The sequence below is a fragment of the Salmo salar genome, chromosome ssa01, assembly GCF_905237065.1.
Source record: "Salmo salar chromosome ssa01, Ssal_v3.1, whole genome shotgun sequence".
Taxonomy (NCBI): Eukaryota; Metazoa; Chordata; class Actinopteri; order Salmoniformes; family Salmonidae; genus Salmo; species Salmo salar.
Window position 1 is genome coordinate 136,770,190 of NC_059442.1, and position 72,089 is coordinate 136,842,278.

General features: G+C 43.3%; 3 protein-coding genes across 5 annotated transcripts in view; all 3 read left to right on the plus strand.

The window, feature by feature from the left end:
• Positions 1 to 20,126: 20,126 nt before the first annotated feature.
• On the plus strand, positions 20,127 to 34,946 carry ppp2r2ab (protein phosphatase 2, regulatory subunit B, alpha b). 2 transcript variants are annotated; one of them, XM_014132101.2, is made up of 10 exons: positions 20,127 to 20,336; positions 22,486 to 22,563; positions 29,744 to 29,841; positions 29,984 to 30,152; positions 30,265 to 30,377; positions 30,687 to 30,864; positions 31,003 to 31,167; positions 31,372 to 31,541; positions 31,897 to 31,988; positions 32,087 to 34,946. In XM_014132101.2, the coding sequence occupies exons 1-10, from the start codon at positions 20,330 to 20,332 to the stop codon at positions 32,364 to 32,366; spliced, it is 1,350 nt and encodes a 449-aa protein (XP_013987576.1). In that variant the 5' UTR covers positions 20,127 to 20,329; the 3' UTR covers positions 32,367 to 34,946. The 2 variants fall into 2 exon arrangements, with proteins under 2 accessions (XP_013987576.1, XP_013987584.1); XM_014132109.2 differs by having other exon boundaries at positions 29,987 to 30,152.
• A 906-nt stretch (positions 34,947 to 35,852) lies between these two features.
• On the plus strand, positions 35,853 to 53,053 carry LOC100194666 (BCL2/adenovirus E1B 19 kDa protein-interacting protein 3-like). 2 transcript variants are annotated; one of them, XM_014132122.2, is made up of 6 exons: positions 35,853 to 36,155; positions 48,356 to 48,611; positions 49,274 to 49,361; positions 49,753 to 49,856; positions 50,234 to 50,383; positions 51,381 to 53,053. In XM_014132122.2, exons 1-6 carry the CDS (start codon positions 36,029 to 36,031, stop codon positions 51,427 to 51,429), a joined length of 774 nt encoding a protein of 257 aa, XP_013987597.1. In that variant the 5' UTR covers positions 35,853 to 36,028; the 3' UTR covers positions 51,430 to 53,053. The 2 variants fall into 2 exon arrangements, with proteins under 2 accessions (XP_013987597.1, XP_045546405.1); XM_045690449.1 differs by lacking the exon at positions 51,381 to 53,053 and having other exon boundaries at positions 50,020 to 50,278.
• A 14,056-nt stretch (positions 53,054 to 67,109) lies between these two features.
• LOC106565238 (dihydropyrimidinase-related protein 2) overlaps positions 67,110 to 72,089 on the plus strand; it is a 25,529-nt gene continuing 20,549 nt past the window's right edge. Inside the window, exon 1 of the mRNA XM_014132134.2 lies at positions 67,110 to 67,438. Within this exon, the coding sequence (XP_013987609.1) occupies positions 67,391 to 67,438 (48 nt within the window). The 5' untranslated portion in view covers positions 67,110 to 67,390. The remainder of the gene's footprint in view (positions 67,439 to 72,089) is intronic.

A 72,089-nucleotide genomic window follows, 5' to 3' on the forward strand; every position in this document is an offset into this window, starting at 1 on the left:
AACAGTACACTTCCCTCGACCCTTGTTCTGAACAGGGCTACTTCTTCATTACACAAAGGAAAAACATCAACCAATTTCTAAAGACTGTTGACATCCAGTGGAAGCGATAGGAACTGCAAGCAACTGCCTTAGAATTCTAGATTCCCATTGAAAACCCATTGAAAAGAGAGTGACCTCAAAAACAAATCCTGGATAGTTTGTCCTCGGGGTTTCACCTGCCAAATAAGTTCTGTTATACACAGACATCATTCAAACAGTTTTAGAAACTTCAGAGTGTTTTCTATCCAATTAATAATAATATGCATATCCTAGCTTCTGGGCCTGAGTAGCAGGCAGTTTACTTTGGGCACGCTTTTCATCCAGACGTGAAAATACCGCCCCTAGCCTAGAGAAGTTAACAAGAAATGTGTGGAGTGGTTGAAAAACAAGTTTTAATGACTCCAACCTAAGTGTATGTAAACTTCCGACTTCAACTGTATATATATACACTACCGTTCAAAAGTTTGGGGTCACTTAGGAATGTCCTTGTTTTTGAAAGAAAAGCCATTTTTTGTCCATTAAAATAACATCAAATTGATCAGAAATACAGTCTAGACATTGTTAATGTTGTAAATGGCTATTGTAGCTGGAAACGGCTGATTTTTAATGGAATATCTGCATAGGCCTACAGAGGCCCATTATCAGCAACCATCACTCCTGTGTTCCAATGGCACGTTGTGTTAGCTAATCCAAGTTTATCATTTTAAAAGGCTAATTTATAATTACAAAACCCTTTTGCAAATATGTTAGCACAGATGAAAACTGTTCTTCTTATTAAAGAAGCAATAAAACTGGCCTTCTTTAGACAAGTTGAGTATCTGGAACATCAGCATTTGTGGGTTCGATTACAGGCTCAAAATGGCCAGAAACAAAGACTTTCTTGTGAAACTCATCAGTCTATTCTTGTTTTGAGAAATGAAGGCTCTTCCATGCGAGCAATTGCCAAGAAACTGAAGATCTCGTACTACTCCCTTCACAGAACAGCGCAAACTGGCTCTAACCAGAATAGAAAGAGGAGTGGGAGGCCCCGGTGCACAACTGAGCAAGAGGACAAGTACAGTAGTTTGAGAAACAGACGCCTCACAAGTCCTCAACTGGCAGCTTCATTAAATAGTACCCGCAAAACACCAGTCTCAACGTGAACATTGAAAAGGCGACTCCGGGATGCTGGCTTTCTAGGCAGAGTTCCTCTGTCCAGTGTCTGTGTTCTTTTGCCCATCTTAATCTTTTATTTTTATTGGCCAGTCTGAGATATGGCTTTTTCTTTGCAACTCTGCCTAGAAGGCCAGCATCCCGGAGTCGCCTCTTCACTGTTGAGACTGGTGATTGTCATAAGTCTTGTGTCTGAGCCGTTGAGTTCTGACTCCACTTTGTCTCTGTGCTGTACTGATGTGGAGGGCATAGCTGATTTTCACTTTCACTCTGGAACAGAGTGGTTTGGAACAGAGTAAAAAGTGTCAAAAGAACCAGACCCTCATTCCCAAATTGTAAGATATTTTCTTCTCAGTGCCATAGCAACTGATAGAGTGAAATTACATCTTGTCCAAACACAGAACATTCTGTACACAATACAAGCAATCCTACGCTCTCTGCTTTATTGTTCCCTTATGACTGATGAAAAATAAAACCTATGATGGAAAATAACATCTGTGCATCTATTTTCCTCTGATTGCATGGAATAGATAAACAATCAAATTTCATTGCAAAAAAAAAATAATTTTAACACGTCATATTTGATGCAAGGCGATGAGCCATATTAAGAAGAGCCGTCTCTTTATGTTGGATGGGAAATGATGGTTACTAATATGAGCGTAGAGGTGAAGTTCTTCAACCCGTCTTGCATAACCAATGACACCTCTTATCAACGGCATGATGTGCATAATGACTGTCAGTGATGTGCTGGATTTAGTCATGTGTAAAAACATAGATCAGTCATCATTGACTACAATAAAGTCACAAGACTGCAAAAATCGCATGGCTCAAATCAAACAGAGGGAAAAGACAGTTGTGTGGCTTGTAAGTTGTGGTTGTAATTATGATTTTCTCCTTGATTTAGAAATTCTGTGTCTTTTCCAGAGCTATGTGTTTGCTGGCATGTGTGCCACCTGATTGGCTCTGATGTGTTAATGAGGTTATGAGGGGCGGCCTGCCAAATCTCTATGTCTACGTGATGGCAAATAAAACATTTTCACCATGCTGACAGTATCTGAAATGTTGCAAATCTCATAGTCCCCAAATGGTTTCCTTTCTATTCTCCATCCCAATCTTACCCACTGAAATTGGATGGCATACCCTCTTAATATGATTGATGTCCCTGACAATCTTATATGAACTGCACCATAGTATAGTGTGTGTCTGCGCGTGCGCCATTGTTCCCTGACAAATGTTTGTTTACCACTAAGAAAACGCAGTTCACATATAACAAACACACACACACTTTGTGCTGCCTTCAAATATATGTCCAGAAGGCAAGACACAAATCCTTGATAATCAGTCTAGTATATGCATCTGAAACTGAAGAGTCCCTTGCAACTGTATAATTTAACAAATGTGCAGCACAATGTTCAATTTAGACAAATTATACAGTTTATAATAAATGCAGTTTTGATAGGGGAAAACAAGCATTAGAACTGTGATATCTACTGAACAACAGTAAACAAACAATGCATAAAATATACAACTAGATGCATTTGAAGCAATTAGGAAATAGCCTAGTCAAATAGTGGAATGAATCTCTACCAGTGTTGCATATTATTTTGTAGCATGTGGCTAAACTGGCTATCCTCCTCTTTTAGGTGATTTGCCTTATCTTCTTTTAAGTGAAACACCATTAAAACCATGTGTCCAGCTTGTCCAACTTGAATGATCTGTATGTTGCAGTTGATGAGATCAAATGACTAAGCACAGAGCTGACGAACTCTGACGCCACAGAGAGCTCTTCAGCATCAGAACATGGGATCAGTGACAATTCGATTTCTGCAGGAAAGCTCAAAATGGCATATAGAGCTGGGGGTTACAATCTAATAGGCCTCTTCCATACTCTCCCCCCTTGCAGAAAGCAGATCCCTGCCTGAGAAATAAGCAGCATGGGTAGGATGTTGGTTGCAGAAAGACCCTCAGAGAATGAAAGCATTAAGGTTTGTTCTTCTCTGTCTGGTGTCCCTAGGCCAAAACTCATCAAATGACATGGAAAGAGTGGGCTCAGAGATGGCTGAGAGAACCCTACAGTATATGACTCTTCATCTGTGTCACACCAATTGGCTTCCCCTCTATGTGTAACAGACGTCACACTGTTGGCTTAGTGAGTACCGCTTTCTTCCTGATTCGGCTCACAGAGGATTGAATCCAGGACCTCCATCGGCGACATTTCAAGCTAGCTGTGGAGTGATTTTACAGTATGTTCATAACACTGTTAGGCTACAAGTAGACAGATGCTCCCTCACATACAAGTTTTGACAACCTGAAATACATGTAGGATAGATAATGAAGATATTTATACTTTAGCTGTATTCACAGCATTGAATGATGAGGTATTTATATCCCTCACCAAGAGACTGGAGATGCATGTCATAGACAGTGCCTTATCCCATAGACTTTATACAGCCAAAAATAAATTATCATAATCCAACAAATCTGATCCACAGAATATTCTCTGTAACCCTCTAGATCCTGACAGTCAACTAATCACTTCACTCTTACGGGAAAATATCCTCACAGGAATAGCTCTATAAAGGGTCTTTGTAGATTAAGACGTGTTAAGAATTCCTGTAAGTTTATAAGATCATTCATGCATACAAAAAGTATTAACCAAGACTGAAATGCCCATTCCGGTATATGCTGGCTGTTGCGGACAAGCTATTTATACAGTCATGTCTTCATCTTGCCTTCACGAGTAAAGAGAGAACACAAAGAGTGCTTCTATGTTTACAGTAAATTGCTAATTATGGGTTGTGTGATCTACTACATATCGGTGAACTGTTTGAACTATACTCTCACTCTTGAGCCTATGCTCTTGAGACTACAAGGTGAGCTGCCTGTTCTAGAATGCTTATTGTGTGTGTTGTGCTCAGAGTCTTGTTTCAGTACCATTTAAATCTCTGGTAGGTACATCTAATATGGGCTGTTCCAGAATGCCTATTGTATTGTGCTTTCAGTCTTGTGTCGGTACATCTAAGGTGGGCTGTTTTCATTAACCTCGTCCGGTGCCATAAACGCATCACCACAAATGGGTCACCACTCAGGGGAGGTGATTAGGGAAAGGGGAAGGGATAAGGGGGATATCTAGTCAGTTGTACAACTGAATGCATTCAACCTAAATGTGTCTTTCACATTTAACCCAACCCCTCTGAATCAGAGAGGGGGCTGCTTTAACCCCCTAAGGTTGATGTCCGTAACCGAACGGAAACCTAATTAGCATACTAAACAAATCCCCATAAAATCTGTCAGTTTAAGCTAGAGATATGTTTTTTGGGGGGCTCCCGAGTGGCACAGCGGTCTAAGGCACTGCATCTCAGTGCTAGATGCGTCACTACAGACTCTGGTTCGATTCCAGGTTGTTTCACAACCGGACGTGATTGGGAGTCCCATAGGGCGGCGCCAGGGTAGGCCGTCATTGTAAATAAGAATTTGTCCGATCCTTAAGAGGTTACTGACTTGCCGAGTTAAATAAAGGTAAAAAAAATGCAAAATGCTTTTTTTGCATTGGATGAGTCCCAATCCATCGCATCAGCTTATGTCACACTTCCGTATCTGCGGTGAAAGGTGTCAGAGCAAGATCTGACCATGAGACATCCCGAAAATCGGTCTTCTCACAAAATCATCTGTAGTGTCCGAACGGTTTGAAATACAAACTATTATTAATCAATGTCCACGTCACAGTGCCCGGGGAGCAGTTGTTGTTGGGGGTTAAATGCCTTGCTTAAGGCCAGAACGGCAGATTTTTCCACCTAGCCAGCTCTGGGATTCGAACCAGTAACCAGCCTAATGCTCTTAACCTCTAGGCTACCTACCTATTATACTCTAGCCTGGTTAATGGTCCTTACTGACAGCACTTAATGAAAATAAATGGAGGGCTGAAAGACTACACACAAGGAAGGAAGAGATTCTCCATCACTATGTGTTTCACCTTGTTTTCATGTTTAAGTAATCCCTTTTTACACTCAAGGGAATTAGGCCTAACACAAACAGAGTGATCAGATTACTATGGAACCACAGGGGAATCAAATAGTAGGTCCTAGGCATACAGTGCTTCCTTTCCTTTTTTAGTTTTCAATTGTACCACAGTGTGCTGGAGAAGGGCTTTCTTTAATGTGACTGTAGTAGAGACAATAAGGGCATCTCCAACACTTCATTAGTTTTCCATTATTATATTTTGCATTAGGCGTATCAGCCAGAGTGAGTGCAATGATTAAATTTGCTTATTTCCATCAGACATAAACAGACTGAAAAATGACACGATTGGGGGGGTTCATTTGGTTAATTGTGACTTAACTTGCCAATCATCCTTGAATTGAATGGACACCATGGGCATGGTAATACATACGAGGTACATAAAAAGCAAGCACAACAACTTCTGATTTGCTTTTAGCCTTTTGTTTTCTGTCTCCTCTGTCTTCATTTCTGTATTCTGCTTAATGTACATGAGAAAATGTCTGTTGGCATAGCACTTAAGCTTTGAAATAGATGTATTCCTGTGTAATGAGTGTTGGAGGAAAAGTAGTAAGGGACTTCTGCAACAGATCTTCACATCAACTGACCTGCTTATGATAAATAAAGTCAGGCACTTGGCTAAACTGTTTGGGGATGATAAATAACAAAGTCAGGCACTTGGCTAAACTGTGACTATACCCTTAGCTAACACACCACCGGGTGACTCTCACAGTGTAATTAAAAGACATTCCCTTGAAATCCTGTCGACTAGGGAAGCTGTCTAAGAGATCATATGGGTGCCAGATAAACAACCCCTCCCTCAGCGAGCCTAGCTATGTTGCATCCTCTTCTCTCCAGCTCTCTTTCCTAACTACTCTCCTCTGCCAACCCCATCAATCGCTGTCGTTCCCACGCTCAACACCCCCCAAGCCCAACTTCCATCTCTCCCTCTCTTCTGCCCACACCCCAACAGCCCTCTGCATTATCTCATCCCTTCTCCCGGTCTGGTATAGTTGGGCAAGACTGCCCTCTAGTCATAACATTGGTTTCCTTCTTTCCTCTCGCTTGTCAGTCCATCCCCCTCCATGCTGCAGTCCCCGTGTGTCTAGTTTGGTGGAGCCAACTGTGTCATGGAGAAAGACTGCCATCTACTGTCTTTAGTATTCTCTGGTTGTTTCTGAGCTGTTCTCTTTGCGATATGGCGTCAGTAAGGTAGGACAACACTGCCACCTGCTGCATTAAAATGTGACAAAAAAAAAGTAGGTAGTCGGTTCAATTGAAAAACCCCATTTAGTGGCTCTGCTTGTGTTAAATACTTACCTATAGCTAGCTACACAACATCTGTCTTCATGGGGCATGTTTCATTGCCTGTAGATATATTGTTGCAACAAACTTGACATGGATGTGATTCACATATGATAATTACATTGCTTTTTATGGAATATTTTATATCTTATGGAATATTTGCTTTCCATTATTATACAATACACTTACATAATTAGCCTGATCTGTAAAACATGTGTATCATATTATAACTATAGCTGCAAGACTCCCTCCACCCCCATCTCACTCTGATTTTAGACTGTCACAGCTGTTCCTGACTTTTCTAAACAGCAGCTCACTCACACAGCTACACCTGTAGGCAGACACTCTCACACAGTGGTTCCATTAGTCTTCTCTTTATGTCTCCTTCTCACCATATCTCTCCTATTTGTACTCTGACTCACATGGCTCTCTGCCTTCCTCCCACATATACAGTCTTATTCAATACATTTTCACGTAATCTCACACACACACAGACAGATGGGCCTATGTCAGAACTGGTAATACCCAGTGTTTATCAGTCTTAATCTACTTACATTGTGCTAATTAAAGCATTGTTCATCGAGTGATATTTTGGTTCACTGTCAATTGATTAATCATTCTATAAACCACTGAGTTTTAATGAGCAATGTTGTGATTTCTGACAGTGAGATGAAAAGTTGTCCGAATGCTTAGCCTACATACCACAGCCAGCAGCTGGGGGAGCTAGACCTATTTTGATTGTTGGCTGCTGGGAGCACTAAACAACAAACACCACTGATTGTCAGCACGCCCCACAAAATGGAATCACGTACCCCCAGTCAGAGGCACATTACAGCTAGCGAAGAATGTGCCTGAAACAAGATGACTTGTGCACATTGGTATATGCGCTTATGCCTGGGAGGCCACCCAGTTACAAAACCAATGCAGTTCTGCTAACCCGGTGAACTTGTGTATGGGCGATTCCATGGAAGATGAAAATATTTTTAGTATCTCAGATTGTTCTGGCAATTCTCACATAAAAACTGAATTAGGAGGAAGCATGTTTGAAATACTTTTTTACATTTGTATCACATTTTTTTTAGAAAATCATGATGAAAGTGGCCATTTTAGAACATTCTTAGACCTATGCATGTTTCCTGTAAGACCCAGACAACATATTGGTGTCATTGTACTCCTTATAGTGTGCTCTAAAATATGGAGTATGTCTTGGTTCAAGAATTTAACACTTTTAAATACAAAATGTGTTGTGTTTCAAGCACAAATCCTTTAGTATTTAAAATGTGTTGTTTATTTGCTCAATTGGAAATGTATGGGCCTATTGCAACCATCGATGACCAGATTAATGCCAGCTGATCTCTCATTACACCATCAATACGCGCTAAAATCAGCCGAACTGCTTCTTCTTCTATGGTATTATTGCGGTCAGAAAACAAATGATAGAGGTGCATGACTGTGAAGCTGCCATGTACTGTACTGGAGTGTGTAGTCAATCCCAGTTCACAGACTAAATGAATAAAGAAACAACATTAAGAAAAACTAAACATTTCACATTTTAGCAGACGCTCTTATCCAGAGTGACTTACTAGTAGTGAATGCATTCATTTCATTTCATGCATTTAAAAAAAAAAAAATGTTGTTGTACTGGCCCCCTGTGGGAATCAAACCAACAACCCTGGCATTGCACACACCATGCTGGCATTGCAAAGACCATGCTCTACCAACTGAGCATGGTCCTACCTAATCCTGTACAACTAAGAAAATAAGAAAAGAGCTCTACTAACTTCAATCAAACCGTCCCCCATCACCCAAATCCCTTCCAACCAGATTTTCATGCGAATATTCAAAAATCTGCATAAAACAATATGCGCATTTTCCCACCAGAGTTTTTGCAGAAAAAAAATTACTTTTACAGTAAATTCTGATATACCGAATGAAAAATAGAAGTTAAATGGGTTTCCATTGCATTTTCAACTCCACTGATGGTTTTGTCACAAAAACTGTTGGGTTATATAGAAAATGTGCCCATTGTGGTCTTGACACATGCACTCTAGTCAACAGCTCACAGATAAGAGCAATATTATTTGTAAGCATCAATCATCATGTCACCAGAATAATCGCACCATGTCGACGTAAATTTGGAGTCACGCGATGATATGATGTGTGGTCCTTCCACTACAACTCAGGAAACCATGCAGTTTATTATGAAGGTTTGACAGCATGGTTTAAATGCATGGTGATGAGCTTGATGCTCCTTTCCAATAAAAATCGAGGATCTTATTCTGGTGACATGATGATCGATGCTTGACTGCCGTTTGACAAATAAAGATATTTTTGCTCGTATCCATAATAATCTCATCGTGTAGACTAGCCAAACCACACATTTTGGTATTTAAAGCAACAGTTTTTGTGACAAAACTATCGGTAGAGTTAAAAATGCAACAGAAGCACGTTGAACTATAGATTTTTATTGGGTACATGAAAACTTAAGCAAAAAAGTACATTGTGTGTGCACTGTGTCATCACGCACTGATTTAAATCCACAACAAGTCAATTTGGTGGAAACACCAGTGTTGGGAAATGAGCATATTTTCTTTATGCGGATTCTAGAAGATTCGCATGAAAACCTAGCTAGTAACCAGGTTTCATTCAACCTTTTTATGGGACTAAAGTACATGATGGAAACAGAAAATGTTTCGGCAAACTATCCAAATGTCGACAAAACAAAATAATCTAGAGAAGGTGGGCTCTTTTTGTGTCTGTAAAATTAATTATGAGAGAAACACCAGTGGAAACGCTTTTATGCGCAAATATTGATATACTGTAATAACCATCATATTGAAGTAAACTTGGAGTCACGCGATGACGTTGTGTGGTCCTCCCACGACAACTCGTCAGGATAGCATGCAGTTTACTAGCCTACAGATTAAATAAATGATGATGAATTTCACAGGGTGGTGAAAGTGCAATGTGATGAGCTTGATGCTCCTTTCCAAAAATATCGAGGGTCTTATTCTGGTGATATGATAATCGATGCTTGGCTGCCGTTTGACACATACAAATAATCTTGCTCTTTTGTCCATTATAATAACCTCATCATGTAGGATATACATGCGTACTAGATTTCTTCTTCAATGAGTCGGATGCAACGGACATACTGCTCTTCACGGAACAGGCCCAAATCCACCCATCTGAGAAGAAAAAACCGACACCAAGCTAAAGATCGACTTACAGAGATAAATCCCCAGTGGTGCCCGTGAGGGGGTAGGATGAGCACCCCAGCTTGACGGACCAAAGGACACCGACACTTGGCAAAAGAATAATGACTAAGAGTACAGAATGTGTTTGCGGGAAAGACTGCAAGAACCCGCGTGGCCTCAAGATCCACCAGGCTAAGATGAAATGCGTGCAGGTGGTGCATGAGACAGTGCACAGGAACTACTCTGGTGAGACGCAGGAGGAGTCATGGCCTGGAGTTACCCCACAGCAGTGGTGGAAAGTACCTAAGTAAAAATACTTTAAAATACTATTTAAGTCGTTTTTGGGGATATCTGTACTTTACTTTACTATTCATATTTTTATTTTACTATTTATATTTTTGACAACCTTTACTTTTACTTCACTACATTCATAAAGAAAATAATGTACTTTTTACTCCATACATTTTCTCTGACACCCAAAAGTACTTATTACATTTTGAATGGCTAGCAGGACAGAAAAATTATCAAATTCATGCACTTATCAAGAGAACATCCCTGGTCATCCCTATTGCCTCTGATCTGGCGGACTCACTAAACACAAATGCTTTGTTTGTAAATTATGTCTGAGTGTTGGAGTGTGCCCCTGGCTATCCGTAAATAAAAAAAACAAGAAAATTGTGCTGTCTGGTTTGCTGAATATAGGGAATTTGAAATGATTTATACTTTTACTTTTAATACTTAAGTATATTTTAGCAATTACATTTACGTTTGATACTTAAGTATATTAGTCAAGTAGTATGGCCTCTAGCCAAACAGGAGAACGAGTGGCTCCAGTTTGATGAAGATGCTGAAAAAATCCTTGAAGCATCAGCCAAAACGTGAAGCAGATAGACATCTCCAGACAATGACAAGAATCATTGTTTCCCTGGCTTCAGAGAAGTTTGGCATGGAGGAGAAGATAAAAGTGAAGGCCCCATGCACCATGAACAACAGAGCAGCAAAGAACCACCAGATAAGGCAGGAGTTGAGAACAGTTCAAGGATGCGAGTGAGGGAGAAAGACCAGCTATGTCAGAGCTACGTAACATCCTCAGGACTTGCAGAGAGCTGACTGGCATAGAAGGCGCAGCAAAGAGAGGGCCAGGAAGCGGCCTGCCTTTTTCGCAAATCCCTTTGGATTTACCAAACAGCTCCTAAGGCAGAAGCACAAGAAGCTGCTGCAATACAGGGAGTATAGCGACACCGAAAGTCTCCTAGGTTAGTACAGCGGTGAGGAAAGGAAAGAAGTGGAGAGCTCAGGATGCAGTGAGCAGGCTGAGTCATGGCTACGGCACAGCATGCTGGTGTGTACAGTAACTCCCGGAAGAGCAGGCCTTGGTAGCATTACAACACCATGCTACGACAAGGCCCAAGAGAAAGACAGGCGGAAGCTGGTGCAGGAGGAAGTGTGAGCAGTAGTCGAGGAGGAGGGAGCCAGCAGGATGGTCGGAATGTGGCAACAAGGCAATAAGATGGTCCGAGCTATGAAAGGCCGAGCCCTATCGCATCAAGTTCTTGATCCAGGCAGTCTACGATGTCCTGAAAAAGAAAATAAGAGCCGCTCTAGGACCTCAGATGCAATAGTTCATTAACCAACGTTTCAACAGCCAAGTTGTCTTCATCAGGGTATAGTCTATGATGTCCTACCAAGCCCATCTAACCTGTTCTGCTGGGGCAAGGTTATTTCACCATCATGCTCTCTGTGTCTAAAATGAGGAACACTTGAGTACATCCTCAGCTGTTGCTAAAAAGCCATAGGCGAGGGTCGCTATCGCTTGTTCTACAACTTGGTGCTTAAAGCCATAGTGGATACCATCTGCAGTGGGATCAGCCACTGCAAGCACCTCCAAACAGCGAAGCAGGCCATCGCATTCATCAGAGCCAGGGAAAAGCTAACACCAGCTACCAGAACCTCCACAGGTCTTATCACAACAGCTTAAGACTGGGAGCTGAAAGTCGACCTGGGAAAGCAGCTCAAGTTACCAGACATCATCACAGCGATGACACTGAGGCCAGATATTGTGCAGCTTTCCGAAACCTGCAAGCAGGACATCTTATTGGAGAAATGACTTGTCCTATCTGGCCGGCCGACTGGTCCTATCCGACCGGCTGGTCCTATCTGGTACTGGGCCGGTCCCATCCAGCAGGCCTATCTCAACCGCCGGTCAACCGGTCACATCCGGTTGGTCGACTGTACCTATCTGGCCGGCCGGGAGGACCAGACCTACCTATCTATCTGGCCAGCCAGGAAGACCGGACCTACCTATATGGCTGGACCAAACCTATCTAACTATCTGTCTATCCGGCCACATAGTTAGTTAGGTATGGTCCGGCCAGCTGGCCTCACCTATCTGTCCGATCTGGTCGGCCGGATCTACCTAGCTCTCTGGCCAGACCTATCTGACCGACGGACCGGTCCTATCTATCTGACCGACGGGCTGGTCCTATCTATCTGACCAACGGGCCCAGACTAACTATCTATCTGGCTGGCTGGCCGGCCGCACCAGACCTACCTTCCTATCTGGCTGGGAGGACCGGACCCACCTATCTATCTGGCCGGCTGGCCACACCAGACCTACCTACCTATCTGGCCGGGAGGACCGGACCTACCTATCTGGCCGGTCGGCCAGGAGGACTGGACCTTTCTATCTGTCAGCAGGGAGGACCTGACCTACCTATCTATCTGGCCGGCCGGCCGGCCAGACCGGACCTACCTATCTGGCCGGACCAGACCTAACTAGCTCTCTAGTCGGACATATAAGACCGACCGTCCAGGCCTATCTAACTGGCCGGCCGGCCGGACCTACCTATCTGGTCGGCTGGCAGGACCAGACCTACCTAGCTCTTTGGCCCGCCGGCCAGATGGGAGCCACCTTACTATCTGGCCGGCAGGCTTGACCGGACATACCTATCTATCTGGCCGGACCGGGCCTAGGTAGGATCTACCTATCTTGCCGGCAAGCCGGACGGACCTATCTGGCCAAACCTACATATCTGGCCGGCCAAACCTACCTATTTGTCTGACCGACTGGACCTACCTTTCTGGCCTGCCGGACATACTTATCTGGCTGGATGGCCTGCCGGACCTAGCTATCTCGTCGGCCGGACCTACCTTTCTGGCCGGCAGAACCTACTTATATCTATTTGGATGGCCAGACGGCTGAACCTACATAACATGAGATAATTAGTACAATCCCCTTTCCTAATAAACAACTATGGAAAGGTACATCTCCCTTGTTTCACATACCCTTAATATATAAAACAATCAATCCCTAATATATACAAGACAATCACAATATGATAAACAACAGGCACCAAAAGACAGACCATATGCTATCTCGGGCATTTCATTCTCATCAACGACATGCTAAAAAAAAAATTGTGAGAACTTGAAACTTACCTATGGAGGTTATAAGATTCAAATTCTTCAGAAGACTATTCCAAAGAATGGCAGCTGAGTATAAAAAAGTGTATTTCCCCATATCACTTTTAAATCTAAAAGAAACAACGTCAGTTTCACTCCTTCTAGTGGAATAGTTACTGTTATCCCGTACCAAGTTAAAGTAGTTACAGTACATAGGTACCTGGGGACCATACTGTGGACAATCTTATGTACAAGACACAATTTAATCTGAGACTCTTTCCTCCACTTTGAGCCATCTAAGGCTTTCAAAGTGAGAATGGTCAAAATGCGTAAGTTTTAAGTATAATCCTGACTAAAATGTCTGGAATTTATTTTCGAATATCTCGGGGGCGCTATTGTACCAGGAAGAGCACGCATAGTCAAAGCCATACCTGTTGCTGACAGGTATATAAAATTGAGAACGCAGCGATGCAATCTCCATAGACAAACATTGGTCGTAAAATGGCCTGAAGAGCTCAGTGACTTTCAACGTGGCACCATCATAGGATGCCACCTATCCAACAAGTCAGTTCATCAAATGTATGCCCTGTTATATCTGCTCCGGTCAACTGTAAGTGCTGTTATTGTGAAGTGGAAACATGTAGGAGCAACAACGGCTCAGCCGCAAAGTGGTAGGCCACACAAGCTCACAGAACGGGGCCGCAGAGTGCTGAAGCGCATAGTGCCTAAAATGCGACTGCCCTCGGATGCAACACTCACGACCAAGTTCCAAACTGCAACTTCAGCAAAATAACTGTTCGTCAGGAGCTTAATGAATAGGGTTTCCATGGCCGAGCGTCAGCTAGAGTGGTGAAAAGCTTGCCGCCATTGGACTCTGGAGCAGTGGAAACACGTTCTCTGGATTGATGAATCATGCCTCACCATCTAGCAGTCCGAAGGACGAATCTGGGTTTGGCGGATGCCAGGAGAACGCTACCTGCCCGTTTGCATAGTCCAAACTGTAAAGTTTGGTGGAGGAGGAATAATGGTCTTGGACTTTTTTTCATGTTCAAGCTAGGCCCATTAGTTCCAGTGAAGAGAAATCTTAACGCTACAGTATACAATGACATTCTAGACGATTCTGTGCTTCCAACTTTGTGGCAACAGTTTGGGAAAGGCCCTTTCCTGTTTCAGCATGACAATGCCCCTGTGCACAAAGCGAGGTCCGTACTGAAATGGTTTGTCGAGATCGGTGTGGAAGAACTTGACTGGCCTGCCCTGAGCCCAGAACTTAACCCCATCGAACACCTTTGGGATGTTTTTGAAATATTTAGGACTAACTTATTTCTCGCTACCTATTCTGAAACTGACTGCAGCTCTTTATTCAATTTTGCAGTAATTTCAGTCGCTGTAGTAGCTGACCGTGTATAGTGTTGAGTCATCCGCATACATAGACACACTGGCTTTACTCATTGTGTCTCTGAGTAGTCGTAATGCTGCAGCAAATGTACATTATCCCAGGGGCGTTGAAAGTCACAATGTAAGTAACCTAATATTTGTCCCTCTAACTCCCCTGAATGCCTCTGTCGGTCCTATAGCTATTGTATACAGTAATCATGTGCCAATGAACCAGAGTTACACTGTTAGCACTGAGGCGGCGTGCCCTAGTAGGAAGTCCACTGTATGCACCTCACCCTGCCCTATCAGCTCAAACATAAATAATATTGTCATGTCTACTTCTGATAACCTTCTCAGTAAAGCAATAAAAACAATCCCAGAAAACCAAAGTTCCAATGGCTGTGCCTAATATAGTGTATAAGAGGTCAAACAATAAGTTAAGTAGTGATTCCTATGTTGATGATGTAAAGAATATTTGCTGGTCTGTGGTGTGTAATGAGGAGCACCAGGCGCTGCACTTGGCACATTTATGAAATTGCTTATTCCAGTTACTAATAAGCATGCACCCATTATGAAAATGACTATAAAAACTGTTAAATCCCTGTGGATTGATGAGAAATGTAAAAAATGTATGGTGGAGAGGGATGAGGCCAAAGGAATGGCAAATAAGTCTGGCTGCACAACCGATTGGCAAACATACTGCAATTGAGAAATCATGTGACTAAACTGAATAAAAAGAAGAAGAAACTATACTATGAAACAAAGATAAATTATATAAAGAATGATAGTAAAAAGCTTTGGAGCACCCACCTCTTCAGCGTCTCATCCCGTCAGCGGGATCAAAATCCAGCGAAAAATCATATCGCCAATTAGCATTAAAAAAAAAAATCATAATTAAAAAAAAATATATATATAATATATATATTTTTTTTTTTATAGATACACCTCTCCTGAATCGACCCACGTCGTCCGATTTCAAAAAGGTTTTACAGGAAAAGCAAATCATTAGATTATGTTAGATGAGTCCATCGTAAAAAGCAGCTTCATAGCCATTTTCCGACCAACCACTTGCATCACATATAATCAAAAAACAGCTAAATGCAGCACTAACCTTTTACAAACTTCATCAGATGGCACCCCTAGGACATCATGTTATACAATACATGCATTATTTTGTTCAATAAAGGTCATATTTATATATAAAAACAGCATTTTACATCGGCGCGTAACGTTGACTAAATAATTTCCCCTCAAATGCGTCCCGGTAAACAATGCTACATTTCCCTAAATTACTATCCGATAACGATTTTTTCAATTTATATTGTCAATCTAACATTTATAGATGAATATCTCTTGAGAACACCTGTCATACCAGATTTTAAATTAACTTTACTGGGTAATCACACTTTGCGATAAAAGGAGATGCGATACTCAGAAAATGAGCTAATATACAGAGCTCGGCGCCATCTTGGAAACAATCGCATGTCACATCTCATCTTGTATAATATTGTCAATAATCGCCTACCTTTAGTTGTCTTCATCAGAAAGCATCCCAGGTCCACAACAGATGTATTTTCGGTCAAAAAGTCCATACTTCACGTTCCATTAGCCTGCTGTTGGTAGCGCGTCCTATGGCTCTCTCCAAGCGCAGGGCTGAAGTTCCGGATAAAATGAGATTCTCCCGCCTGTAGGTTCGTTCAAACATGTCAAACGTTGTAAAACATTAATCTTCAGGGCCTGTAACACCAAGAGAGCCAATAAGATTCGAGGGGGATGATTTCATTGCCTTTAAAACCGTTTCCAAAGGTGGGGGTAGACATGGCCGCCGGCGTCATAATGGTGATGGCCCATCCCCTGTGACCAATTTCCAATGCGTGTCATTCACTGAGTTTCGACTGTATAAGGCTCAAACCACTGTGAAAAGACTGGCGACATCTAGTTGAAGCAATAGGAAGTGCTCACTGAACCATTGTTAACGGTGTGATTAATAAGGAAAGATGAGAAGTCGAGTCCACAATTCAGAATTCCACTTCCTGTTTCAATCGGTCTCGGGGTTTTGACTGCCATTTGAGTTCTGTTATACTCACAGACACCATTCAAACAGTTTTAGAAACTTTAGAGTGTTTTCTATCCATATATAATAAGTATATGCATGCCCTAGCTTCTGAGTTTGATTAGTAAGCCGTTGAAAATGGGAATGATTTTTTTTCAAAATGCGCTGTGGCGCCCCCTATCCTAGGGTATCCTCAAGAGGTTTTAAAATGACATTTTGGACAAAAAGGCAAACTCAGATCCATCATTCAATGATTCAGATGGCACATTTTTATCACAAAACCCACTGATATTGCCAACTACTTTAATGATTTTTTTAATCTGCAATGACATGCCAGCAACTAACGCTGAAACGACACATCCAAGTATAACTGACCAAATTATGAAAGACAAGCACTGTAATTTTGAATTCCGAAAAGTCAGTGTGGAAGACATGAAAAACATATTGTTGTCTACCAACAATGACAAGCCACCTGGGTCTGACAACTTGGATGGAAAATTACTGAGGATCATACCTTCGCTTGGGTACTGGAACTATCGTGGACATCTTGAAGCAAGTGGGAACAGCAGCCTGGGATAGGGAGAGATTGAATATGCCCGTCACCACTCCAGCCAGCTGGTCTGCACATGCTCTGAGGACGCGGCTTGGGATGCCATCTGGCCCAACAGCCCTGCGAGGGTTAACACACTTAAATGTCTTACTCACGTCGGCCACGGAGGACAAGAGGTCACAGTCTTCGTGGGTGGCGGTGCCCACGCCGGCAGCACTGTGTTTTGCTCGAAGCAGGCGAAGACGGTGTTAAGCAGGACCCAGATAGTGGGTGCACAGGAGCAGGCGTTTAAATTCATGAATTTGATGTGCAGATACAGTATGTAGAAGACTAACTGTCAGTATACTCAGTTGAGAAGATGGCGATAGGACATTCAACCTGTCAGAATGATAGTATACTCAGATTCCCTGTCTGTATTGACTAGTTTTTCATCTGGCAAATCTAATTGGAGTGACCTACTATTGGACACAATAATATTATTATGGAGAATTGAGAGACTGGGTGTAGTACTGAGATTCTGCTGGGTCGCAGCCCATTCTGGTGTGGAAGGGAAGGAAATTGTAGACCAGATAGCCAAAAGAGCTTTAAAATTAGATACATTTGATATTAATGTTCCACTGGGTAGAGGTGAGGTCAAATGTAAGATCAGAGCCATTTTGATAGATGTGTGGCAGAAGAGATGGGACTCTGGAGCCCAAGGGCTGTCATTTATATGCTCTCCAAAGAAAGGTCGGTGATCCAAGATTCAAAGGTCAGATTAGGAAGGAAGAGGTTGTGTTTGCTCGATTGCGCCGAGGACATTGAACTCATCATTAGAAGTAAGTCGGGCTCTTTTTTTTCAGAAGTTGTCACGCCTGCTCCCGCTCCCCCTCTCTGGTGCTCGAGGGCGCCAGGCTGCCCATCATTACGCACACCTGTCACTATCATTACGCACATCAGTGCTAATTGGACTCAACTGGACTCCTCCACTTTGTTGATTGCCCCTTCTATATCTGTCTGTTCCTCAGTTTGTTCCCTGTGTCAGCATTATTGTTGTTATGTTTTCCCCTGTTCAGACACTGTCCTTGTTTGTTTCTTGTCAGTTATTTATTACATGTTCACTACCTGTACTTGCTTCTCATCTCCCAGCGTCTGTTCTTACACAAGTACTGAGTTAAGTAGGAGGATTTAGAAATGTGGAGCTAATGTTGTAGACCGTGATTGACCACAAACTTCCAAAACAGTAGGTGACGGCAAGCACCTTTAACATTTGTTTGTGGACCACCATTATATAATAGAAGAAGAAGAGGAAGAAGAAAAGGCGTTTAGCTTGTCTGGCAGCATGGTGTCAGTGTCCACGACCTGGCTGACTTTCCCTTTATAACCCGGGATTGTCTGGAGTCCCTGCCACATACGTTTTGTGTCTGAGCCGTTGAATTACAACACCACTTTGTCCCTGTACTGTTATTTTGCCGGTTTCATTGCCTGGAGGGCATAGCTGGACTGTTTATACTCATCTATGTTCCCATAATATACTAATCAAGTTAAATGTCCTACCTGTGATTAGATGTTTTCCACACACTTAGAGCTCTAGCTACATTATGTGTAGCCTACTTGGACACCGGCTCCCCACAATTTCCATCTCTCCCATGCCAAATAGCCTGAAGCCACAGGGCTCTTCTTCCAGGCTCTATTTCCCTACGTGGGAGCATTTGCAACTGTAGATCGGGATTTATTACATGGTTACATGTACATTGAACATATATATCTGTATATCAAAAAATCAATGACAAAGTTGGCTCTTTTACACTGGAGGTCAATGGGAAATAATGTTTGTTTTCCCCAATTGGTGGGCGTGGTCGAGGGAATTCCTTATTATTATGTGAATATCTACTCAGAGTATATAGTATTTGTTTACATTTACAATGTTTACAAACATTGGAGAAAAATAAGCTTATATTTTGGGTTCTCATGGGGTGTGACAGTTGAACTAAGCTCATGAGGCATTTATAAGTTATATTCTTCAAGAATCAATTGGTGCATTCGGAAAGTATTCTGACCCCTTGACTTTTTCCACATTTTGTTAAGTTACAGTCTTATTCTAAAATGGATCACCAACAAAAAATCCTCATCAATGTACACACAATAGGGAAAGGGACAGGAAAAGGGGGATACCTAGTCAGTTGTACAACTGAATGCCTTCAACTGAAATGTGTCTGTGAATCAGAGAGGTGTGGGGGGCTGCCTTAATCCACATCCACGTCTTCGGCGCCGGGGGAACAGTGGGTTAACTGTCTTGCTCAGGGGCAGAACGACAGATTTTTACCTTGTCAGCTCAGGGATTCGATCCAGTAAACTTTCGGTTACTGGCCCATTTCTCTAGAATACCCCATAATGACAAAAACAGTTTTTTCGAAATGTTTGTAAATTTATAAATAATAAAAATACAACTTATTTACATAAGTATTTTGACCAAATCATGGTTTTAGCGCCCCAAAATAGGACGTTTTGAGTAAAGTGACAATGTAAAATGTGCTATTTTTATAGGCACCCTTTCTGTTTTTTACAATCCATGATCTTGTCTGTCTAACTGATGATTTATGGTGCTTTCAAGACAACTAAAAACTCTTGGGAAAAAATGAGGTCAAATCATGACATCTGTGATTCTCAGATTGGAAAGTGGAGCTCTAGAGTGGCCTGAGTTTACGACTTGAAATTCCGAGTTGGATGAACTTTCAAAATATGATCATATATTTAAAGCCCATATGTAAACGTGACATACATATTAAAATATATTATCATATATTTTAAGAACATATATATAATAATCACTTTGAATCTGATTTTGCCGACCTCAATTCAACCTATCAGAAAACTGGGCTTGCCCATCTTGGTAAGGGGCTGGCCGTTGCCCACTGATCAGCCAAAGGCTCATTATAGATTGGGGCAATGGGTAAGGTTATGGACGTCACCAGGATGCTAAATAATATACATGATAATAGGAACCGTGCGTCCCATCAGTGGGTGTGTCCCCTCTGGTTATACGCCCACCGTTTCCACTCAAGAAGAGGCGGTTTATGATGATGTCAATGTGGGACGCTATAGCGCCATTTTGAACTGTCTGTGTATGGTGGGTGTCGGAAGGGTGGGAAGACTTGTCGGGGAGGGTGAGTGAGCTAACAAGCCAGAACGTCTCGGTCTCGCGATTCAGTTTCTTCATTTGAGAGACCGCTTGCACCAGTCAAAACCTGACAAACAAGCCCGGGAATCCCTCTAGCCATGGCAGGTAAATGGAAATAGTAACGCGTTAGCTAACTAGCTGCTAGTAAATCTACCGGCGGTAATAACGTTGGCTAGCGACCTTAACCAGCTAGTTATATACAATGCTTTATTTAGACGTATATGTAAGTCTAGCTAATAAATGTGTCACTGGGCCTCACCAATCACCTTCGCTGGGGACGTCCAACTTCACAGGCTAACGTTAGCTAGATGTGGCTAAGTTATAGTTAGCCCCACGGTCCTCTCAGTCACATAATATTCATCGCTGTTATTTCATGCAAACTGTTAGTTTGAAGCTGTAACGTTAGCTACCTAACTATGCCAAAGGCCATACTTTCCTTTTAGTGAGTTAGCCAGCCAGCCAAGTAGTATTTCTGGTAATACTACTGGTAGCTAAATTATCCCTAATGTGGCACTGTCGCGCTAGCATGACCGGCGAGTTGAGCGGGAGTCTTGATGTGAAAGATGGTGGGGTGGGTGGATGATGACTGGCTTCTTCCGAATGGCACCTTGCACCTGTAACGTTACGATGTCCACCTTTAATGCCACACCACCACCATCATCGATTTAGCCATGAGTCACGGTTCTATTGCTGGATGTGGGCTTTGCTTTAATATTTATGTGTGCTTGAACATTAAGATCACCGTGCCATTTCCCTCAGGCTGGGATTGCATTGCTAGGGGGCCAATAATGACTTGGCTGAAATCAATGCTAACCATCTATGACTCAGTTTATGCATGAGATTCAGTCTCTGTCGAAAGTATACAGCGCTCTAAATATAGAATTGTCTACTTTCCAGCTTCTATTGCAGTGGTTGTCTAATTTATTGTATTTAACCTTTTATTTAACTAAGCAAGTGAGTTAATAACAACTTCTTATTTACAATGACGGCCAAACCCTAACCCGGACGACGCTGGGCCAATTGTGCGCTGCCCTATGGGATTCCCAATCATGCCCGGTTGTGATACAGCCAGGAATCGAACCAGGGTCTGTAGTGACGCCTCTAACACTGAGATGCAGTGCCTTAGACCGCTGTGCCTCTCAGGAGCCCTAATGATGGGATAAGGCATTACTTGTTGACAGAGGGCTCCATGGTGCTTGTATCACTTTTTGCAGAGGCAGATGACAACCTAATTTAGCACTCTTACAATTGTGATCACTTGTAGTCAGCCAACTTACATGCTAGATGTATGAGGTTTCCCATTGTCTTTTATTGATGGGACATTTAGGCTTCACCCTCTACATTGACAACATTCTAGTCATACCTGCTCCTCCTGCAGTTAACACACACCCAACCACAGTACATCCCAGACATGTTTTATCAACAAATCTAACAAGTTCCATTGTGCAATAACATAAATTATTACTTGTGGAAATGTACAACTCAACATGTTTCACTGTGCAATTACCGTTTATTATTATCGAGAACCTGTCGGGATGCTATACCTATAATAACCCAGCCAGAGAGACGGGCTTGCACTAGTTAACCTGTTTCAATGGTTATTTACGCCTCTGTGGGAAATGTCCTTATCCATTATATAGTACTGTAGTAGTATTCCCCCAGCCTTGACCTAGTGTATGATGTTTGACGTTAACAGCTGTTGAGGGTGGCAGGTAGCCTAGTGGTTACAGTGTTGGGCCAGTAACCGAAAGGTCGCAAGTTCAGATATCCGAAACGACGCTGTCAATGTGCTCTTGAGCAAGGCACTTAACCCTAATTGCTCCGGTGTTGCTGTTGATAATGGCAGACTCTGGCCTTGACCCCACTCCGAAGGTTTCTCAGGGGAAGTTGGGATATGCAAAAAACAAATTTCCTTTAGGCAAATAAGCACCCACCTAATTATTTATTATCTTATTAAGCTGTGCCTGAGAGGGGTCTCTCTTAACAAGTGTATTATCAAGAGACTGTGGAAGTACAGTCATAGGTCTCCAAGGACTCCTGAGGCTGTTGGTGTTCATTTTGACTGTTGTCAGGCCATGTAGTATCAGATGTTATCAAAGACAAATGAGCTTAATGCACAAGATGGGACCAAGACACATCATTTTGTGTCTGTCTGTACACAGAGTTTTTCGTGGCAATAGTCAGGTCACTGTCAGATTTGTAACATAACCAGTCATGAAATATCTCGATCAGTAAATGTAATTCTGCCATTCAGGAGCTGGAGGTGGGAGCAATGATGTGCAGTGGTGCTTCTCACAGGTGAAGGGGGCCGTTGATGACGACGTTGCCGAAGGTAAGAGCTCTTCACAGGTCATAGACAGTGGCAGTAGTTGTTGCAGAATCATCATGGCTTCCTAGTATTTATTCATATTTCACAATAAATTATGTTGTGCTGGATAAATAGTACTCAATGCAACACGCTTGTCCAGTTATCTTTCATTCCCTGGCGGTCACCCATGACTTCTCTTCTCCCTAAATGTTACACTGCTAGCCTTGCAGACAGTCCAGTGCTATATGTAAGAGTGGCTGCGTAGTCAATTTCTGACACACAATGGCTTGCTTGCTGCTTTCTCTTGTCTTTTGTCCTGTAGCCTCATGCTGACATAGTCTGTCTGAACATCCAGTATGGTGCACTGTACGCTACGGCTGGAAATTGCCAGAGACCTTACAATGCGATATTGTCACGATACTTAGGTGCCGATAGGATATGTATTGCGATTCCATACTGTGATTTCTATGGTGATTCGATGTTCCAAACACATTGCTTACCATATGTCTGCTGCAGAGGGACGAGAGCCTTGAGAAAACGGGTTTTGATCAGTCAATGAAATAAGTGCAGAAGGAAAAATTGGCTCCCTATTTAAAAAGATGATGGAGAACAAGCTATGAAGGGGAAAACACTGGAGTTTTGGTGCAGGCACAGCCAAGTAGTGGAAAAATAACATTATGTTATATTTGAGATTCTTCAAAGTAGCCACCCTTTGCCTTGATGACAGCTTTGCACACTCTTGGCATTCTCTCAACCAGCTTCATGAAGTAGTTAACAGGTGTGCCTGTTAATTTATGGAATTTCTTTCCTTAATGAGTTTGAGCCATTCAGTTGTTGTGACAAGGTAGAGGCGGTATACAGAAGATAGCCCGATTTGGTAAAAGACCGCGTCCATATTATGGCACGAACAGCTCAAATAAGCAAAGAGAAAAGACAGTCCATTACATTAAGACATGAAGGTTAGTCAATCCGGAACATTTTCAAGAACTTTGAAAGTTTCTTCAAGTGCAGTCGCAAAAACCATCAAGCGCTATGATGAAACTGGCTCTCATGATGACCGCCACAGGAAACGAAGACCCAGAGGTACCTCTGCTGCAGAGGATAAGTTCATTAGAGATACCGGCCTCAGAAATTGCAGCACAAATAGTTCAACTAACAGACACTTCTCAACATCAACTATTCAGAGGAGACTGTGAATCAGGCCTTCATTGTCGACTTGCTGCAAAGAAACCACTACTAAAGGACACCAATAAGAAGAAGAGACTTGCTTGGGCCAAGAAACACGAGCAATGGACATTAGACTAGTGGAAATTTGTCCTTTGGTCTGGAGTCCAAATTTGAGATTTTTGGTTCCAACCACTGTCTTTGTGAGATGCAGAGTAGGTGAACGGCTGCTCTCCGCATGTGTGGTTTCCAATGTGATGTTTGGAGGCGGTGGTGTGGGGGTGCTTTGCTGGTGACACTGTCTGTGATTTATTTAGAATTCAAGGCACATTTAACCAGCATGGCTACCACAGCGTTCTGCAGCGATATGCCATCCCATTTGTTTTTCAACAGGACAATGACCCAAAACATACCTCCAGGCAGTGTAAGGGCTATTTGACCAAGAAAGAGGGTGATGGTGTGCTGCGTCAGTTGACCTGGCCTCCACAATCACCTGACTTCAACCCAATTGAGATGGTTTGGGATGAGTTGGACCGCAGTGAAGGAAAAGCATCCAACAAGTGCTCAGCATATGTGGGAACTCCTTCAAGACTGTTGGGAAAGCATTCATCATGAAGCTGGTTGAGAGAATGCCAGGAGTGTGCAAAGCTGTCAAGGCAAAGGGTGGCTACTTAGAAGAATCTCAAATAAAAATATAGTTTGATTTGTTGAACACTATTTATTATTATTTGTATTTTTGTCAGGGGGTTATTACTATGTCATTCCATGTTATTTCAAGGTTTTGATATCTTCACTGTTATTCTACAATGTAGAAAATACTAAAAATAAAGAAAAACCCTGGCACTGGGCATATGGATGGATGGCAGGAATCAACAACTAAATTAGCCACAGGGTGAAATTTTCACTGGTCAGGGGCCCGGAACATGATTTATCAATTATTTGTAGACTGCAAATTGACCGAAGAAGCCCAAACAGATATATTTGACTAAAACAATAATTTCAAATCTTAAGTTTTTATGAGGTGGCACCGGAGGAGAAGGCAGACGTTTAAGTGCCCCTACCGATTTGTGTTTTAAAATATATATATATATTTTTTTTGCATTTTACTTTTTGAACTTATTTTGTACATAATGTTGCCGCTACCGTGTCTTATGACTGAAAATAACTTCTGGACATTAGGACTGCGATTACTCACCATGAACTAGCAGAATCCTTATTTTTTTCTTCTTATTTTTTCTTATTCCTTTCACGACTTTGACGAGCCCGACGTGAAGGATATACTGCTTCCTCGGGAACAGACCCCGATCCTGTGATCTGCGTGGAGACAAAGAGGGGCCGAAGGGCGGGCTGCCTTCTGAGGAGTAGGAGGCGATCAAATGAACACCCCACTTCCCTCCATTCTGCTTGCAAATGTGCAATCTTTGGAGAATAAAATCGACGAGTTCCGCGGAAGATTAAACTACCAATGGGACATTAACTGTAACATCTTATGCTTCACGGAGTCGTGGCTGAACAATGACAATATCAACATACTACTGGCTGGTTATACAATGTGCCGGCAGGATAGAACAGCGGCGTCTGGTAAGACAAGGGGCGGCGGACTATGTATTTTGTAAACAGCTGGTGCGCAATATCTAAGGAAGTCTCAAGCTATTTCTCGCCTGACGTAGAGTATCTCATGATAAGCTGTAGACCACGCCATCTACCTAGAGTTTTCATCTGTATTTTTTTGTAGCTGTTTACGTACCACCACAGAGGCTGGCTGGCCCTAAGACCGCATTGAATGAGCTGTATTCCGCCATAAGTAAACAGGAAAACGCTCACCCAGAGGCGGCGCTCCTAGTAGCCGGGGACTTTAATGCAGGGATACTTAAATCAGTTTTACCTAATTTCTAACAGCATGTTAAATGTGCAACCACCATTACTCTACACACAGACACGTACAAAGCTCTCCCTCACCCTCCATTTGGCAAATCGGACCATCATTCTATCCTCCTGATTCCTGCTTATAAGCAAAAATGAAAGCAGGAAGCACCAGTGACTAGATCAATTTATTTTTAAAGTGGTCAGATTAAGCAGATGCTAAGCTACAGGAGTGTTTTGCTAGCACATACTGGAATATGTTCCGGGATTCTTCCTATGGCATTGAGGAGTATACCACATCAGTCATTGGCTTCATCAATAAGTTCATTGATGACGTCATCCCCACAGTGACCGTACGTACCAGAAGCCATGGATTTACAGGCAGCATCCGCACTGAGCTAAAGGCTAGAGCTGCTGCTTTCAAGGAGCGGGACTCTAACCCGGAAGCTTATAAGAAATCTGGCTATGCCCTCTGACGAACCATCAAACTGGCAAAGCATCAATACAGGACTAAGTTCGAATTGTACTACACCGGCTCTGATGCTCGTCTGATGTGGCAGGGCTTGCAAACCATTACAGACTACAAGGGGAAAAACAGCCGAGAGCTGCCCAGTGACACGAGCCTGCCAGACGAGCTAAATTGCTTCTATGCTCGCTTCGAGGCAATGCAAATAACACAAACATGCATCAGAGCACCAGCTGTTCCGGACGACTGTGTTATCACACTCTCTGCAGCCGATGTAAGACCTTTAAACGGTTACATTCACAAGGCCGCAGGGCCAGATGGATTACCAGGACGTGTTCTGCGAGCATGCGCTGACCTACTGGCAAGTGTCTTCCATGATATTTTTCATCCTCTCCCTGTCCGAGTCCGTAATACCAACATGGTTTAATCAGACCATCGTAGTCCCTGTGCCCAAGAACACTAAGGTAACCTGCCTAAATGACTACCGACCCGTAGCATTCACATCTGTGGCCATGAAGTCCTTTGAAAGGCTGGTCATGACTCACATCAACGCCCTCATCCCAGAAACACTATTCCCACTCCAATTTGCATACCACCCCAACAGATCCACAGATGATGCAATCTCTATTGCACTCCACACTGCCCTTTCCCACCTGGACAAAAGGAACACCTATGTGAGAATGCTAGTCATTGACTACAGCTCAGCGTTCAACACAAATGCCCTCAAAGCTCATCAATAAGCGAAGGACCCTGGGACTAAACACCTCCCTCTGCAACTGGATCCTGGAATTCCTGACAGGCTGTTCCCAGGTGGTAAGGGTAGGTAACACTTCTGCCACGCTCATCCTCAACACGGTGGCCCCTTAGGGGTGCGTTGCTCAGTCCCCTCCTGTACTCCCTGTTCACTCATGACTGCACGACTCCAACACCGTTACATTTGCCGACTACACAACAGATGTTGGCCTGATCATAGACAACGACGAGACAGCCTATAGAGAGGAGGTCAGCGACCTGGCCGTGTGGTGCCAGGACAGCAACCTTTTCCTCAATATGATTAAGACAATGGAGACGATTGTCGAGAGAGGATTGAGCACGCCCCCATTCTCATTGATGGGGCTGCAGTGGAGCAGGTTGAGGGCTTCAAGTTCCTTGGTGTCCACATCACCAACAAACTAACATGGTCCATGCACACCAAGACAGTTGTGAAGAGGGCATGACAAAACCTATTCCCCCTCAGGAGACTGACACGGTTTGGCATGGGTCCTCAGATCTTCAAAAGGTTCTACAACTGCACCATTGAGAGCATCCTGACTGGTTGCATCACTGCCTGGTATGGCAACTGCTCGGCCTTCGATCGCAGGGCACTACAGCGCTGTGCGGAAGGAAATTTGTAACACAAACAAACATGGAAGAGTGAACGTGTCGGAGTACAGAGACACTGAGCTCGTACCTAAAAGAGGGGCAACTTCGGTCGCATGGACGTGGTTTGGGTATGAAAAGTCTGACACTGACCAGAAAACCGTCCACTGCAAAATATGCCGCAGGCTGGTCCGGACCACAGGCTCAAACACCACTAACCTCTTATCACCTATCTGAGAATCATGTGAAACGGTACGGACAGAGTCTACAGATGAGACCCCAAAAAGTACAGTTGCGTGCTCAAAACAAACCCCCTACTCAGACGTTGCAAGAGGCTTTTGCCCGCAACACCATATGGCAAAGAAACAGGAAGATGGAAGGAGATGACAGCTGCCGTTACAACTTATATCTGCAAAGACATGTTCCCAGTTTACACGGTCGAGAAACGGGGGTTTCGTGAGTTGGTGCTAACTCGTCCCAAGGTACCAAATGCAAATTGATATGTGACACACATTAATGCCAAAATAACATGCAAAACAGGCAATCCCTGTTTTTTTTTGTTTTTTTTTAGGCCTATTTATTTTAATTGGAGTTTTTTTTTCTATTTACCTCTCTTTAGATTTTATAAATTTTGTTACATGCTTAATTGAAAAATGTGCACAGGTTCTAAATAAGGTACTTACTCATTTGATTTATTTTATTTATTGAGTAATTCAAAGTAATAAGAAATAGGCCTTTACATTTTATATAAACTATTTATTCATTGAATTTACAGATGTGCTATTTATCGTTATCGGGATATGAAATTACCTATATCGGGATATGAGATTTTGGCCATATCGCCCAGCCCTACTAAAGAGGGTAGTGCGTTTGGCCCGATACATCACTGGGGCCAAGCTTCTGCCATCCAGGACCTCTATACCAGGTGGTGTCAAAGGTCATAAAAATTGTCAGACTCCAGCCACCCTAGTCATAGACTGTTCTCTCTGCTGCCGCACGGCAAGCGGTACCGGAGTGCCAAGTCTAGGTCCAAGAGGCTTTTAAACACCTTCTACCCCCAAGCCATAAGACTCCTGAACATCTAGTCAAATGGCTACCCAGACTATTTGCATTGCCTCACCCCCTCTTTACACCACTGCTACTCTCTCATCTATGCATAGTCACTTTAATATCACTACCTACATGTACATACTACCTCAACTAACCGGTGCCCCCGCACATCGACTCTGTATCGGTACCCTCTGTATATAGTCTCGCTATTGCTATTTTACTGCTGCTCTTTAATTACTTGTTACCTATTATCTGTATTTTTCTGAAACTGCATTGTTGGTTAGGGGCACGTAAGTAAGCATTTTTCTAAGGTCTACACCTTTTCTATTCGGCGCATGTGACTAACATTTGATTTGATGACATTTCTATTAGGCGTGGGAATAGTTTGAATGGATTTCCAATTAAAATCACTTGGCGCTGGTGTTTTTAGTCTGTCTAATACCAACAAAAAAAATTGGAGGTAGCAAATAAAATCACTGGTGGCAGTATCAATATTCACCATTATCGTGGTTCTATATGTATTGTGATTCGATATTCCAAACATTGCTCAGAGGAACCAGAGTGTCATGAGAAAACAAGTTTTGATCAGTCATGGAAATAAGTGCTGAAAACATGTTGGGGTTCAGGGCATTAACCACGTGGTGTGTCCATGGCCTCCTTAAACACGATACACACACTTATATGCCCCAGGGTGTTTAGCCCAGTCTATGGCCTTCTGCTGCAACCTTTCTCAGCATTGTCTTTCTGCTCGAATGGGCAACAATGGGTTAAAGTGTCAGCTTTTGTCTAAAAAGCCTCCATACTGCTGTTGGGGGAATGTGCTGCAGCCTGTAGGAACTTGGTTACTGATCATTGTCTGCCATCACATCCTCAGTGGAATGCTATGGCCTACATCCATTCAGATACTCATCCAGCCCTAAGACTCCAGCTCCTGGATAGCCGATAGACCTCTAAACAAATCCAGTGCTAGTAATGTTAAATGCTAACTGCCGTCTCATGGATACAACCATCTGCAATTTCTCTCTGAATACCTGTTGTGTTGGGTAGAATTTGTATTTTATTTAACTAGGCAAGTCAGTTAAGAACAAATTCTTATTTACAATGACGGCCTACTGGGGAACAGTGGGTTAACTGCCTTGTTCAGGGGCAGAACGACATATTTTTACCTTGTCAGCTTGGGGATTCGATCTAGCAACCTTTCAGTTACTGGCCCAACGCTCTAACCACTAGGCTACCATATTTTGATTTTCTCATGACTTATAGAAGTCAAATCGAAATTAATTGCAGCTGTTTTGTGTTCAGCCGACATCATATCTACCGTGGAGTTCAACCACTCAGGGGAGCTGCTAGCCACAGGAGACAAGGGTGGCAGGGTCGTCATCTTTCAGCAGGAAATAGAGGTAAGACTGGAAGTCCGGAAGTTGAGTTTTTAAATTCAAAATCAGCATTTTATATTTTTATTTGCTTTTGAATGGAAAGGAGTGGAAAACAAATTAAGCTAACTTTTTCTTTCTCTTCATCTATTCCCTTTCTCTCCCCCAGCAGAATAAGAGTCAGCCACAGTGCCGTAGTGAGTACAATGTTTACAGTACTTTCCAGAGCCATGAGCCCGAGTTTGACTACTTGAAGAGTTTAGAGATCGAGGAGAAGATCAACAAAATCCGCTGGCTGCCCCAGAAGAACGCAGCTCAGTTCCTGTTGTCCACTAACGGTCAGTCGGTTTTCACTCTGGTAAACCTTCACTTTTATACGTGCATGCCATCACATCACTGAGCTTTGTTTATCTGTTAAATATATTTCTAGTCCTGTGTTCTGATTGGCAGACAAAACCATAAAGTTGTGGAAGATCAGTGAACGAGACAAGCAACCAGAGGGCTACAACCTGAAAGAGGAGGATGGACGCTACATAGACCCCAACACTGTCACTGCACTTCGAGTACGTGCTTAGCTGATTACATGCCAGGGGCTAAAGTTGGGGCCCTGTGTTCTGCGCAATCATGTGACAGTGTGATTTTTTTTTTTGATTTTTTTTATTCTGTATTTTAAGATATCTGGAAACGAGTATTGCACACACCAACAACAACAAATCTGAGGATGGTGCTGGACCAGCTGACAAAAATAAAGAGGGACATGTCAAATAATTGCTTAAAAAAAACAGGGCCCTAGTTAGAGAAACACTGGTCACTGTGGGTGTAGTCTATACCCTTAGAGCCTCACCCACTGACTACCTTCTGTACCCTTGCAGGTGCCTGTGTTTAGACCCATGGACCTCATGGTGGAAGCGAGCCCTCGCAGGGTGTTTGCCAATGCGCACACCTACCACATCAACTCCATCTCCATAAACAGTGACCATGAGACATATCTATCCGCAGACGACCTGCGCATCAATCTCTGGCACCAGGAGATCACCGACCGCAGCTTCAGTATCCTCGACCAGCTGTTAATTATAGGATGGTTGAGGGAAGGGACAGAGGTGGGTGTGTGTTTACGTTTACCCCCGGTGTGTCCCAAATCTCTTCTCAGTAGGTGTGCTAGTCCCCCTTGACTCTAGCCCCTCCCAGACATTGTGGATATAAAGCCAGCCAACATGGAGGAGCTGACAGAGGTGATTACAGCAGCTGAGTTCCATCCACACCAGTGCAACACCTTTGTCTACAGCAGCAGCAAGGGCACCATCCGCCTCTGTGACATGAGGGCATCAGCACTATGTGACACGCACTCCAAATGTGAGTACCTAGTGGCCACTGCAACAACCTCTGTATAAGGGGTTTTCACGTTTGACCATTAGAAAATGGCTTGACTGAATTCACATCGCTGCATAGTTAGAGATGTGGGAATATCTTTTTTCACATTAGATGGGGGGGGGGGGCTAGCTAGCACAGCAACATGCACCGTATTATCTCTAATAGCAGTTAACTTGACCTCTCCAGTGTTCGAGGAGCCGGAAGACCCCAGTAACCGCTCCTTCTTCTCTGAGATAATCTCTTCCATCTCGGACGTCAAGTTCAGCCACAACGGGCGCTACATGATGACCCGGGACTACCTGTCTGTCAAGATTTGGGACCTGAACATGGAGAACAGGCCCGTGGAGACGTACCAGGTGAGACTGGCAGAGGGAGTGTGGAGACTTGAAGTTTGAGAAAGTCAACAGGCTGTTTTAGTGCACGTTTTTATCAGGAACTGACCACAACTCATTTCCTGCATGTAGCTTCAGATAATGTCCACTAGGGGGACTAAGTCTGTTCTTGCCAGACTGCTGCACTATCACACCCTGAAATGAGAAGCCAAAAAAATGTTTTACTTTGAACTTATGTTATAGGCCATTTCAATCATCTTAACGCTCCTATTCAGAATATTTTACCCAAAATGACTCATAAATACCGAGTTGACCGCTGAGGTTAGTGTATGTGACACCATGTTGATTAGCTCTGGCCTGTCTTTTTCCCTCATGGCAGGTTCACGAGTACCTCAGGAGTAAGCTGTGCTCGCTCTATGAAAACGACTGCATCTTTGACAAGTTTGAGTGCTGCTGGAACGGAAATGACAGGTTAACGTTCATTGCCAAGTTCTCAAATTGAATTCATAAAAATAACAAGCCCTAGGTTTTTCGTTTCCTTGTTTTAATCCTCTCATTTTCCTTTCCAGTGTGGTGATGACGGGCTCATACAACAACTTCTTCCGGATGTTTGACCGGGGCCAGAGGCGGGATGTGACCCTGGAGGCGTCCCGGGAGGGCAGTAAGCCATGGCAGGTCCTGAAGCCCCGCAAGGTGTGTGCCGACGGGAAGCGGAAGAAGGACGAGATCAGTGTAGACAGCCTGGACTTCAACAAGAAAATCCTCCACACTGCCTGGCACCCTCAGGACAACATCATCGCCGTGGCAACCACCAACAACCTCTACATATTCCAGGACAAAGTGAACTAGGTGTTTTCCGTGAAGGCAGACATCCACTACCTTCAGCCTTTAATTTTAGTCAAGAACAAAATGTGTGACAACATCGCCAACAACAACTAACCTGTTATTGGACAAAACAGACTTTGCCAAGTTTCCAGGTGTGGAAAACTGAAACCATATTCTTGCCCACCATCAGCCTCTGTGGCACAGTGATGCGTCACTCACCATGATATTGTTTTGGTGGTGATGTGCCAATATCTGTGCGTCGCCGGCCCAGTATCGCCCAGCCCCAGGGCAACATGGGTAACTCGTTTAATTTATATGCATGTCTGACAAGCACGCTTTCTTTGGGGGAGGGGGGGTCGAGGGCTAGTAGAAAAACCAACACACCGAGAATCATCCCTACCCCTTCAGTACCGCCTCTCATTGTCTGGTGCCATAGTCATTTTTTTTTATTAGTCAACTGCCAAACTGTTCTGTTTTAATTCAATTACAAGAACTGGTGTTCTGTTTCTATTGTTTCTCATACCACATACTTCTCCGAGAGCCTCCATCTCTTACATACACACACACAGAAATATTCAGACACACATTTATTAAAGAGCCTAGCTGTTGCTGCTGTTGGTGTACTGCTGCACCTCAGAGGAACAGTCTAAAACATCTACTGAGAGCATGTAGTATGACTGGTCCTACACTACATGACCAAAAGTATGTGGACACCTGCTTGTCAAACTTCTCATTCTAAAATCATGGGCATTAATATGGAGTTGGTGCTATAACAGCCTCCACTCTTCTGGGAAGGCTTTCCACTAGATGTTTAACATTGCTACAAGGACTTGCTTTCATTAGCCACGAGCATTAGTGAGGTCGGGCACTGATGTTGGCTGATTACCCCTGGCTCGCAGTCCGTGTTCCAATTTATCCCAAAGATGTTTGATGGTGTTGATCAGGGCTCTACCGGCCCGTTAAGTTTTTCCTCACCGATCTCGACAAACCCCATCTGTATGGACCTCGCTTTGTGCACGGGGGCATAGTCATGCGCAAAACAGGATGGGGCCTTCCCCAAACTGTTGCCACAAGTTGGATGCACAGAATTGTCTAGAATATCATTGTATGCTGTAGCGTTAAGTTTTCCCTTCACTGGAACTAAGGGGCCTAGGCCAAACCATGAAAACAGCCCCGGTCCATTATTCCTCCACCACCAAACTTTACAGTTGGCATTATGCATTAAGGCAGGTAACATTCTCCTGGCATCTGCCAATCCCAGGGTCGTCCGTCAGACTGCCAGCTGGTAAAGTGTGATTCATACTCCAGAGAACACGTTTCCACTGCTCCAGCGTCCAATGGTGGCAAGCCTTACACCACTCCAGCATTGCCCATGGTGTTCTTAGGCTTGTGTGCAGCTGCTCGGTCAAGGAAACCCATTTCACGAAGCTCCCAACGAACAGTTCTTGTGCTGACATTGCTTCCAGACACAGTTTGGAACTTGTGAGTGTTGCAACCGAGGACATACGATATTTACGTGCTTCAGCACTCGGCGGTCCCGTTCTGTGAGCTTGTGTGGCCTGCCACTTCGCGGCTGAGCTGTTGTTGCTCCTAGACGTTTCCACTTCACAATAACAGCTCTTACAGTTTACTGGGGCATCTCTAGCGAGGCAGACATTTGACAAACTGACTTGTTGAAAAGGTGGCATCCTATGATGGTGCCACGTTGAAAATTACTGAGCACTTCAGTAAGGCCATTCTACTGCCACGTTTAAAATCACTGAGCTCTTCAGTAAGGCCATTCTACTGCCAATGTTTGTCTACGGAGATTTGCTCGCTGTGTGCTCGATTTTCATATACCTGTCAGCAACAGCTGTGGCTGAAATGGGCAAATTCACTTATTTGAAGGGATGTCCACATACTTTTGTGTGTCTGCACACACTACTAGATCCACAACCAGTCTGTCTGGCCCAGTGAGGACTCCTTACAACTGCTTGGGAGAGACTTTACTGAGTCTGGCAACCAGGGAGTTCTTGCTGTCTCTTTTTAAAAATAAACTAAAAAAATCTTGGTTTTCTGTTGTCAAAGAGACATTCTGAGATTTGTCATATTTATAAATGGAACAAATGTAATATCCGTTTTATTCGTTCTCTTTTTAAGGTAAAGTGAAATCTCTCTTGATGTATTTTATATTGTCGGGAGTATCCCCTTTTCATACCTCGCTTAGTGATCTTTCTATTGCAGAAAAGCAATACTTCATTATAGGAAAACCTCAATCATTCCAAGTGCTATACAGTGTCGTACTTGATCTGTGTCATAGTACTCCCAATATTATACAGAAAATTGCATAGTGAAACGCTAAAGATGTGTGTAGCATTTCATGAAGAACTGCCATGAAAGTGGCAATGTTCAAAAAAATTATCTGAATCGGAGTGAAATGGAACTCACTCACCAATACCATGCTCTGATTTTGCTCATCAACTTATGTCTACACACAGTGCAATTTTACAGTTTAAATCACAATGCCTCCAATCATGTTTGACAATAATTACAAATATAATACAGCTGTTGTAAATCTATAGTGACAATGACAGGAATAAAGTACTTTTTTAAATATTTTTTTTACTAATGTGTCACGCCCTGGTCTTTACATTTTAATAGAAAGTAATGGCGTCTTAGGCACCAACTCTGCCAGGGCTCGTCTGTTTTGGATAAACGCTGAAAATGAGGTCTATGGTAAACACAGGCTTTGGAGATCATGTTTTGTTCTATGAGGATCTTCAACTGTCTCTTTTTGTGAATTTTTAAGTGTTTGTAGTCAAAACAAGCACAAAGGCTTTCCTAATTCATAAAGATCACGTTAACAGATATAACATATAAGATCGCCTAAACACTGAAATAAGGTCTAAAAGGTTATTACAAAACCCTATTAATCCCCCACCTCCCCCATAGGAATGGCCAAACAAGCAGAGGTAACTCATTTCTGTTTTTTAGGACTATAAACTGGCAAACTCGATGCCACTTCAGATTGGACCATATTCATGCCCTCGTTTAGTCCAATGTTGACATCCCTCTGATAACACCCACTTTGAAATAGGAGTGCTGGCTATTTATGCCCCAGGTACATAAAGTTCTTGACTATTTTATTTTTTATTTTATATATATAAACAAGTGCCAAACTGTTAAATAAGTGTGAGGTGAACTTAAGTTGTTTTGAGGGTCTTATTGCACAATGCAACATTATATCCCCATGCATAGGAGTATCCTTTGATCTACTACACACAACTGGGTATTGAGGGATGGCATTGGCATCTTGGGGTACGTGCCGATGTGCGCGTTCTCAAATGAAGATTTTCTTTCACGTCTTGTAAATATACAGATGATGCCTTTACAGAGTTGTGAAAGTAGTGAACTACAATTTTATAATTTATTCCAGTTATTTTCTCACGATGTGGTGTCACTGAGGTATAATACGAACGGGGGTGGTCAATTTCCAGCACGTTACGTAATGTTAGTCTGCCTATGCTTTTTGCCTGCCTTTGTTACTAAAGAACTGGCTCATTTGACGTCATCACAGAGCTCCAGGAAGATTGCAGTGCTCCTAACCACTGGTTCCAGATCAGCTAACAGAACACATATTTTAACTGTGTTGGCGGTAGCTATTCTGCAACAAAGTAAAGGCGACTCAGGTCAGTTTTGGTACGCGGATGCGCGCACGTCCGAATGTTTGGAGGGAGTGTGCGTGTTCGATTGACAGTCATATGCAAGCCACCCTGCACACAGGCATGATGTCTGAAGCTGTAGCGGAGAACAACGGAGACGCTGGACTAAATGGTATGGTTCGTCGAAATGCTTAGCTATATTTTACTGTTATTGTTTATTAGAACTTGTCAGGTAATTTGAATCATTGTCTTTTGATACTTTACTATTTGGCTTTGAGTGTATAAACAATATCTAGTGAGTTTTGGGTTGGTTTTCTAAGTAGTCATGGAGAAGGGTTGTGGAAGGACCTACATTGTGCTATTTCTGTTTTCTGTATTGACAGTATCATGGACCAATGTGATTTTAAGAGGCGGTATAAACCGTAAGATTGACCAACAGTAAAACCAATGGTTGATTCACGTGGTGCTGAATAGGCGGGATAAAGTGGATGTCAACAAGACGAGATGGAAGAAGTCTGAGAGCTCAAAAATGGGGTTAGGTTAGATGTTCGTAAATTAACATTTTAATGCACATACCCGAGTTTTGAGGAAAGAAGTATTACGAAAACCTAACGAAACATACTTGGAATATATGAAGTGTTTTTATTTAATGCATAGTCAGCCAATTGTGTAACAGTGTAATAGATATGTCTTCTTGCCGTCGATGTAAACATAGCAAACTGGCCTAGTTAATCTGAGTGTGGGTTTAAATATAGACCAGCAAAGAGTAGCCGATAAAACTACACGTGCACCTCTAAACACACCTGCTGCACTCAGTCTGGTCAATTTGTATATAGCAGCCTGATACTTATGGAGAGCCTGCTACTGTGAAAATAATAATACAATATGATCAGTCTAATGAACTGTTATACCAGGTATATGGTAATTTGCTTGATTATAGGTGTATTCACTATCGACCCCTAACAACAATGTAAACACAATTTAGTGCTGAACAATTTAGTGATATTTTGGGGGGTAGTTCGGTTATTAAAACATAATCATGGTTTTCAATTTTGTTGATTATTTTTATACATTCAATGTATTATGAAATAATGGAAATTCCAAAGAACAAAATAATGAACATTCAATTACCAGAACATTACAACTACTCCATTGCCTCTGTCAGGTCCACATTAGGTAGACATCAATAGAAAAATATGAAATTACAATCAAAGAAAATATTCTCTTAATTCTTCTTGGAAAGTTAGTTTATGTGCAAGTTAAATGTGCCGCTGCTACTGTTTTTTTTGGGTTGCATCTTCCTAGGTGCTGGTAGGGTAAGCAAAACTCTGAGTTGTGTGTACTGTCAGTCTGTCACCCAACAGCCTGTGACCTATGGGTCAGAGCGCAAAATTCGCCCTCCAAGGATGTGTGACAGCTCTCCTCTACCTAGCCCTTTTATCGGAGGATATTGGGATTCCTTGTCTTGTGCTGATTTAGCCCACCAGCTAGTGTGTGTGTGTTGGCCACCGTAGCCTGGCGCTAACCTTTTCAAGATATCCGCCACTGATTTACCCAGCAGCACTTGACCTACTGGGCATCCTACTCCTCAGACCCATGTGTGGTGATGACCCTCTCTCAAGGGTACAGGCTGCAGTTCCGACAACTTACCCCCACCATTCTCAGAGGTCAGAATGACTTCAGTCACAGACCTCCTAAAAGCTTGCATCCTCAACCAGGAGATGACATCTCTCCTGGAGAAGAGCATGATCAGAAGAGTAAAAGTTTCAGAACAGGAAGATGGCTTTTACTCAACCTATTTCCTGGTTCTGGGTTTAAAACGGGTCAATGTTTTCCTAAAAGTTCTTTCACATGTTGCGGATGGTTTATGCTTTCCAGACCGTAGCCGCAGGGGAATTGTTCACGTCCCTGGATTTTTAAAGGATACTTACTTTCACGTTCCTGTGTTAAAGGAACCCAGGCGTATTTTGTGGTTTGCCTTCCAAGGCCAGGCATACCAGTTTGTGGTATTATCCTTCGGCCTTTCCCTGGCTCCTTGCATCTTCACAAGATGTGTGAGCGCAGCCCTGAGCTCCCTCCACCTGCAGGGGATCTGCACCCCCTCTTGAGAGTGTACGGCCGAGGGCACAACGCTGACACTGACACACATCACCACACTGGCTCTTAACGTGAACAACGAAAAGAGCAACTTCACACCAAGCTAAAAGGTCACCTTTATTGGCATGGCTCTGAACACCTGCACTATGAGGGCATGTATAACACCTCAGCGTGTGGACAGCATTCTTCTTCAAAAATTCCAGTTGAACACATTGGTGACAGTACAGATGGCCTCCACGGTTACAACGTTAGGCCTACTGTCTTTAAGATCACTACAAGTCTGGCTCAACGACCTCCCCCTTGGACAGAAACATCAAAATACGGGTGACGAGGGTGTGCTACTCTACTCTGCTGCCGTGGAGGAAGAGAACCTACCTCACTACAGGTGTCCACCAAGGCAGAACGTAGTGATGACCGACATTTCAGTAACAGGCTGGGGAGCAGCGTGGCAACACAGGTCTGTACGAGGAGAGTGGTGCCCCCGCTGGATGAAAGAGCCCATCATCGTTCTAGAACTTCAGACAGTTTACCTTGCCCTGAATCACTTTCTGCTGGTTCTCAAACAGAAACATGTCCTGATAAGATCAGACAATACATTGAGTGTTCCACATCAACCATCAAGGGGGAACGAAGTCTGTATCCTTCCTACAGGTGGCCCAACAACTCCTGACATGGGCCCTACCACATCTGGCCTCCCTACGAGCCATTCATCTCTCAGGCAAGTTGAACTAGGTGGCGGACTTCTTGTCGCGAGAGAAACCAGCCCCGCGGGAATGGAGACTTCATCCGCGAGTAGTGAAGTTGATATAGCAGCGGTTTGGAACAGCACATGTGGACTTGTCCGCCTCAGAGCAAACATCCCACTGTTCCCTCTGGTTCTCTCTGGCAGAGTCCAAGTGCCCCCTGGGCATGGACGTCTTAGCCCACACATGGCCAGAGGGCCTACTGTATGCTTTCCCTCCGACCTCCCTGATCTTAGCAACGCTGCACAGGGTCTCTCAGGCTTAGCACAGGCTGCTGCTTGTAAACCCCAGATGGCCAGTGAGACCCTGGTTTCCAACCCTCCTCTGTCTTCTGGAGGGAGAACCATGGCAACATCTCAGACAGAACCTGCTCTCACAGTTGGGCGGCAGGATATGGCATCCCAGACCAACTACAGCTATGGGTGTGCCTCTGAAGAGACGGATCCTCTACTGATCTGCTGTGATCCTGCTATTATCGAGAGGTTAAAGAAAGCCAGAGCACCATCAACCAGGATGATGTATGCTGGTCGCTGGAAGCTGTTTACCGAATGGTATTCTAATAGGGCGGAGGAACCGGTCTCCTGCTCTGTACAGTTAAACTGAGCTTCCTTCAGAAACTACTGGAGTCAGGTCTCTGCCTCTACCTTGAAAGTGTATGCCTCAGCCATATCGGATAACAATTTACACATTGTTGGGAAATGGTCAGGGGCCCACTACCTCATCTGCCAGTTCTTATAAGGTGTACGCCGGCTGCATCACCCCCAGGGCTGTCCGCGTGGCATCCTGGGATCCGCCACTAGTATTGGAGGCTTTGATGAAACCTCTCTTAGAGCATACAATGGAGCCGTAAACAACTTTCCTCTTAGCTATTTCATTAGCGAAATCTGTGAATGACCTCCACGCTGTCTATGAGTCCTGTCTGCCTACGATGGAAGGCAGATGACCTAGGTGGGACCTTATGGCCCAATCCAGCCTTTTTTGCCTAAGGTTTTATCACCCCTTCACATCAATCAAGCCGTCGAACTGGCGGCCTACTGCCCCCCCCACCTTTCCAGAATGTGGAGGAGGAGCGAGCAAATTTCCTGTGTCCAGTCCATTCCCTCAAATGCTATATGCAAGCCTTGGCACACTACAGGAAATCAGACCAGCTATTTCTGTGCTTTGGTGGGAGGTCAAAAGGCCTTGCCTTGTCTAAGCAGAGGCTTTCACACTGGGTTGTGGATGTCATTGCTCAGGCCTACCAGGGTGTGGATGTCATTGCTCAGGCCTACCAGGGTGTAGGGCTCCCTGCCCCAGAAGTTTTGATAAGTCACTCGGTCCTCTGGGCCTCGCTGAGAGACATCCCCCTGAATGAGATATGTGCAGCTGCTACCTGGTCGTCACCATGCACATTCTCAAGATTTTACAAGGTCAACATCGTATCCAGCCATACCATGGGGTCTGCCATTCTTCCAATGGCACTGGCGCATTCAGGTTAGTTGTGCTATTCCTCCCGACCTTGTTGGTATGAGTCATCCATACTTTCAACCGTACTGACGGTCTGAAAGGTATGAAGTAGAACGGAAGTTACAGATGTACAGTTGAAGTCAGAAGTTTACATACACTTTAGGTTGGAGTCATTAAAAAAAAAAAATTCAACCACTCCACAAATGTCTTGTTAACAAACTACAGTGAGGGGAAAAAAGTTTTTGATCCCCTGCTGATTTTGTACATTTGCCCACTGACAAAGAAATGATCAGTCTATAATTTTAATGGTAGGTGTATTTGAACAGTGAGAGACAGAATAACAACAAAACAATCCAGAAAAACACATGACAAAAATGTTATGAATTGATTTGCATTTTAATGAGGGAAATAACATTTTTGACATGCGTTTTTCTGGATTTTTTTGTTATTCTGTCTCTCACTGTTCAAATAAACCTACCATTAAAATTATAGACTGATCATTATAGATGGCATCACGTGGAAGGAAAATGATGTGGATATATTGAAGCAACATCTCAAGACATCAGTCAGGAAGTTAAAGCTTGGGTCTTATGGGTCTTCCAAATGAACAATGACCCCAAGCATACTTCCAAAGTTGTGGCAAAGGGCTAAGGACAACAAAGTCAAGGTATTGGAGTGGCCATCACAAAGCCCTGACCTCAAGCCTATAGAAAATGTGTGGGCAGAACTGAAAAAGCATGTGCGAGCAAGGAGGCCTACAAACCTGACTCAGTTACACCAGCTCTGTCATGAGGAATGGGCCAAAATTGACCCAACTTATTGTGGGAAGCTTCTGGAAGCCTACCCAAAACGTTTGACCCAGGTTAAACAATTTAAAGGCAATGCTACCAAATACTAATTGAGTGCATGGTAACTTCTGACCCACTGGGAATGTGATGAAAGAAATAAAAGCTGAAATAAATCACTCTACTATTATTCTGACATTTCACATTATAAAATAAAGTGGTGATCCTGGCTGACCTCTGACAGAGAATGTTTACTAGGATTAAATGTCAGGAATTGTGAAAAACTGAGTTTATATGTATTTGGCTAAGGTGTATGTATACTTCAACTGTAACTATGATTCTACGAACACCTGGAAGACCGTCAGTACTTTCCTGTCACTTGTAATCTGTTTACGAGAAGATTCTCAGACACAGTGCGTGGTCTGATGTACGGTTTTATAAGAACCGTGGGCACGTCGTCCCATGCTGTCACATCACAGGCGTGACTTTGTTGTTAATTTTACTCGACCTGCACGGAGCTCAAGGGATATACTGACGGTCTTCCAGGTGTTTGTACAACCATAGATACATTTGTAACTTCTGTTCTTCAAAGTAGATAAGGTATACTTTCACAAACTGTCTCTGTCCCTCTCGTCATTGTGTTGTGTACATTCCTCTCTCATGCAGTCTGGGTGTGTAACGGCCAAGATCCTTTTAAAGTGTAAATTTGGCTAGCCAAGCTTGCTTCACCTTCATGTTGGTGCTAGCCTGCTTGTTAGTTGCTATGCATCAAAAGCCAATTCAGTAGGGCCTGGAAACGATGGTGAACTTCGATTGGTCAATAGCAACGTAATGTTGCGGATTATTTGCATAATGTTCAGCAATGGGGCTCCGTTGTTTAATCGCCCCCAACGTGTTAGGTGGATTTCCGGTTTGGAGCGTGAAGTCACAAGCTCTGCTTGTTGGCTACTGCAACATAGCAGGCTTTCTACGGCAGTGCCAAAAGACCTGGTCTATGTCAATTACTATCGCCAGAACGGCCAAACTTATTTATTTTTTTGATGGCAGTTTTGGGGTCTAAAATTATTTGATTATGATCAAGTTAGATCCACACTGAATTACTTTAAAGTCACTACAAATCGAGATATTACTTAAATATTGATCCATTCTGACTACTACATTTGTTGTCACACAGGAGCACGTGCTGTCACAGACCAATCACGGACCGGCAGGCTAAAAGTAGTCTCCATAGACATTTTTTTATTTAACCAGGCAAGTCAGTTGGGAACAAATTCTTATTTACAATGACGGCCTAACCTGGATGACGCTGGGCCAATGTTGCACCGCCCTTTGGGACTCCCAATCATGGTCGGTTGTGATACAGCCTGGAATCGAACCAGGGTCTGTAGGGGCACCTTTAGCACTGAGATGCAGTGCTGCACCAGAGTCAGATTAACTTGTGGAGGCCATTTTAATGTCTCTGTGCAGTTTGAAGGGAATTGCAAACTAGCACTAGCACAACTGGAAATCTATATGTAACGCTAGTTAGCATTGGCTCACAAAACTACTTCTAACCTCCTTCATACTGGACACATAAGAAATGGCATGCATGAGTTAATCTGACTCTGGGGAAGTAGATAAATGGCCTCATTGCTAAAACCCTGAGGTTGACACTCAGGCAGGGTGAAAACGACTACATCGACCATGATCCTTCGCTAGTTACGCTCACTTTCACCATGATCCTTAGCGTTAATTATTATTTATTTTTTTGTGCCATTCAGCCCCATTCAGCAATATGGCACGCTTCAAATTCAAATACTTCCAGCTTCGTGCGCCATCAAAGTTTTTTTCATAGGAATACATAGAATTGTAGAATAATAGTGAAGAGATCAAAACTATGAAATAACACATGGAATCATGTGGTAACCAAAAAAGTGTTCAAAAAATATATTTTAGTTTCTTCAAAGTAGCCACCCATTGCCTTGATGGCAGTTTTGCACACTCTTGGCATTCTCTCAACCAGCTTCATGAGGTAGTCACCTGGAATGCATTTCAATTAACAGGTGTGGCTTGTTAATTTGTGGACCTCCACTCCCATACCCCCTCCTCCCCTCCCCCCACCACCATCTCTACCATCCCCTCCAACCCACCCAAAACATGCGCCAACAACCAACAAAAAGAAAAAAAGAGAGGAAAAACAACAATGCAAGAAACAATAGACATCAAGGACAACGCACATCTAAATAGCAAGGCCAGCTGTATGCGTTTGAGTGCATGTGTGACACTGTGTTTGTTTGTGCGTGTACATGTACCTGCGCGGCATCAGCCTCAGGCAAACGGGCATTGGATGTAACAGCGTTCCCCCTTTTGTCATTAAAGCTAACTTTTTAAATTAGATTTGGATTTTTTTTTTATGGTCATTGTAGTTAACCTGTTAGGGCTAGGGGGCAGTATTGACACGGCTGGATAAAAAACGTACCCGATTTAATCTGGTTACTACTCCTGCCCAGTAACTAGAATATGCATATAATTATTGGCTTTGGATATAAAACACCCTAAAGTTTCTAAAACTGTTTGAATGGTGTCTGTGAGTATAACAGAACTCATATGGCAGGCCAAAACCTGAGAAGATTCCATGCAGGAAGTGGCCTGTCTGACAAGTTGTGTTTCATCTGGGCTCTTTTTTTATTGAAGATTTAGGATCTTTGCAATAACGTGACACTTCCTACGGCTCCCATAGGCTCTCAGAGCCCGGGAAAAAGCTGAAGGATATCGAGGCAGGCTCTGGCTGAAACACATTATCGCGTTTGGAAAGTGGCCGCTCAGAGTACTGTGGGCTTAGGCGCGTGCCCGAGTCGACCGAATGCTTTATTTTCTTTCCTCTGTTTACCTAAATGCAGATTCCCGGTCGGAATATTATCGCTTTTTTACGAGAAAATGGATTTTAAACAGCGGTTGACATGCTTTGAAGTACGGTAATGGAATATTTAGAATTTTTTTTGTCACGAATTGCGCCATGCTCGTCACCCTTATTTACCCTTTCGGATAGTGTCTTGAACGCACGAACAAAACGCCGCTGTTTGGATATAACTATGGATTATTTTGAACCAAACCAACATTTGTTATTGAAGTAGAAGTCCTGGGAGTGCATTCTGACGAAGACAGCAAAGGTAATAACATTTTTCTTATAGTAAATGTGACTTTTCTGAGTGCTAAACTTGCTGGGTGTCTAAATAGCTAGCCCTGTGATGCCAGGCTATCTACTGAGAATATTGCAAAATGTGCTTTCACCGAAAAGCTATTTTAAAATCGGACATATCGAGTGCATAGAGGAGTTCTGTATCTATAATTCTTAAAATAATTGTTATGCTTTTTGTGAATGTTTATCGTGAGTAATTTAGTAAATTCACCGGCAGTGTTCGGTGGGAATGCTAGTCACATGCTAGTCACATGCTAATGTAAAAAGCTGTTTTTTGATATAAATATGAACTTGATTGAACAAAACATGCATGTATTGTATAACATAATGTCCTAGGGTTGTCATCTGATGAAGATCATCAAAGGTTAGTGCTGCATTTAGCTGTGGTTTGGGTTTATGTGACATTATATGCTAGCTTGAAAAATGGGTGTCTGATTATTTCTGGCTGGGTACTCTGCTGACATAATCTAATGTTTTGCTTTCGTTGTAAAGACTTTTTGAAATCGGACAGTGTGGTTAGATTAACGAGAGTCTTGTCTTTAAAATGGTGTAAAATAGTCATATGTTTGAAAAATTGAAGTTTTTGCATTTTTTTGGTTTTTGAATAACGTGCCACGGGATTACACTGGCTGCTACGTAGGTGGGACGATTTGGTGCCACCTATCCTAGAGAGGTTAAGCACCATGTTTCTGCGCTGAACTCGGTGTTTTAAAATTAGTAGGAATGTCGTTTTCACATGTAGACACTGATATTGTGCTGGCGATAAGGAAAATGAGGTTGAAAAGTGGTAGAATTGCCCTTTGCATTGTGATCTTCCTTTGTCATAGCCTTCTAATCAACTTTGTCATTATGACTGTCTGTATGGATATATCCTGTTAGCAAATATTGATGGAGTATGTGCTCAGTCTGGAACGAACTGAGGGATGTATATTTAAAGACCTCCGTATGCGTGGGTTGCAAAGGGAGCAAAAGGCATGTTTATCAGTGTCACACATACAATGCCTCTAGAGGAAGTACACAGTCAGCACTGTGTTGACCTCCCTTTATGGGGACTGCTGGGTATGGGCAGATGTGATAGAGCATTACCAAGCCCTGAACTGAGTGAGTTGGCATGCTGTGCTATTTATGGACACAGTGACATGTGGAAAGTGCAGAACGTTTTTCAGGACACAGTAGGGTGGAGTAGGAAAGTAAGGGTGAGGATCAGGAGCCTTTCATTCGGAAGTTTGAGCGTACATGTTGAGTCAGTTACATTCCAGCTGCAGTGCTAGCCAGGGAGGGAACAAGGTTTGTTATTGTTAGAGACAGCTTACTCACTCAATAAGTAGATACTCATTTTTGCTGTGTAATTCTCAGAATTGAGTAAAGCTTTTTGTCCACTGCAGTGTCATTGTCTTGGATAGGATATCTCAGTCCCATCCACACAATGGGTATATTCAGTTTACCTTACTCTTCTTTGGTGATTATGTGAGTCTGGAGCCGTTGGTTAGGCTATACATACTGTTTTTATTACCATAAGATATATGTTTCCATACAACAGCTGATAACAGCTCCACGACAGAGCGAGGAGCAGCCAGAATGTTCGGCTCACCACTGGCGTCATGGCAACCTTGTTTAGGCCATGGAGCACGGACAATGGACTGTTGACAGTGGCTTTGCTCAGGCCACTGTGTAATCCTCGGGATGAGCCTGGGGTGCTGAATTGGGGTAGGGGGAGGGGTAGGGGCTGCTGTCATTCAATGTCTGGCCAGTGAAACCGACTGAGAGACTGTCAGCTTGGCTGACTGTCACATGACCAGTGTGTTTACTCTCTCTGCTATGAGATCATGTGCTCTGCTTGTGAACCCTAGTTTCCTAACTTCTGGGAGTATGTGAGACATTTTAAGATGGGGAATCCAGAGCGAGAAAGAGACTGGATGTCTCTCCAGTGTCAGTGTGACTCCCTATAATTTGTATCCTAGCTGTGATTGGCAGTCTCCGCTGTAGCGAGTCCCTGCCTGGGCTCATGTAGTAACATGGATCAGCTACGCTAGGCCTTGGCTCGTATATAACAGCAGGTGCTGTAAACTGACAGCACAAAGAGCTATTCACTATCCTGTCGTCATGCAGTAAATAGAGACTAACAGAACCACTGGCTTAAGGAGGGGTAAAGGTCCAATGCATTATCTTAATATGAAATAATTTCTGGCTAACAATTAAGTACCTTACTGTGATTTAAAAAAAAAAAAAAAACATTTTTAAATGGTCAAAAAGAAGCAAAAACCTTCTTAGCATGGACCAATTTCTCAAGCAAGAACTTTGCTGTCTGTCTGGAAGTTGTCTGAGTGAGGGGCCTAATTTGACAAGCTTAATGGGAGGCATATGTAAACTGAACTAGCTGTTTTTGGCAGAAAGGTTTGAAACTCTGTTATTGGTCTATTAACTTACTTGTGGCCATGTAACGTATGTGGACAGCCCTTCAAATGAGTGGATTCGGCTATTTCAGCCACACCCGTTGCTGGCAGGTGTATAGAATTGAGCACACAGCCATGCGATCTCCATAGACAAACATTGGCAGTAGAATAGCCCGTACAGAAGGGCTCAGTGACTTTCAACGTGGCAGCGTCATAGAATGCGGTCAGTTCGTCAAATTTCTGCTCTGCTAGAGCTGCCCCGTCAACTGTAAGTGCTGTTATTGTGAAGTGGAAACGTCTGCCGCGAAGTGGTAGGCCACACAAGCTCACAGAACGGGACCACCGAATGCCGAAGCGCGTAAAAAATCGTCTGTCCTTTGGAACTGTTGTAAGTGTTGCAAAAAACTGCCTCTGGAAGCAACGTCAGCACAAGAACTGTTCGTCGGGAGCTTCATGAATGGGTGTCCATGGCCGAGCAGCCGCAATCAAGTCTAGGATCACTATACGCAATGCCAAGCGTCGGCTAGAGTGGCGTAAAGCTAGCCACATTTGGACTCTGGAGCAGTGGAAACGTGTTCTCTGGAGTGATTGATCACGCTTCACCATATGGGTTTTGGAGAACGCTTCCTGCCCCAATGCAAAGTGCCAACAGTAAAGTTTGGTGGAGGAAAAATAATGATCTGGGGCTGATTTTATTTATTATTATTTTTTTTTTTTTATTTTAATTTTTTATTTTTTTTTGTGGTTCGGGCTAGGCCCCTTGGTTCCAGTGAAGGGAAATCTTAACGCTACAGCATACAATGACATTCTAGACGATTCTATTCCTTCAACTTTGTGGCATCAGTTTTGGGAAGGCCCTTTCCTGTTTCAGCATGACAATGCCACCGTGCACAAAGCGAGGTCCATACAGAAATGGTTTGTCGAGATCGGTGTGGAAGAACTTGACTGGCCTGCACAAAGAGCTGACCTCAACCCCATCGAACACCTTTGGGATGAATTGGAACACCGACTGCGAGCCAGGCCTAATCGCCCAACATCAGCGCCTGACCTCACTAATGCGCTTGTGGCTGAATGGAAGCAAGTCCCCGCAGCAATATTCCAACATCTAGTGGAAAGCCTTCCCAGAAGAGTGGAGGCTGTTATAGCAGAAAAGGGGGAACCAACTCCATATTAATGCCCATGATTTTGGAATGAGATGTTCGACAAGTAAGTGTCCACATACTTTTAGTGTATATCGCCTGGTGATGTCACCAGGCAGGCCAAAACTCCATCCCACCTAGACAGACACATTTCAGGCGGTCTTTTCAAACAGCTCTTACACTTAAAGGGCATTATCATTTTCATGGTGATAATTCACAATTATTCCAACCTGGAAATATACATACAATTTTTATAAAACGGGATAATCAAGTTTTTGACTGCGCTGGGCCTTTTTAAACTTTGTGGTTGTGTGTCTCTGCCAGTCTCTCTGACTGTGTGTTTCTTTATCCCCCTCATCATATCATTCTAGGTATAATGTCTTTTAATCATTAGGCTATTAGTTCAGCATAGAGGCACACTTTGCCATGGACTGCAAAACATTTTGACAGAAAACATACAAGATATACAAAAACATGGAAAGTAATCATGTACATATAAGTGGTAATACGTTGTGAAGTTTGATAGATTCGCTAAGTATCCTAACTGACAAATGTGACCAATGTCATGTTCTGTATGTACGTGTCCTGCAGGGTCCTGGGTGGAGTTGGAGATGAACAGAGCTGCGGCCGCAGCTGCGGCGGGGTTGTCCCAGTCTACCTCCACCGTTGGCCAGGCTCTGGGTCTGCTCCCCCTGCCTCAGGTGGAGGAGGAGGAGGAGGTGGTGGAGGCCATTGTGGGGGGCTTAGAGCATGTGCCCTCCTCATCCTCCATCCATAACGGAGACATGGAAAAGATTCTACTGGACGCTCAGCATGAGTCTAGCCGCAGCAACTCTTCCTGTGACAGGTAGGGGGTGCTACAATGAGGAAGAACACAGTTCAGCTTGGCCTTGAAAAAACTAGGTACAGATAATACTAAAAATCTAGAACAATTCTTAAAAATCATCTAACTCTTTTCAATTCACTGTTGAGGTCACATACTAGCCCAAAAAATCAATGTAGATTTAATCTCTGGATTGATATAGTACTGTATGCTGTTATGGCTCTGTAAATATAATCCGTTTGCAATAGTAAACAACATCTTCATCACCTGTGTGTGCACAGGGTGAGGTCATTGGACTTAAATCCACTCACACCTCTGCTTTCCCTACCCTCTGAGCCATGTCGCCCGGTCAGCTGAGTCCGTCAGCTGTCAATGAGTCACCTGAGAATGTTTACCAGGAGTGTTTCTACAACAGCCTACTAATGGTAGAGCTCACAGACAGACTCATCCATCCACTTTGAGGTTGCAGGCTGACAGGCAAAGTGAAAGCCTAATAGAGGCATGATTCATATGCACATTGAGCCATCAGAGGCGAGGTCTCTTGCTTAATGCATTGGGAATTTGAGCAAGCCCCAAATCTTCAACCTGGTTACTGCATACAAGTGTACATTCCTATGCACCAAGGGAGAGAAGACTTGGAGTGCATAAATACTGTTTTTTATTTTGTTGTTTGATCCTCCCCACAGTCCTCCCCGGCCTCCTAGTCCCCAGGAGGATGATCATGATGGACAGATCATCTTTGATGTGGACGCGAGCAGCAGAAGAGACGGCCAAGTAAGAGTTATTACTCAGTGTGCCTGTGCTACCTACGTCACGTATGTTTCCATGGTAACATAACCTGCTGCTTCCCTCAGTCTCTTGTGAATGACAACCGTAACCTTTGTTACAATGGCGATGGCGACAGGAAACACTAACCCGGTGGGTTTGAATCCATGGACACGGTAGTAGCCTCAGCTTTAGGTTCCATTACAGTTACACACACACACTCTGTCAGTGGATGACATGGCAAAGCCACATTTTTATGTTGACGACTGACTCGCTGTAACCATGGCAGCCTCACACAGGGTGTATTGTATTGTATGGGCGGTCAGCCATATTGTCTCTGCCTCCCCCTGTTGTCTGTACTGAGATCAGTGTCCTAATGCGCAGCATGTGTCCCTTGCAGTCAGAGGAGGATACCCTGGAGAAGGAGAGGGACATGGATATCCTGATGAAGGACTCAGACTGGGTAGCAGACTGGTCAAGTCGGCCCGAGAACATTCCTCCTAAGTGAGTGATGTACACAGTCCCATTGCCACTAAAACATACAAGTCTTAGTGTATCTGGTCTTCTAGGTAAATCCTAGTGTGTTTGTGCATACAGTAATACTACTTATGGCTGAATATTTCCACATGATAAGGAGAAGATGAATAATACTGTAATGAATCCACAGGAGGCTGCTGAGGGGAGGACTACTCATAATAATGTCTGGAACGGTGCACATGGAATGGCATCAAACACTTTGGAAACCATCTGTTCGACGTATTTGATACCATCCTCCCCAATTAGGGTGCCACCAACCTCCTGTGGGACAATGTTGATGAGGAAGATGGTAAAGTGGATGGTGACGTTACTGTATGATAACCATAATTTGTCCTTGCCTGTAGGGAGTTCCATTTCCGCCACCCCCGGCGTTCAGATACACTCAGCATGAGAAAGACGGGGGCAATGAAGAAAGGAGGTGTCTTCTCTGCAGAGTTCCTCAAAGTGTTCATCCCCTCACTGCTACTATCACACATCCTGGTCCTGGGACTGGGGTAAGAGCAATTCTAGGACACTTTTGCGAGCAACCTTAGTTAGGCAATCATTTGTGTTATAAGTAGGATAATAGCACTTTTTTTATGGAAGTGAAAAAGCCAAGTGATGACACTATGGAAGGCTTGTTTCAACCCATCAATGGGTCTGCTGGGAGAATAACATTTCCATTATTTAGCCATTAGCTGGCTAAGTAAACACTTCCTTCACAGATTAATGAAGACAATTCCCACATGGAATCTCCTGAACAGCTTTCAATTTCCTTCTGTTTACATACAATTAGAAGAACCCCAATCAGATGCAATATATCATGTCGTTTTGTTTACTAGGAATCAGATATCCCTGGAACAAACTGCATGTACAGAAAATAATTAGCCACTCTATATTTATTTTTATTTTACCTGTATTTAACTAGGCAGGTCAGTTAAGAACAAATTCTTATTTTCAATGACGGCCTAGGAACAGTGGGTTAACTCCCTTGTTCAGGGGCAGAACGACAGATTTGTACCTTGTCAGCTCGGGGATTTGAACTTGCAACCTTTCGATTGCTAGTCCAACGCTCTAACCACTAGACTACCCTGCCGCCCCGTATATGTATATATATGCACACTTCCATGCATATTTCTCTCTCTCTGTGTGTGTGTGTGTGTGTGTACACATACATACATACATACATACATACATACATACGGGGCGGCAGGGTAGCCTAGTATATGTGTATGCGCACACTTCCATGCATATTTCTGTATAAACCAGCAGAGGGCGTGTGGTGGCATCAGACAGTGGGCAGCTACAATGCTGGAGCCCTGTGTATAAGTCTGGGTCCAGATAGTAGAGCAGCTGCTGCTGGGATGGATAGACACCTGCTGCACCACACCCTTAACACACACTTTGACAGCACACATGACACGGCAGGGACAATCCACAACTCCATCTATCACTTATCAGCCGACTAGTTAATGACTCGGGGTGTAACTGCTCTCACTCTCTCCCCCTCAGGGTGTACATTGGGAAGAGGTTGAGCACGCCCCCTACAAGCTCTTTCTGAGCAAGAAGCTGAACGAGTGCCTGCGGGAAAAATTACGCTGTTGTATGAAGAATGCCCCTCTCTCCTCAAACTATCCCTTTCCTTTTCCCCCTCTTTCTCTCTCTGCTCTCTCCCACCTCCTAAAAAATGTCCACCTCCTGTAACCTGCGCGGACCTGAAACGTGCTGTGTTCTCAGGACAGATGCGTTGCCTCCATCCCCCCCCCCTTCCTTCCTCATTTGTATTAGCTTTTCAAGGACGAAGTGAGGTCATGTTCCCTTTTCCTCCTATTTTGGGTGTAATTGTTTATAAAGGGTGTTTTTGGGGGGAGGAGGCAAAGCATAAAACCAAACCAAACTCTTCTACACACTAGCTCCAGCACTCTGTCATGCCTGGTACAAGAAAGAGCTGTCTGCCCCACAGATTTACAAGATAGAAGTAGCCCAAGATTGTGCCATCTACAACAGTGGTTGGTTGAATCTCTCAAGCCTGTCACTTGACCCTGAAAGGGTCTTAACTAATTTCAGAAAGAAAGAAGCTAACCTGAAAATGTGAGCATGCCTTTGAAAGCAATCATTTTGTCTATAACTATAAATACAATTTACTGTAGATGTTATGGTCTTTTTTGAAATATTTTTACCACCATAATAAAGCCTGAGTTTTGATTAAGGGTGTTACCATTGTGGCCATGTCAAATCCACAACCACCAGACGCTGTGCATTGGAGAGAGTCTGCTTGGCCTGCCAGATGAGATGTGTCCAGTATGTGTCATTGTCTTGTTTCTGTCTTGAGTTCTTTACAACATATCATGGGCCTAGTTATTTAGTCCTGGTTCAATGGGTAAACCTCCGATATGCCTGCACAACTGCGATAGCTCATCTTACCACCTTACACACTTGTACAGCATACATGCAGACATTTAAGAACCAGTTTATGTAGGTTGTTAGTCCAGCTGGAGATTAACCCTGATGTTTCACCACACTGATAGCTGAAGTTGGAATGGAGTCCAGAGGCAGATTAGTTTTAGAGGCACAACCACATGGATAAATTCAAGCATGCTCTGAATGTCACTGTGACCTACAGTATGTCACAGTGCTCAAAGGGGGACCGCAGTGTTTCAAAGTTGAGATTTAAGATTAACTTAAGATGGGGCTGTTTGTACTAACACTCCACCATTGGATATTGCTGACATCAACCTCTTTATTTCCCTCTACACAACTGCCAAAAGGAACTGAGGTCCACCTTGAACCTCAACTCTTCTCAGTAACCACGTGCCTCACCTCTGTTCCCAAGACTCCATTGTGGTTCTGTTGGTCAGTGTCTGTCTGTGATCTGACACCGGGGCTACTCTATGGTTTGTTTCAGTGAGTTTTATTGTCTGTATTGTGACATTGGAGTCTGAACACACAGAGCAGGAAGTATAGCTATGATAAGACTGAAATCATCAGGGATTTAATGAAGATTATGTTAGAAATATACACTTTTCAAAATGGGCCCTGCAAAGGAAAGTTTAAAAATGATTCCCCTCAGACTGCTATGGTAACAATAGTTATTGTAATCATACACATCCTTTTGATTTAATTTAGTTTTTTTCCCCTAATTGTAAAATGGAAAAAGGTTTTGTCATTAAAATTTCCTCAATCAAGCTGAATTGTTAAGAATTCTTTTGTATTAGTTTCACTGATTAACTATGCAAAGGAAAGGGATCACCTCTTTCCCACCAAGGTGCATGAATTGAGGAAAAAAGTGGATAGGAGATTCAGCAACTCTTGCAGGACAATGGAATGTATTTATTTTTTAAGCGTTTTAAGTAGAAACAACATGAAAGGCTTTTGGCCTTCAGGGTTTTTTACCTGAAGAAGGCCAAAATATCTATTGTGTTGGTTCTACTTTTGACTGATTACCCAGAAACACACACAGACTAAAATGCATAATCTCACACTGCATCAGATCAGAGCCAGCAGGGAGAAGGTAGGGTGGTATGGCTACTAGCCAGTCCTCATACCTCAGCCTATAACATGCAGTCAGTTCTCATATTCCACAGCCTTAAAACACCAAATGTTTAGCTGAGTGTGTGCCTGCACAGTCATTTGTCATGCAATGGAGCTTGTCCGTCACTGAATGTCCCCAGGGAGGCCACAGGCCTGGTTCTGCTGACTGGCACTTCAAATCAAACTTTATTTGTCACATGCGCCGAATACGACAAGTGTAGACTTTACCGTGAAATGCTTACTTACAAGCCCTTATCCAACAGTGCAGTTCAAGAAGAAGAAAATATTTACCTAGTAGACTAAAATAAAAAGTTATAATAAAAAGTAACGAGGCTATATTCAGGGGCACGGGTACCGAGTCAGTGTGGGTGGGTACAGGCTAATTGAGGTAGTCTGTACATGTAGGTGGGGGCGAAGTGACTATGCACAGGTAACAAACAAACAGCGAGTAGCAGCCGTGTACAAAAGGGAGGGGGGGGTCAATGTAAATTGTCTGGTGGAGATTTTATGAATTGTTCATCAGTCTTATGGCTTGGAGGTAGAAGCTGTTGAGAAGCCTTTTGGTCCTAGACTTAGCGCTCCGGTACCGCTTGCCGTGCGGTTGCAGAGAAAACAGTATAACTTGGGTGACTGGAGTCTCTGACAATTTTATGGGCTTTCCTCTGACACTGCCTATTATATAGGTCCTGGATGGCAGGAAGCTTGGCTCCAGTGATGGACTGGGCCGTTCGCACTACCCTCTGTAGCGTCTTACGGTCAGATGCCGAGCAGTTGCCATACCAGGCGGTGATGCAACCGGTCATGATGCTCTCGATGGTGCAGCTGTAGAACCTTTTGAGGATCTGGGGACCCATGCCAAATCTTTTCAGTGTCCTGAGGGGGAAAGGTTTTTGTTGTGCCCTCTTCACAACTGTCTTGGTATGTTTGGACCATGATAGTTTGTTGGTGATGTGGACACCTTGGAACTTGAAACTCTCGACCCGCTCCACTACAGCCCCATCGATGTTAATGGGGGCTTGTTCGGCCTACCTTTTCCTGTAGTCCATGATCAGCTCCTTAGTCTTGCTCATATTGAGGGAGAGGTTGTTGTCCTGGCACCACACTGCCAGTTCTCTGACCTTCTCCCTATAGGCCGTCTCATCGTTGTCTGTGATCAGGCCTACCACTGTTGTGTCGTCAGCAAACTTAATGATGGTGTTTGGCGTGTTTGGCCAAGCAGTCGTGGGTGAACAGGCAATACAGGAGGGGACTAAGTACACACCCCTGAGGGGCAGACGTGTTGTTGCCTACTCTTGACACCTGGGGGCAGCTCATCAGGAAGTCCAGGATCCAGTTGCAGAGGGAGGTGTTTAGTCCCTGAGTCCTTAGCCTAGTGATGAGCTTCGTGGGCACTATGGTGTTGAACGCTGAGCTGTAGTCCATGAACAGCATTCTCACATAGGTGTTATTTTTGTCCAGGTGAGAAAGGGCAGTGTGGAGTGCAATTGAGATTACGTCATCTGTGGATCTGTTGGGGCGGTATGCGAATTGGAGTGGATCTATTGTGTCCGGGAGGATGCTGTTGATGTGAGCCATGACAAGCCTTTCAAAGCACTTCATGGCTACCGACGTGAGTGCCATGGGGCGGTAATCATTTAGGCAGGTTACCTTTGCTTCCTTGGGCACAGGGACTATGGTGGTCTGCTTGAAACATGTAGGTATTACAGACTCGGTCAGGGAGAGGTTGAAAATGTCAGTGAAGACACTTGACAGTTGGTCCGCGCATGCTCTGAGTACACTTCCTGGTAATCCGTCTGGCCCAGCGGCTTTGTGAATGTTGACCTGTTTAAAGGTTTTGTTCATCGGCTACCAAGAGGGTTATCATACAGTCATCCAGAACAGCTGGTACTTTTGCCTCTTCCTGAGGGGGTGTACTACAAAGCAGGATCAATGAGTTAGCTAGCTAACATGCTTAAATATTCTTCAATAACTTTACATTTTTTAGAAAGAGAAGCTTTCATGGTGTAATTGACTCAACAACCAATAACACATGTGTTTAGCTTTCTTAATTTCTTAATGAACCAGAAAATCAATAGTTATTTCTGGTTGTTCACTAAAGTTAGCTGCCTAACTCATTGAACCTACTTTGTAGTTTACCCCTCTGGACAATATCCCACTCATGTTGTTTCTCATATCGCTGTGTTGATGCATGCCCCCCTCTCTCTTTCTCTCTCTCTCTCTCTCTCTCACACATACTCACACACATCCTGTCTGTCACTAAAATTATTGGACTTAAATTATCCAGCCTGGGCTCATAGACTAGATGTAACATATTTAATGTAACTCCGGGACACTCAAATTAGTATGAAATGTAATGCTTGGTATGGTTACATAAGACAAAAGGAGGGTGGTTGGTCGGGGTGGATGAGTAGACGTATAACACGAACGTCTAGCAGCAACTCGAGGTTGTGTGTTCAAATTTCATCACAGACAATTTTAGCTGAATAGAAACTTTGCAACTACTTGCTACTTAGCATGTTAGCTAACCCTTCCTTTAACCTAACTCCAAACCCTAACCCCTAGCCTAGTTAACGTTAGCCACCTAGCCAACGTTAGCCACAAGAAATTGAAATTCTTTACATAAGTTTTGCAAATTCGTAACATTTTGTACGAGTTACAATTCGTAGCATATTGTACACATTTCAATTCGTAACATATCATACAAATGGATGAAGGACAAATTAATACATACCATATGAAAAGTAAGATATCATACTAATTGGATTGTCCCAGATTTACGTTTACTATGTTACATCTACCCAGGTTGAATTATCAATCAGTGAAACCCTTTTAGTGGCCTCTGGCTTCCTGTAGGCACAGCACAGATATAGAGATCTCACCAACAACTGGTGAACAACACTCTCCAAGAGCTGCTGTCAGTCAGTACCCCATGCTCCTAGCTCAGTCATTCTGACCTTTAACCCACGGCCATGATACTTCCCGGCATGTAACTGGAATAGAACCCCTGCCTGGGACACCAATGGGAAGCATTGATTTTGTGCGATTTGAAGCAGCTCACGGATGCCACACAGGAATTAGCTGTCTCGGTCTGCATGTGGTTTAGCAGTAACTCAGGAATTAAACAGCTCCAGTGACAGACGTTTGATTTGTAGCACGGACTAAGCTGAGGTTTACATTGTTTCTTGTTCAGTCCCTATAAAGAATAGCTTGCTGTCCTCTAGTGGTGAAGATATATATGACACATGCCTGTGCTTTGTGTGTTTGGGAAGGCTGGGGACGTGTAGTGTGTCTATGTATGCTTGTTTCCTATATGAAATCAATGTTCAATAGAAATTACTTCTATGTATCCAGATGGTTAAGTTATGCAATCCTTGTACACTCTGACAATACAAATGACACAGACACTGAGAGTCGGACTGTAAGGTGCAGTGTAACTTGATCTTAACACAATTGCACTGAACCCGTTAATCCTCTGTCTGGCATGTGGCAAAGTGGCTGAATTGGATAAACAGTCAGGATGGCTAAATGAGTCAGAATGCTATTGAGCAGTATCCAAGAAAGGTCCACCCTCACTCCAATTCTTCTCTAACCAGTGGGACATGGGTCAGAACAGTAATTGATGGTAGTCAATGAAGGGGGGATTTTGTTTGGCATTCCAGAGATACAAATAGAAATTATCCTAGAATTCAGTTCTGCATGCTTTGTAATGATGCATACATACACATCTTTAGTCATTCAAAATGTGCATGTACATCCTCCTCCATTTTTTTATTTAGATAATATCAGTAAAAACATGCATGAACGTAGTTTGAGTGTGTTGTATGAAGTCTGGTCTGTTGAGATGGGGAGGGTTATGTTTTTTTTCACTGGAGAAGGACACACAGAGCCGGCCACCACCCTGTAACCCATGGTAACGCCACAAGCTGCAATGGGAGGAGCTGAGGAACTTGCCGCCTCTGGATTGGCTGGAAGCAGGTGTTCTGAGGTTCTGTATGGGGAAGGAGGAGAAGATGGGATGGAAAAAGTGTGTGTGTGTGTGTGTTTTTTTTTACACCAAAAGAAAGCAGTGATCATTGCTGTGCACTACCTGTTAATCCAGACACAGAAAATACATTCTCTAACCACTGGGGAATTGGATGCAAGTGCATCAACTTCAGAGTTGTGTTTTCTGTGACAGTGTAAGTAGCAACAGTGCATAAAATGGATTTACTACTCTTTGAACCCCATCTGTTTCGTAATGCCAGGACCAGAAGGCAGACATGGGTCCAAGTGGCCGTCTGTTTTTGGGCAACTTCGTTATAGACCTAAAAGTTCAACATGCAATTAGTCTTCAGAATCTAGTTGAGTAATGTTTTTTTTGACATGTGTGAGCAAGGGAGAAAGAATTCAGAACATGAGCAACTCTTGCGGCAGACTTGCCCAGTCACACAGAATGGGGTGGTGCTGAAAGGATAGCTCCCTTCATTGTTGAGCTGGGTGTGAGGTAGCAATCTGTGAGATATGCTCTGACTGCCTTTTGACCCCATTCTGCAGACTTGTTCAGAATTAAAGTTTTCATTTAGCCACAGTTTAACCAATACAATAGTTACATTTATTAAAGTTGTTTTCTCACCACTAACCTCTCAGGTTCAAATCATAGTAGGAGGCTTTTGATTGACACCATAGTGACCATACCCCTCTAAGTAGTAGGCTACACTTCATCGATAGGGGCAACAGATGAGCTTTGATGAGATTTGATTGACAAAGCATTGTCCTATGCCAGTGAGTTCACTGTTCATTTTTGGGCATCACTTCCAGACATATGGCTATACTCTGATGTTCTCCAGCCATATCTGAGTGCTAGTCACTGTGGAGGACTTTGCTTGCAGCTTAAAGGTATACCTTCTCAGCATCTCTCAAACACATTGCCCATTGGGATAGGTTAGTGAGAAATTAGGCTATACTAGGTTGGGCACGTTATAGGATCATTTGTTCATGTTTTGCATTTAGGCTACATGGGTTATATTTTCTATCTACACGAGTACAGGTAAGCAATTATCTGAGTGTAACAGACTACACCTAGTCTCAAAATCGTATGGTGCTATGAAAATGATAGAAGCTGGTGAACATGTTGTGCAGTCTGAATGTACTGTATCTCTGAGTCATTGCTTGAGATGAGCTAAGTAAATAATTGTACTTGAAGATTTTTCGTTTTTTACAGATTAAATCATTTCTAATTTATGATGCATGTTTGTCTCCCTTTCAACACTGCATACAGATACAGCATTTTCATTCAGCACTGATATCCTTCAAGGTGCGACCACTGCTATCAACCGTCAAGGCGGTGGCTGTCCAAGCTTACAGATCGCAATTTGCAAGCCACGCTACAAGGGTTGAGAACTCAGCAACCACACCGTTGAATCATGTCGACAACCGGGGAAGTCCCTGTCTTCTTCAAGAACATGGGCTCGGGTAGCCCCAAGCCACGGCAGAAATTCTGTGGCATGTTCTGTCCAGTTGAAGGCTCTGGCGACAGCAAGACGTTGGAATTCCAGTCACTGCCGGGGGGCTGTAGCAGGCATGACGGACAAGTCATTGACAAGCAGGCGGACATCTCCCTGCCAAGGGTCACGATACGGGAGAGCAGAGGAAAATCAGCCCTGCAAAACCTAAATGACAGGGTAAGAGAGCTGCAGATGTTTCTGCTTTGTCACCCTGGATGAAATTGTAAATGTTTGTAATTTAGTAGATGCTCTTATCCAGAGCGATTTACAGTAGTGAGTGCACACATTTTCCAACTTTGTTTTTTTTTTGGGGGGGGGGGAATAAATGAACTGTATTTTTCTTTCTTTCATCTATCTCTCTGTAGCATATGTCTGTTTGCCTCGCACAGATAAAGCACAAATAAATCAACACAATCATGCAGAAATGAGTTCATTGAGATCTCTAGAAACTTGCCAATCAGTAATATAGTCAAGTCTCTTTCCAAACCACTTAGCTAATGCCTTTACTCAATCAATGCAATGTCAATGCAACTCTGTCAACATTCATGTTCCTCAGGCACTACCTTGTGCAGAGTATGCACTACCAGTTGCATAAAGTTAGTTGATTTTTTAACCATTACCTACCAAGTCTAGAGAATCAGGTTCTATATGCCAATGCATGTTATTGAGATATGGATCATTGACTTTAGGGAAAGCAAACCCAGAGCAGGGCTAGCACCTAAGCTGATATCCTTCACATCACTCTTCAATGGACTGGACATTATCAGGTTGAGTTTGCCTACATTTCCCATGAGGCTCTGTGATGCAATGGGCCATTACTTCCTGTGCTGTGCTTGGTGGAGTATCCATCAGAGGGAGAAGTTCCTGTAGTGAGCTGGCCAATAGGACAATGTCAATGTTAGAGTGCATGGCTTTACGTAGTCTTTAGCAGGTTTTCCTGTGGTCAAACTGCAGCAGCCTAGCTTTTTATTAATCAAATCCCCGCCTCTGGTCATTATGCATGCACAGTTAGAGTGGCAGGAACCTCACAGGATGTGTGTGTGTGTGTTTCCCTCCCACATATGCCAGACCTATACATCTAGTGCAGAGGGACCCTATATGGAACATCAGTCTCAGTCAGCATCTTGGCCAATGCTCATATGACTTGCTCTATGCATAATGGAAACTGTGTACTGTCAGAAAAATACTAATTGTGTAATTTAGACTTTTATGGTTTCCGCTCCTGTGTTTCTTCCTCACTAAAACATAGAGTAGATCATGCTACTTCTCATTCCCTGGTCAGTGTCCCGGCCTCTTTTGACTCCCTGCTTAAATGCATGTTAAATATGTTTTTTTTATATAAAAATAGGCCTGTTATCTAAGATCCTCTTTACTGCCTCATGTCTATTGTAGTCCCTCTGTTCTCTATCGCTTATTATCTTCATTAGAGTAAATAATTATTATTGTAAGGGTAATAATAAAGAACAGAGTAGCAGTAGCATATGATGAGTGTGAAAGTGTATGTGTGCGTGTGTGTGCTATCTGTGTGGGTTTTGTGTGAGAGTGTCAGTGTAGTGTGTGTGAGTGAGTGTGTGTATATACAGTGCCTTCTGAAAGCATTCACACCCCTTGACTTTTTCCAAATTTGGTGTTACAGCCTGAATTTAAAATGGTTTAAATGTAGATGTATTTTGTCACTGGCCTACACACAATACCCCATGATAGTGTAATTATGTTTTTAGACATTTTTACAAATTAATTAAAATCTTAAATCTCTTAAGTCAATAATTATTCTACACCCTTTGTTATGGCAACCCTAAATAAGTTCAGGAGTAAAAATGTGCTTAACAAGTCACATAAGTTGCATGGACTCACTCTGTGTGCAATAATAGTGTTTAACATGATTTTTGAATGACTACCTCATCTATGTACCCCACACATCCAATTATCTGTAAGGTCCCTCATTCGAGCAGTGAATTTCAAACACCGATTCAACCACAAAAACCAGGGAGGGTTTCCAATGTCTCGCAAAGAAGGGCACCCATTGGTAGATAAAAATGCAAAAAAGCAGACTTTGAATATCCATTTAAGCATGGTGAAGTTATTCATTACACTTTGGATGGTGTATCAATACACTCAGTCACTACATTTTACATTTACATTTTAGTCATTTAGCAGACGCTCTTATCCAGAGCGACTTACAAATTGGTGCATTCACCTATAATATCCAGTGGAACAACCACTTTACAATAGTGCATCTAAATCTTTTAAGGGGGGGGTTAGAAGGATTACTTTATCCTATCCCAGGTATTCCTTGAAGAGGTGGGGTTTCAGGTGTCTCCGGAAGGTGGTGATTGACTCCGCTGTCCTGGCGTCGTGAGGGAGCTTGTTCCACCATTGGGGTGCCAGAGCAGCGAACAGTTTTGACTGGGCTGAGCGGGAACTGTGCTTCCTCAGAGGTAGGGAGGCGAGCAGGCCAGAGGTGGATGAACGGAGTGCCCTTGTTTGGGTGTAGGGCCTGATCAGAGCCTGAAGGTACGGAGGTGCCGTTCCCCTCACAGCTCCGTAGGCACTACAAAGATACAGGCGTCCTTACTAACTCAGTTGCTGGAGAGGAAGGAAGCTGCTCACTGATGTCACCATGAGGCCAATGGGGACTTTAAAACAGTGACAGTGTTTAATGGCTGTGATAGGAGAAAACTGAGGATGGATCAACAACATTGTAGTTACTCCCCAATACTAACCTAATTGACAGAGTGAAGAGAATGAGGCCAGTCCAGAATAAAAAATATTTCAAAACATGTATCCTGTCTGCAACAACGCACTAAAGTAATACTGCAAAGCAATAAACTTTTTGTCCTAAATAAAAAGTGTTATTTTTGGGACAAATCCAGTACAACACATTACTGAGTACCACTCTTCATGTTTTCAAGCATAGTGGTGGCTGTATCATGTTAAGGGTATGCTTGTGAGTTACAGTCTTGAGTTAAATCTGCTTGAAAATCTATGGCAAGACTGGTATTATAGCAATGATCAACAACCAATTTGACAGAGCTTGAAGAATTTCGAAAAGAATAATGGGCAAATATTGTACAATCCAGCTGTGCAAAGCTTTTAAAGATTTACCCAGAAAAACTCACAGCTGTAATCCCTACCAAAGGTGATTCTAACATGAATTGACTCAGGGGTGTGAATAATTATGTAACTGAGATACTTCTGTATTTCATTTTCAAACATTTCTAAAAACATGTTTTCACTTTGTTATTGTGTGTAGATAAGTGACACAACAAAATGTGGAATAAGTCAAGGGGTATGAATACTTTCTGAAGGCACTGTATAGTCTTGTGAGTGTGCATAAAGTCAATGCAAGATCGGGTCGATGCAGATAGTCCATGTAACCATTTAATTAACTATTTAGTAGTATTATGGCTATTTAGCAGTTTAATGGCTTGGGGGTAGAATCTGTCTCGGAGCCTTGATCCCAGAGCCGATGCTCCGGTACCGCTTGCCGGACGGTAGCAGAGTGAACAGTCTATGGCTTGGGTGGCTGAAGTCTTTGGTAATTATTTGGGCCTTCCACTGACACTGCCTAATATAGAGGTCCTGGATGGCAGGGAGCTCGGCCACAGTGATGTCTCTTTTCAGCCTCCTGAGATGGAAGAGGCGCTGTCGTGCCCTCTTCACGACTGTGCAGGTGTGTGTGGACTATGTTAAGTCCTTAGGGATGTGGACAACAAGGAACATGAAGCTCTCGACCCATTCCACTACAGCCCTGTCGATTTGAATGGGGTTGTGCTCTCGCCTCTTTCTCCTGTAGTCCACGATCAGCTCCTTGTTCTTACTGATGTTGAGGAAGAGGTTGCTGTCCTGGCACCACACTACCAAGTTTTTGACCTCCTCCCTGTAGGCTGTCTCATCGTCATCAGTGATCAGGCCTACCACCGTCGTGTCGTCTGCAAACTTGATGATGGTGTTGGAGTCGTGGGTGAACAGGGAGTACAGGAGGGGACTAAGCACGCACCTCCGAGGGGCACCTGTGTTGAGGGTCAGCATGGCAGAGGTGTTGTTGCCTACCCTCTCCACTTGGGGCCGGCATGTCAGGAAGTCCAGGATCCTGTGGCAGAGGGAGGTGTTCAGACTCAGGGCTCCAAGCTTTGTGATGAGTTTTGAGTGGACTATGGTGTTGAATGCTCAGTTGTAGTCTAGGAGCAGCATTCTCACATAGTTATTACCCATCTTTTCCAGGTGGGAGAGGGCAGTGTGAAGTGCAATTGAGATTGCGTCACCTGTGGATCTGTTGGGGCGGTTTGCAAATTAGAGTAGATCCAGAGTGTCTGGGATGATGGTGTTGATGTGCCATGAGCAGCATTGAAAAGCACTTCATAATTACAGATGTGAGTGCTACACGGTGATAGTCATTTAGACAAGTTACCTTTGAGTTTTTGAGAACATGGACAATGGTGATCAGGATGAAACATGTTGAGATTGGTACAAAGAGATATTGAAAATGTCTGTGTAGACACTTGCCAGCTGGTCTGCGCATGCTCTGAGAACATGCCTTGGTATTCTGTCTGGCCCTGCAGCCTTGCACGTGTTAATCTGTTTAAAATCTGTACTCACATCAGCCACGGAGAGCAGGATCACACAGTCATCAGGAACAACAGGTGTTTTCACGTAGGATGGTTTTGTTTTCCTCGAAGCAAGCATTAGTCATTTAGCTCATTTGAAAGTTGTTAATCATTGGGCATCTCACAGCTGGCTTTCATTTTGTAATCCATTATCGTCTGCAAGCCATGCCACATCTGACGAGCATCGGAGCCGGTGTAATATGATTCCAGCCTTCCTCCTATATTGTCCTTTTGCATGTTTGATGTATCGTCGAAGTTCGTAGCGGGCTTTCTTGTATGCGTCCGGGTCTCGGTCTTTGTAAGTGGAAGCTCTACGGATATTGCTTGTAATCCATGTTTTTTTTATTTGGATAAATTCCTATAGTCAACTTCGTCTATGCACTTATTGATTAACCTCTCTTGGAGAGGTGGGACGCTAGCATCCCACCCACGGTTCACACTATTCAACAGCCAGTGAAAAAACATACGACTATTTTAAAGATACACGTCTCCTTAATGTAACCACATTGTCCGATTTCAAAAAGGCTTTACGGCGAAAGCATAAAGTTAGATTATGTTAGGACAGTTCCAACACAAGAAAAACCACACAGCCATTTTCCTAGCAAGGACAGGCGTCACAAAAACCAGAAAACCAGCAAAAATTATGCACTAACCTTTGACGATCTTCATCAGATGACACTCCTAGGACATCATGTTACACAATACATGCATTTTTTGTTCGATCAAGTTCATATTTATATCCAAAAACCCCATTTTACATTGGCGTGTAATGTTCAGAAATGTTTTGCCTCCCAAAACTTCCGGTGAATGAGCACATCAATTTACAAAAATACTCATCATAAACATTGATAAAATATTAAACTGTTATTCAAAGAATTATAGATGAACATCTCCTTTATGCAACTGCTGTGACAGATTTCAAAAAAGCTTCACGGGGAAAGCACACTCTGCAATAATCTGAGTACTGCGCTCAGAAAAAGACATCAAGCAATACAGATACCCGCCATTTTGGAGTCATCTAAAATCATAAATAGCATTAGAAATATTCACTTACCTTTGATGATCTTCATCAGAAGGCACTTCTAGGAATCCCAGGTCCACAATAAATGTTGTTTTGTTCAATAAAGTCCATAATTTATGTCCAAATAGCTCCTTGTTGTTTGCGCGTTAAGCTACTCCAAGTGTAGGAAGCGCGGCCAAAATGTCACGAGGAAAAGTCAAAAAAAATTATATTTACGTTCGTTCAAACATGTCAAACGTTGTATAGCATCAATCTTTATGAACCCTAAGTCACTGTGTGTTGGATAGGCAATGACTTGAAAGGACTACAAACGCCAGAATTTCCCACTTCCTGGTTAGATTTTTCTCAGGTTTTTGCCTGCTATATGAGTTCTGTTATACTCACAGACATCATTCAAACAGTTTTAGAAACTTCAGAGTGTTTTCTATCCAAATATACTAATAACATGCATATTCTAGTTCCTGGGCCCGAGTAGTAGGCCGTTTAATTTGGGTACGTTTTTCGTCCGGCAGTGAAAATACTGCCCCCTACCCAAGAGAGATTAAACCCGCGACTGATGTGCCTTCCAAATATCCTCTGATTTACCTTCCATTTCCTGAGTAGACTAACACACTTATTTCTGTTAATCCCTTATTGTATAGGCTACAATCAATGGTTTATCAATTTTAAGGGATTTAATAAATCTAAAGTATAATTCTTTATATTGTTCATTAGCTATTACGTAATGTTTTAAATGTATGGTGTTTTTATACCAATACATTGCTTCAGGATTGATCTATGATTTTTGTATGGTTATCATGACGTTTTTAGGCCAAATTCTTCAATGAAGACATAACCAAAATAACTCAAGGAAATATGACGTCATACCATAGAGAATCAAAAGCTAAACCTTGCACATGCCGTGGAATTTATATTCAGGGCAGGCAGCAGGGGTGTAGCTGTAGCCTACTGTACAGGGGCGGAAATCGCGGGGGGGACGGGGGGGACACGACCCCCCCATCCTGGGAAAAATACGATTTGTCCCCCCCAATATATCACTGAAACATAACTATGTAATTTAAATAATATTAATAATACGCAATGAAAGCAATTGTGCTGATTATAGACACTTAATAGCGCTTTTTAAGTTTCAAAAGATTGCGACCCCCCCACCCCTTTCCTCACAATGGTTTGATCCACTGGGAAGGTAACAGAGGGGTCGTAGCCACTGTCTGAAAGGCACTCAATGAACGTAACTGACGTGAGGTTAATCCAGTCAATCGCGCACACACACTAGCTGAATATGCAGAGCTAGCGCGCAAATATGAACTATTAAGCTAGCTAGTACCTATTCCATTTATGTGGCCTCGTCAAAGATGGAATCTTTGCTATCGTCAATTTATTCCGAGATCAGCATGCAGATGATGTAAGTTAGTGCTTCAAAGTCCCTGTGATAAGGTTAGCGATAAACTGAAGTCCAAACTGAACAGAACCACACTCTCTTCTACCATTGTCTTAAATATATTTAATGGTCTCGTTGCAAAAGCTAAATTGTCGCAAGGGAACTTTTATTTATTTATTTTATTTAACCCGGGTAGCAAAGATTATAGCAAACACCACTGAAACAGAATTGGTGCTCGCTAGCTTTGCAAATTCAGCTATTGTTGGAAGCCAGCCAATATGAAACAAACTATTAAAATTACAAAAGGTTGCAGCATATGTTGTGTAAATGGTGAACTCATACAGCTGTCAACTCTTGTCATTTTAATCAGTTTCACATTTGCTAGCTACCTTTTAGATCGAAGCCCAAATAGAATGATAAAAGATAAGATGATAGAAGCCCATCTCCTACTGTAAATAACCTACACACTGTGTGTGTGTGTGTAGCCAGCCAGCCAGGTAGAAAAATGGCAGAAAAATAAAAGACGGACATCAGAGTATTTTTCAGTACACCAAAACGCAAAGTAAGAACCCTAGTAGCCTAATATCTCAAAGACTAGTTGATAAAATGTTCATAAGAAAGAAATGAAATTCTAATGGAAATGTTTCACAATGATGTCATTAGGCAACAGATGGCACACAGACAGCAGAGTTGGGGACAGATATGCAGGGACAGACTGGCAGAGACAGGGAGTCTCAGGTAAGTTTGTTGAGTCTTTGTTTGGCAACATTATTTAAGGTTCTCCATTTTTTTTACTTGTAAAATAGGAACATAATTGGAAAATGCCATGGATACCCCCACTCTCAACTTAAACTGGTGACTGAACTAAGATTTGTTAAAGGCAATGGTATTGCTGTTGTGAGTAGTTGTGTAGTTTTGGGTACCGGTAGTTAGGAGTACGGCAAACACCTTATTTCTTTGGTTCCTCAATATACATTTACCATATTACAATGTAGGCTATGTGTTACAGCACTACTTTTGGTGTCCCCCTCAGGAATTGCTCTTGAGAAAATTTCATGTAATTGTCCCCCCCAAAGTTGATATCAGATTTTCGCCCCTGCTACTGTACTCCCTAATTCAGGTTGAGAAATGCATAGCATCGTGCCATGATTTCTCAATGGATCAGGGCGGGGCTCTACACATGCACGTAGGGCTTCGTCAAGAGGGTCTGTCCCTCCCTTCCTCGGTGTGTGAGAGTCAGTCTGGCAAGGTTTGGCGCATCAGCGGAGAACAGGAGCGAGAGAGGACGTGCTTTGGAGCTGCGGTTCTTTCCCTAGATTCTGCGAGCGGTGGCCTCCCCCTTTAGGACGCACGACTCCTTTTGGAATTGTACACTCTCTTGGCTGCTAACTTCTCTGCCTATTCCACACCGGCCTTATCCACCCGGCAAACCGCACTATTCTGAACACCCATTCCATTGATAGCGGTCCATTAAGCGCAGCAAGAACAGAACAGCGAAGATGTCTGGGCAAGGCTATCAGGGCAAGAAGAACATTCCCCGCATAACAGTGAGTTAGGAAAACATGTATTGATTCCATTGAACATTGTGCATGTATTGCTACAACTATCCGTTCACCAGTCAGGCAAAGATGTGCATCGCTAAAATGAGGCTTGTGATCCGAATTAGTTGAAGCTCTCTCGGGTAGCTTTAGGCTACAGCTCAGAGGTGAACGACCTGTTTGCATAAACTGTGAAATGCATTCTGCACGAGCTCTTAGTAATACTTGTGTAATTAACGGGGTCTTTAGGATTAACAAGGCTAAAGGCCAACATTTTGAGACTATGTAAAGAAATTATCTTTCAAATGACAGTGGGCTAAAATAGGCTACAACAGTTTTGCTTATCTGGTCAGCACGCGTGATCGTTCAGAGCATAGGTTATCTTTCAAGGACTTAATTTATCTCAATTGTCTTTATTTGACAAGATGAGAACCTGAGGCTAGCTGTCCACTTTTGGATAGGCCAAATCACATTTGGCTCTTGTAAGACTCTCCTTGAAATCAATGTTGTCCTTGAATCATTTCCACATCTAAAGTAATTCAGTCGCAAGGCTGTGGTTTCGCCCTCGCGCATTATAGGCTACATTTCCATGCGGATCTTCTTTGTTAGAGAACGGTATCTGGCCGGTTATCACCGTTCGCCAACGGGTGGAGCAAATGCATTAGCTTTCTCGCCTGTGCCCATCCGCTGCAATGTCGGGTTAGTTTTTCTGGACAATTCCAACTCCGGTAAAATTGTTATTTATATATAGGCGGGTTTAGGACATATAGCCCGTTATTGTTGACGGATTTTGTGTGACTTTGGGCGAGGCAGCAACCATGTCTTGCACCAGATTTTAAATCATGGCGAAGAGAGAATATCATAGGATAATGGAATGAGAAGAAGAATGAAACGGGGGCGGCAGAGGCTCCAGTTTCCTGCCTTGTCTCTCAGCCTCCACACTAATGAAGGGAAAGGGGCAAAAACGACTATAGACTCCCGCATGTCTTTCCATATTTCTATTGCTGAACTGGATCATTTATAGGTTTTCGTCTCCAGTGGTCTATATGAACTCCCCAACTATTCATCCAACCCTCATGCTTCCCAACCACATTGCAATGAACCTATGCTTCAATACACATTTGAAAAACACGTTTAGGCCTTTGTCATTAAACCATAGGCCTACATCTCCATGTAATGGATGTCCTGAAGATCTATAATAGTCTAAGCTTTTATGGGGAAAGTGCCTCTCTCCTCATTGCATGTGCATGTGCTTTTTTTGTGGACAAAGAAAGCAATTTGAAAGGGGCTTTGGCTGGCATCCCGGTTGGTTACTCCAGCAGGCTGGCAGGCTGGCTCAGTCTGACAAAACTGATGCAGGTTTGGCCTAAACCCTGTCACATCCCACAGCCTGCTCATATGGATACGCCAGCCACCAGCCATGACCCGGTGAAGGGAGCAGGCTAGGGCTACCCCACCTAATGATCTATTCACATAGTCACACACACACACACACACACACACACACACACACACCTATCATTCTGCGGTGCACATGCCCTTCTACTGAGCATGCACCCTTCCTGTCCTCATCCCTCTCTAAGCTCCTGTTGATAAACTCAGCCGTTGCCCAACATGAGGATGACGGGAGAGACAGCGAAAGAATAGAGGTACGCCTAAAGTAGCCCATCTTTCAGACTGTAAGAGATGAAAGAGCAAAATGGATAGACAGACAGATAAACAGGGGTGACTGAGAGTGCAGTACCAAGGGTGACTGAGAGTGCAGTACCAAGGGTGACTGAGAGTGCAGTACCAAGGGTGACTGAGAGTGCAGTACCAAGGGTGACTGAGAGTGCAGTACCAAGGGAGCAGCCGCAGTGTGTGTACGTGTGCCACACCCCTGTGGCAGGGAGCAGTGAGCACACTGTGTTGTCTGTCTGTATAGACAGCCTGTCATACACACATTTATGGAACCAAACAATCCCCTTCCCCTTACAGTCCAACAATCTTCTGCTTATCCAGGTCATATCCTTGTTATTTCATGCATTTATCAATTATCATAACATAGGATCAGCAGCCAGGGAGTGTCACTGTTTCAATGTAGATGTATATCTACGTGTATATCATATGTGTATGAATGTGTTTGCGGTTTTATATCAGTTGATCATCCTCACGCTCCAGGCTTTGCTCTGTCTTCACCCAGTCCTGGAGTAGTTTCCGTGAAGAGCGTAACAGTTAGTGTTAGATCAGAGGATCAGGAGCCGTAGTAGCCCTAACGGTGATGAAGCTAACTCAGAAATAGAACATGTACTCTGTACCCGGGAAAGAGAACATGAGGGCAGAGAGAGAGGGATGAATGAAAAAGAAACAGAGAGAGTAAGAACAAAGTACAGTCCATCTAACATACTAAAACAATTCACTGTATAACCAAACACACGATCACTATAGATACACACAAAGAATGTTCTTGTATGCTACTTTCTGTCTTTCAATTTAAGTCAATTGTGATTTTTTTGGGGGGGGGATTATGACAAACACCCCCACAGAAACATAGGCGTACACACACACACACACACACACACACACACACACACACACACACACACACACACAGTTGTTGAGATTGGAAAGTCAAAAGGCAGCAGGCAGGCTGCAGTACGAGGCTGTCGTCACCAGCTGGAGTGGTCAGCTGCAGACTAGGAAGCAGCACACCTCAGAGACGCCTCATAAAATATGAATGTCATCCTAAAATCACCACCTGGGGCTGCATTCATAAAATGACTCATCCAACTCTCTCATGGATATGATTAGGTTCATTTAAAGTCACACACTCACTCACTCACTCACTCAAAGTTACTGTTGGAAAATGCGCAAACAGAAATAGATTTTTGGATTTATTGTTATTTAAGGGGAGGACTCATAAGGGTTCCTGTATAACACTGATGGACTTAACTGCAGGATGGACATATCATGAATACTTTAATGAGAGAGGTCTTCCTGTTGTTCCCAGGCTCTGGGGTCAAGAGTTCAGGAGCCAGTGGAATACCTGGTATTGGCCACCGTGGATGCCATTTTATCCAGAAGCCTCTGGCCGTGTCCGAATACCCCTACCAGCATTCTAAATAGTATACATTTTTGGTATGCGAAAATACAAGTTACAGTATATAGAATGTGAAATTCAGTGTGCTTTAAATGCCATGATTTCATACTCGGCTTTTAATTTAGTTGAATTTGCTGCACGTTATTGAGGGAGAGAATCGTCTTTCAAGACTCGTGTGTTTTTGACAACCGCTGATAATCAGACAAAGGGATGCAATCTACCAAAATGAACAAATGGTGGGATTCAATGCAATTGCACATTATATGACACCTTCACAGTATGGAAGAGCCTAGTATGTTGATATTTGTGTGTACTGCATTCGTTTTTTACTAAATGGTACGCTCTAAATAGTACGATTAGTACACAGTATGCAATTGAAGTAAGCAGTAGGCAAGCCAGATTTTAGACACAGCCCCTGTATCTTCCTGTTAGATCACTCTCTTTTACTAAAGACAGTCCAGCCTGGCACTGCTCATCTCCAGCCCGCCATTCTCCCACAGTAATCCCATAATGCACTGCGGCCCGGGGAATTCCGTGTTCACACATTACACAAAGCACACTCTTAGTTCTAAGGGACACCGACTGCCTGCCAAGAACGCTTTTTTTCCTTCTACGCTGTGAGATATAATCCAGCATATCCCCATTCATAATCCCTTCAATGTGAGATGGTGTTTATTTATGTACACTTCAGCAGCTGGACACAGGAAGATAGGGGAAGGAATGGTGCCCCAGTGCAACCTGGGATTTCTCCCTGACAAGCGAGATTTCCTTTTTCTTTAAGAGGATCCGGCGGCCGCTACACAGTACATATTCAGCCAGATTGTTGGCTCAACAAAATCCATGCTTCTAAATTGGAGCGTCTGTACAGTAGCAGTCATAGTCTGTGTGTCTTAAACCAGACAGCCACCCAGCAGCTCCTCCAGTCTTTGATCAGGGGGGCTGTCTGGCTATTCCAGGTCCAGGAGACATAGAGCTGACGGGGCTTGAGGGCAGTTTCCTGTTCACCCGTCCACTGGAAAGAAACTATTGGATCAGTAACTATTTGGATTAGGCGTGCTTGATGCTTCTCCACCCCAGCTCCAGCTCATGTTCCCTGGGAGTTTTCCACTGGGAGAGAACAACACATGCTGTTCCTTGGTTACCTCATTTGACAGTATTTGTCTTCGATCGAGGAAGGTTGCTCAGGCCCAGTAGAAATGGGCCCTGTCTATTGCTTCCATGCAATGTGTGAATAACATCTTTGCCTAATGGTGTCAATTTTAACGTTTGATGTCACGTCTTTAACTACACGTCAGTAGTCTTTAATTCGAGCCCTCTAAAACATGATACATTGGATTGATCTGCCACACAGCGTGGAGAGAGGACAGATCAATGCAACATCAATCCATCAGTCTATGTCTCTGATTGACCTCTAACCTATCCAGGCTCTAGTTTGGTGCTGGGCTTGGTTCAGATTTGTTTTTGCAGTTTAAGGAATTTCTGAAAATGCCTTCTACACTTAAATCTCAATTGAATAAGTTGTATTAGGGCTGTATTAGTTGGTCAGAGATGGATTACCTGTTGTTGATATTAAACATTGAC

Excerpts from the sequence above, each read along its gene's own strand:
- ppp2r2ab (XM_014132101.2), top strand. Across the intron at positions 30,378-30,686 it reads ACACTGTCACTGCACTTCGA|GTGCCTGTGTTTAGACCCAT; the intron begins GTACGTGCTTAG and ends GTACCCTTGCAG. Across the intron at positions 31,542-31,896 it reads GGCCCGTGGAGACGTACCAG|GTTCACGAGTACCTCAGGAG; the intron begins GTGAGACTGGCA and ends CCCTCATGGCAG.
- LOC100194666 (XM_014132122.2), top strand. The coding sequence starts at position 36,029 with ATGCGCGCACGTCCGAATGTTTGGAGGGAGTGTGCGTGTTCGATTGAC. Across the intron at positions 36,156-48,355 it reads CGGAGACGCTGGACTAAATG|GGTCCTGGGTGGAGTTGGAG; the intron begins GTATGGTTCGTC and ends CGTGTCCTGCAG. Across the intron at positions 50,384-51,380 it reads ATCCTGGTCCTGGGACTGGG|GGTGTACATTGGGAAGAGGT; the intron begins GTAAGAGCAATT and ends TCTCCCCCTCAG.